The 60,948-nt window shown below is 33.0% G+C and overlaps 3 protein-coding genes and 1 long non-coding RNA gene across 6 annotated transcripts; all 4 read left to right on the top strand.

Annotated features, from left to right (window-relative positions):
• Positions 1 to 6,833: 6,833 nt before the first annotated feature.
• On the top strand, positions 6,834 to 14,472 carry LOC107926821 (serine/threonine protein phosphatase 2A regulatory subunit B''beta). The gene is given in 16 exon segments (XM_016857750.2): positions 6,834 to 7,150; positions 7,255 to 7,409; positions 8,626 to 8,749; positions 8,752 to 8,772; positions 8,775 to 8,866; positions 9,005 to 9,110; positions 9,191 to 9,290; positions 9,575 to 9,680; positions 9,783 to 9,873; positions 11,646 to 11,787; positions 11,961 to 12,108; positions 12,299 to 12,408; positions 12,666 to 12,822; positions 13,234 to 13,359; positions 13,480 to 13,630; positions 13,876 to 14,472. Coding segments are annotated over 14 exon segments (1,614 nt in total). The 5' UTR covers positions 6,834 to 7,150; positions 7,255 to 7,259; the 3' UTR covers positions 13,621 to 13,630; positions 13,876 to 14,472.
• A 3,274-nt stretch (positions 14,473 to 17,746) lies between these two features.
• On the top strand, positions 17,747 to 22,902 carry LOC107926823 (diphthine--ammonia ligase). Of its 2 annotated transcripts, none has more exons than XM_016857752.2 (12): positions 17,747 to 18,069; positions 18,272 to 18,343; positions 18,508 to 18,587; positions 19,086 to 19,311; positions 19,401 to 19,433; positions 19,617 to 19,699; positions 19,809 to 19,881; positions 20,118 to 20,460; positions 20,591 to 20,922; positions 21,323 to 21,660; positions 21,840 to 22,197; positions 22,437 to 22,902. In XM_016857752.2, exons 1-12 carry the CDS (start codon positions 17,983 to 17,985, stop codon positions 22,650 to 22,652), a joined length of 2,241 nt encoding a protein of 746 aa, XP_016713241.1. In that variant the 5' UTR covers positions 17,747 to 17,982; the 3' UTR covers positions 22,653 to 22,902. The 2 variants fall into 2 exon arrangements, with proteins under 2 accessions (XP_016713241.1, XP_016713242.1); XM_016857753.2 differs by having other exon boundaries at positions 17,804 to 18,069; positions 18,508 to 18,612.
• Positions 22,903 to 40,478: 17,576 nt separating this feature from the next.
• On the top strand, positions 40,479 to 44,890 carry LOC107926814 (uncharacterized). The gene is made up of 3 exons (XM_016857742.2): positions 40,479 to 40,856; positions 41,439 to 43,089; positions 44,174 to 44,890. The coding sequence occupies exons 2-3, from the start codon at positions 41,500 to 41,502 to the stop codon at positions 44,561 to 44,563; spliced, it is 1,980 nt and encodes a 659-aa protein (XP_016713231.2). The 5' UTR covers positions 40,479 to 40,856; positions 41,439 to 41,499; the 3' UTR covers positions 44,564 to 44,890.
• Positions 44,891 to 53,777: 8,887 nt separating this feature from the next.
• LOC107926772 (uncharacterized) lies at positions 53,778 to 55,662 on the top strand. 2 transcript variants are annotated; one of them, XR_001692275.2, is made up of 4 exons: positions 53,778 to 54,165; positions 54,267 to 54,395; positions 54,790 to 55,206; positions 55,289 to 55,662. It is a non-coding gene; the product is annotated as an uncharacterized lncRNA (long non-coding RNA). The 2 variants fall into 2 exon arrangements; XR_005920644.1 differs by having other exon boundaries at positions 53,781 to 54,165; positions 54,790 to 55,310.
• The last annotated feature ends 5,286 nt before the right edge of the window (positions 55,663 to 60,948 follow it).

The following is a 60,948-nucleotide window of genomic DNA, read 5'->3' as shown; positions in this document are numbered from 1 at the left end:
ATGGTTAGTGGTTATGCATGAGAACGGTGTTGATGGTTTCGAAATTGTATACTAAACATGTTGTATATATGCTGAATGAGCAATTGAGGCCTTGAAGTTAGGCATAGTTGCCATATGCTAGTTTAAAAAAGCATGAAATTGGGAACCTAGTGAACTTGAAAAGCTACATTGGCCACCGGAATGGCCCAGAGAAACTTTTCTTGATTTCAAATGTATTTTTTTAAACCATTTGTACAGTTCATTCAAAACTAGTAAAATCGAATGTTCAACTTTATTTTCAATCTCATTTCAAAAACCATTTGTCCACGAAAATGGCCGAAATAAACTTTCAGAATTTTAATAAAATATTTTAAAACTATTGTCTTATCAATTCAAAACAAATGAAATAAAACGTTTATTTTAATTTCATAAAAACCATGCAAATTTTAGGAATCGAAATAAGTATTATCTCAATTGTAAACATTCAATCATTTATTCAAAACTATTTCAGATTTTCAATCATAGTTCTAAATCATTTGTCTTTTTATTCAAAAGTGGAGAACTTGGTTATTCGTCATTATTTCAGAAATAAGAACATATTAACTTCATAAATCAAATGTCTTTAGAAAAATCATTTGTAAACATTAATAATTTTGAAAACTAAGTCTAATCTTATTAAAAACTCATTTTTCAGAAATGTGGAAAAATGTGTTATTAACAGATTCTATTTTAAAAACTGAGTTTCAAGCGAAATCTTATTAAACACTAATTTATGCAGTTTTTAAAACTTAATGTCATACAAACAATTTATGCAAATCAGAATGGAAAATCCCCAAAATAAAGTCTCATGCCACAGTCCATACTCAATACTTATTACAAACCCAAAATATCAACATATCAAAATAAAATTAAATTACTTTAATTTAAAAAGACTTCGGAAAAACTCCTTCAAATGCCATCATTGAATCCTAACCTCGGGGTTATCTATAAAATCAGAAAACTAAAGAGGGGTGAGCTATAAAACTCAGTGTGAGATTAACATAAACACAATCACATACATATAAACATATACATTATACAATCATTATAATTATATCATTTTCATATAACTCAATATTTCAAACTTATACTATGCATGATCATGTCAATGCATATTTTGTAAAATGATGCAGATTTTATGAAAACAGTCCTACCCATCTCCGTTACACACCAAAATTGAGTTCCTCAGAACTCGTCAATCCAACACACCAAATTGTGAACAGTGTCACCAAAATTATAGGTAAACTGCCAATAATCTATATTGCGGACAAGCCACCAAAATCGTAAATATACTGCTACATAATCAAAATCGTGAACAGTGTCACATTAATGTAGATAAATTGCCACATACTTCCACCTTTCACATATCCCACCCTATGTATGTGATGTGGCCAAAATCACTTTTTCATTTAAAAATCATTTTTCACTTTGGCATGTGAAACATGCTCATTATATCACTTTTCACTTAAAATCACATAGGCATGCTTAACATGCAAATCATATATGTACACATGGTACCAAAATTTTACATTTTATAAATCATGCGAAAATCAAATATGCCATAAGATCACATAAAATGAGAATGAGATTTTCATAATTTTCATATCAATAATAATAAAAAAAATCACACATCATACATATCACCAAAATCAATGGTTTTGAATCACTTACTTGACATAGTCCATAACGATGGGTTTTATCTCTCTTAATGGATACACAAAGTATCCTAATCAAAGATAACTTAAATAATAATTTTAACAATATAAAACATAGGTTTATTTTTGTTTAATATTAAAACCCATACTTGATCTAAGCAACTCCAATGCGAAAAACTCCTTTTAACGCTCACGTCCAAATTTAATTAGATCTATCTCAGATCTAAACACAAAACAAATAACCCATCATTAAATCGTCACATAAGTTACCCTTTTAAATAAAAACATATTAATCTTGATTTCCAATACCACACTTACTCTAATACAATTAGAATCAGAGATGTGATTCAATTCCCAAAAGTCAAAGGTGTTCCAAGTTGTTAGCAATCGACCCTTCACACAAGATCAATATACGATATGTTAATATCGAAGAAAAACGATGTCTAACACTAATAGTACATTCAGATATTAATAAAAAGATGAGGAAGAAGTGATAATTTAGTGCCCAATATCATCCCATACTTACATTATTCCTTAACCAAATCTTTGTTGAATCAACCGATCAAGAGGAGAGAAAGGATAAATCGAAGAAATAATTGATAGCAAAAGATCTTTTTAGGATAAAAGCAATAAAATTCCAGCAAGGATTTATCAAAACTAAAAAGATAGGAATTAAGGTGGAAGTGGCGAGTTTTTGAGAAGAGAAAAGAAAAAATAAGAAAAATTGTGGTCACGGCGGTGATCCGACGGTGGTGAGGTGGTGGTGTGGAGATGGTGTGGTTAACTAATGATGGTGGAAGATGGAATAAGAGTGGAGAAAAAGAGGTGCAATGGTGGCTCAAAGAAGAAGAAAAAGAAAGGATGAGTAAGGGAGGAGTAATGGAGGAATCGGTCAAGAGAGGAGGATGAGACACCGAAATGAGAGAAAAAAGTAATGGTGGCTAACTTAGGTGGGATTGACAGTTCAAGCTTGGTAAATGGGAGAAAATGGAAATTTTGGGGGACAATGGCATGAAAAGTGGATCAAGGGGGAACATGTGGAGTGAAAAGGGGATTTATGGAGGAAAGTTGACTAGCTAAAGGATGAAAGAATCTTTCTTTGCATGGTAACTAAGAGTGGACGGTTATGAAAGCTTTGACCAAAGTTTTATGAGCGAAAAATTAAATAAAAACACGAGAATGTGAGGGAGTTAAACATAAGACCTTTAGGAAATTAATTAAGCACTTAACCATTTGACTATTCACTAACTTGTTATAATTCCTACAACATTTATTTTAAAAAAATGGTGTAACATTTGCTATGGTTTGAGGCAAAATTGCACCACATAGAAAATAATGTGAAGGAAGGGATTCGAAAATAGGTCATCAAGGACATCTCCACCACTACTCAACCACTATACTTGACACTTATTTATTATCAAATGAGCAAAAGATCATCTAAATAAAAATTCGGTTGTGACATAGAAAATAATGTGAAGGAAGGGATTCGAAAATAGGTCATCAATGACATCTCCACCACTACTCAACCACTATACTTGATACTTATTTATTATCAAATGAGTAAAAGATTATCTAAATAAAAATTTAGTTGTGACCACCCTCGGCTCATTAAACCAATTTCTACTAACCCAGATTTTGGGATGTGACAACACCCCTTGAATATTGCAACATCAACCTTTCTTATTGTGACATCCTCTATTTGAGGTCTTGATGTCGACTCTGTATTATTTTGAAAACTTGAAAATTTCATCCTTAGGTTGGGAAGCTTGCATATTGTCTTTAAGATCGCGACACAAACCCTAGAAGTTGCGAAACTAGCCTGAAATTTTTAAAAATGTTGCAGTTTAGTCATTGTTCGATCTTGGGGTAGTATTAGGTTTTCGTAAGCTCGTATATGACCCAAAAATGAGTATAAGTCTTGTTTTATGCATGTAATGCTCGTATTTAAAAGTTTAATGATGAAATTTGAATTTAATTTATTGTAGTTACTCCAAAAACGAATGTGACATCCCGTAGCTCAGACCCGATGATCAGGTCAGGTATACGGTGTTACAAGGATAACATGTTTAGTAGTTCATCTAGTTACCAACTCCATATTATTATTAAGTATGAAAACATCATATCTATAATCACATATCATTTTCATAGCATCTTTTTTAGGCACAAAAATACTATGAGATGGTGAATTGAGATTTTTAAAAATTTACAAACTTTTCTAAATATAAAGGAAATGGAGGAAAAGCTTGGACAATTTGATTTATAGTGATTTGGCCTTAAATGCCTACCTCCACTACCTTGGTATACCATTCTATTGAGTTAATAACTTTCCAGGATAAGGTGTAATATTTACAATCCCTAACTTTTAAAGGCTTGGTTAGAACCCCCTCCCTTTAGTTTTTATGGAAAAATTAGAACCTTCTAGTTTTTACAAAGGCACAACTAGCAACCTCCATTTTTTAAGGTTTTCTACCCAAAAACCTTAACTACACTCTTTAATTACAAAGAGAAAAGGACTAAACCAAAGATCAACCTCTAAAAGACAAGTGTTTACAAAGTTAAGCTCACTAATATAATGAAAAGAGAAGAACAAAATATATTACAATAACCATGCAAAAATGGTATCTAAAGAGTGTAGCAAATAATAGTAAGATATAAATAAGAGAAATCCTTAAAATAAATGTTATATAAACTAGAACTTTATCAAAAACTAAACTAACTCAGAGGATTATCTCAAATCACTTAGAGGAATGTTATTACAAATCCTTTAAAGGAGCATTTTCAAGCCCTCGAGGATTTTTCATTCAAATCTTTTCAAGAATTTTTATATAAGCTAGAACTTCATCAAAAACTAAACTAACTTGGGAAATGACCTCATCAAACCACTCTTTTTGTGACAAATAAGGCAAAGTAAGGCTACCAAAGCATTGATTTTCCAACCAACATTAATGTTCAAAACATAGTTACATTCCTAGGTTTTTAACTAGTTAAGTTATAGTTGTTCTTAGACATGGTGAAACATTGTTATACCATGTATTTTGAGACTAAAGAACAAAGGGTAAATCCCATGAAAGGAGACTAACCTACAAAAGGAAAAGGGATAGGTGTCACAAAGAGCAATATTAGCAAATCTTGATCAAGACCTGAAATAACCTCTAACGAGGTAATGAAAAGACAATAATATTGTGTAAAATATGGGACAACCTCTACCAATAAAGGAAGCTAAACTTAGCCAATTACTAGGATGAAACAGTTACACCTTAAGCACCACCATGCATCACCATACAATTGAGACACCTGCAATAACTCATGTAATAGGAAAATGGATATCTACTTTAAGGTAAGAGCCGACCTTACTTTCACTCCACCATATCTATTCAATTTCTCCTTTTCTGACTTAAGCATCAAATAGCGTCTTGGAGCACAAGCTTTAATGCCTAATATTGACCTTTTTGTTTTGCAAATCATCCTCTTCTCAGCGCAAGTTTTTCTCACTCCATATTTAATAAACTTGTTAATAATATGAATAAATTTAAATTAGATATTTTTATTTAACAAATAATAATTTTGTGTCAATTAGATTTAAAGATAATTGATTAAATTTTATATAAAGTGTTTGTTTTAGGTGTGTTTTTTAAGTTTAATACCTTTACTATAATTTAATTATTTACAAATAATCTTTTTTCTTTAATTTTGTCAAATAATTTGACCTTCTGTGAATTTTTTTAGAGTTAGACAAATGTTTTCCATATTTAAAAAATAAATAAATGTATAATAGTTTCCCAATTGTAAAAAAATGTTTATGTGTATTTTTTTAGAAAGGGAAATTCATTAATTCATTCAATGAATGAGACCATACAATTTGGGGGGAAAAATAACAAACACCCATTGTACGCACTAAAGGATAAGCTCCATCAATACAACAAAAGCTTCAGCTTCAGAATCAATAGAACATTATGGCACGTTGACAATTGACTCTGCCACAACTCAAGCATAACATATCAGGAGTGATTGCAAGCACTTAATACAATAAGGAAATCAACCCTAGATGGTCCAAAGCAATGGGCACAAATCAACAAAAGAACCAAGCATCCACCAAACTAGAGAGGATGGCGACAAAAACATACCCTAAAATCACTTACAAAAGCAAGACTATATCCATAAGTAAGACTAAAAAACGTACTACAAGAGTAGACAAAAACTTCTAAAAGTGAAAACTTATTAAACAATAGGAAAAAAACATATAAAACTTAAAACAACACGAGTCCAAACCGATTCATGAAATCATTTAGTATTCTGAAACTTTCAAAACAGAAACAAGTTAAGAAGTCAATGAAGACCTGTCCATTTTCTAAAAGAAACTGTCAGTGGTTGATGGTGTTTCAACGATGATAGTCATCGTCATCTGTCTATCACAATTTGTGAAGACAACAAAGATACCTACAAAATATATCTGCTAACTGAAAAGAGAGAAGATGCATGGAGTGAATGTGAAGAAGAAAGAAAAAGAGGGTTGATGTGCAAGAGAAAAATGCGGGTGATAGCTAGCCCGAAGGCTAACATTACCGCTAGGAAAAAACAAAAAGATAAATGTTAATGTGTATTTATTTCAATGGAATTCATGAAAAAATATTTGTCTTACGGCTAAAAATGCAAATTTCAAAAAGTACAGGAATTAGAAATTAATATTTTTGTAATAAAGGATTAAATCTATAAAAAAAATACATAGTGAAAGGACCTTTCGTAAAATTTTACCAGAATATTTTATTACAGACCTAGTTTTATTCGCATAGTCTGTCGGCTTGCGCAACAAAGCTGATAGTTGAAGAGGTTCCTTCCCCACATGGCCACGTCGATGCACTTAACTATTTAATTGGGTTAAAATAGGTTCAATTTTCTCTATTTTTTATTTAGAATTTCTTGCTTTTTATTTTTATTTTTTATCAGATGAATTTCTTGCTTATAATTACAAAATACATTGTAGTTGGTCATGAAACTTTCTATTGTGTTATTTATTTAATTTTTTTAAAAAAATTAATTTTTCATTTCAAAATTTCAGTAAATTTAACAGTATTTTTAATGATATTAATAATTATATCTTAATTTTGAAAAGAAGATTAAAATTTTTAAAATGAAAATAGAAGACGAAATATGAAGAATACAGGGACTTAACGAAGATTTTAACCTTTTAATTTTTCACAAGAAAATCAGTACTCTTTTTCTTTCAAGTTTAAGAAGAGAAAAGAAATCTTCTCGGATGTGTACACAAATCTCCGTAATTTCTTAGCTGATCTATCTCTCTCAAAAAAAAAAAAAATTGTATCTCACTTTAGTTTACTACCAATCACTCACTTCCTAAAGTCAAAAAAAAAAAAAATTGCACAGCTTCGTTCCCTGTTTCCATGGAGATCTAGGGTTTCCAGTGGTTCCCCAACTCAAAATCGTAGTTCTTCATTCGCATTTCAATTGCTTATTAAAAGGTAAGTTTTCGAGCTTAAAATTGTTGGTTTTATTCTTTTGAAGCTGATTGCTTTTGATCTGTGCGGAAACTTTGTTTAAGATTTTGTTTGTTTATGCGAAGAAGAGAAAATGGAGGCAGGTGTTGTTGGAGAAATAGCGTGTTTGGATCCGGAGCTATTGCAGCTCCAGGAGATGTCTCCGTTAGCTCTCAAATCCAATCCTGAATTCACGCAAATGCTTTTCGAACAGTGGCTTTCGCTTCCCGATACTTACAAGCTGGTACTTTTCGTTTATCTAATTTCGAATCTTCGCGGTGTTTGATTTGATTTGTTTTCTTTATATCTTGAACGGAAAAGGATTAATAGTTATTGCCTTTGTATTGTTCTAACTAGTAATCAGTTGATTACTCGATTATTTAATGGAAAAATACTTTTTAAAAAATGAAAAATATATGTTTTATACTAATTAAACTATATTTGACGACTTATTATTATGTTCTACATGTTTTATTTAGTTAATTGTAGGTATGTATGTGAACCCGTATTTAAAGAAGAAATTAAGGTAGTTTAATTTAATGGATTAAATTGATGTGAAAGGAATATTTGGCATCCGATTGCTAATCTTCCATATGTAAATTGATTTTGTGTTGGAGGCTTAACAGTCTTAACAAAATCCCAGAATAGCTTTTTGGTATATTCTTGAATGATAATAAAGCTAATATTCTTTTTTGTTTTTATATATGGAATGATTATGCTGTCTTTGAAGCATAACATCCTGAATTCATGTTGTAGATGCTTAATTGTTCTATCAATAGTAGTTCCGGGAAATATTGTTCCTTGCATGAGCACCTTTGGGAACGACTTTTTGGGAATAACCTTGGAAGGTTGGCAGGATTCTTGTGTTATTCCACTTTTGGATGTCCTGGAGAGTATGGCTTGGAGGCTCAAATATTGAAATTGTTAAGAATTTCTTCTTAATCTTTCTTATGGGAATGCAAGTGCTTCCTCCTTATTCTTTAATGAACAAACGTTGCATTAACACTTAAAAGCCTTTCTTGTTAAAATACTTCATGTGGGTGCAACTTTTATTAACCGTCATTATGCCCATTATCTATATAAATTACCTTCCATTTTCCCATGTTCAAGTAACCACTTTCAATAAATAAAAGTTTGAGCATCTCATTTGGGACTTTTGACCTTTTGGGCAAACTGAGTACTCAAAAATTCTCTCTGCAACTTTGATTCTACACAACAGCCACCATAGCTCTTATCTTTCTCAGCCCCTTATTGCGTCCGTCACCACCGCCTGCCACAACACTTGCTTTTCAAAGTCTGCTCTGATGTTCCTCTCTGCCATTTCTCCACGACATCTCATTTTGCTAGATTGTGACTTCTCCTAACCTTACCAAAAGAACCCTTTATGCATGTAATTATTCAAATTTCCTATGAGCCTATGTGCGCAGTTGCACTTTTGTTTAATTTTTTTACTTTGCTAGGTGACGCAATTGGTTAATGATGCAAAGGCACGCAATCCCTTGAATGTTCCTGGAAATGCTTCCTCTGGAAGTACCGCAGCAAGCAATGCTTTACCTTCCATGTTTCCTGCTGGCAGTGCTCCTCCCTTTCACCAAGAAGTATATCTGGTTCCCTCGTATAACAAAACAAAGGGCTGGTCTTTCAAACTTAGGCTCTCCACTGAAAGTAGTTAGCGAGCCTGTTAAAGAGCTGATACCTCAGGTTTGGATCTTTTTTTAATTGATAGTGTATTTTTCTTTTCTCTGTTGTTTTTCTTGGCTGTGTTTTATCTGCTGTATTTACCTTTCTGTTCTGAAGTTGGCTATAACGTATTACATTGGTACTTGTTAACTCCTCCAGTTTTACTTTAAAAATGGCCGTCCACCTCCAAATGATCTGAAGGAACAATGCATGTTTCGAACCAGTCAGGTCTTCTATGGCCATCCGGATGGACTGCAGCTGCATGGTAAGATACATGCACGTGTGCTTTAACATATATTTCTGGAACTCATCTTATATTCACGTTTTACCATCTATACATTCCAGAATTCAAACTAGTGACCAGGGAAATCTGCAAACTGCCTTCATTTTTCTCCCCATCACTTTTCAGAAAAATTGATGTTAATGGCACTGGTTTTATTACAAGGTACATTTTCTCGTTCATGAAAGTGGAACTGCTGATTTATATCTTGGATCTATCGTATGCTTTGAACTGCTAGGATATTTATTTGAAAATTATGGGAATTTGGTGCTCTCCCAGCTGGCCTTGTTGGAGGCTATAAATATAAATTATCATTGACAGTGATAAATACAGAAAATATTATTTTAGAATCTGATTCCTAATCTGTTATTGCTTCTCCTTTTAATTGCTTTTCAGCTGTGATGTCATTTGGTTAGCTTTTACTGAATTTTCCTCTAAAATGCTTACAGAGATGCATTTATTGATTATTGGGTCAATGGCAACATTCTGACCATGGATATAGCAACCCAAGTATATACAATATTAAAGCAACCTGATCTCAAATACCTCATTCAGGTCTTTATGCATTTTTGAGAGCTTAATTCAACTACAATATTTCTTGATAGTCTAATAGTATATGTTTAAACTTAATGGCTTCTGCACTTATTTATTTGACAGGATGACTTCAAACCTGTGCTCCGAGAACTATTGGCAACTCATCCAGGGCTGGAATTCTTACAGAGTACACCTGAGTTTCAGGAAAGATATGGTTTGTGTTTAATCTCTTTAATACCTTTGGCGGTTTTCTCATTTTATTTGGATTTGGGCGCATTTTCACTTTTCGATTCCCCCCTCCTTTTACAATATCTAAGGTATTTGAACACTGTATAAGTTGTTTCCAAACTGACTCCATTAAATATCGGAACCACTAATGGGGTGTTTGGTTTAAGTCATCTTACATTCCGGCATAACATTCTCACATTTGGTTCACAAAGACTATCTTGAGTTGGTAATCTTACATTTCCAGTAGTGCCAAGATTCCGAAATATAGGGGGGTAATCTTAATACTTTTAACTTTTTCATAGGTAATGTAAGATTCTGGGGATAATCTTCATTTATAACATTTTTACCCTTTTTTAATTTTGATCAATTTTATCCCTTTATTTTATGACATTATATTTTTGAAAACTATTATAATAAAATATTTTAACTTAATAAAATAATAAAAAGTAGATTAGTTATCATATTTAATATAAACAGTATTTTAACCTAATTTAAAAATTAACTAAAATACTTTTAGTAAAAAGAAAAATGATATGTAGTAATAAAAAATTTTAGATTAGCGTATTCAAATAATGGAATAAGGTTTGTATTTGAAGGAATGTATTTTTTTTTCATGGAAAGGAAAATTAATATAATTAATATATTAATTATAATATTACTATGTTAAATGTAAGTTTTAGGTGTTTGTAACAAAAATGAGAATAAAAAATTTGGAGTCCAATGGAAGAGCTCCAAGAACTTTGGTGTCCATATCTTCCAAGTAATGCTGAAGGAATTAAACTTGTTTAAGAAAACAAATTCTATAACAAAGACAATTTATTAAAATGTGCTTTTAGGTAATCTTACATTCCATCAACCAAATAATAGAATCTTTACATTCTGGTCAAATGAACCACACAGGGTACTGCAACATACCCAGTAATGTGTTAAGTAATCTTACATTCTGCTAATCCTATTATCAGAGGCAATCTTACATTCCGTGAACCAAAAACCCCCTGAGATCTGAACTTGCAAATCCTGTAAATGCATTTATTTCCATGTGAATTTCTATGAATGCAGCTGTTTCACTGAGATAGTTCTGTCTCAAATGTGTTTGATAATGTATAATGCTACGTTAATTGTTAAAAACAATTGATAAAATGAAGATAGCATGTTGGCACAGCAGGAATGCAAGCCTATTCTTTGATGAGCTAGTGTGCACTTCTCTTGATGGAAGCATAAGGTGCATAGGAAACAGGATTCAGATTCTTGTTTAGAATGTTGGTCACATTATCTTTAGAAAGAATGATTGGCCATGTAGCTCTTATTCTAGTCTCTAGTTTCAGTGGCCAGGCTTCCATTTTCTAAAATGCCTATCTTCAGGATGAGTTTGCACAATAAATTCTATAAACACATTTCTTTTTAGTTTAATCCGGAGTAATCTTATGTTGTTCTGATTATAATGGGGCTGATTATTGACTTTTTGATGAGCATATGAGAGGGGTTGCCATAGAAACATATTTTATATATTGTGTAACTGAATGTGAAACTAAAATATCTTAGACCAATTCAAGCATTACAGCTTAAAGAATATCAGTCTTAACATGTTGGGCCCTTTCCCATTATATATACTGTTTATGATTGCTCAAACAGTTAATATAAACCGCTACCTCTGTGTTGTCCAATTGTTTGCTGGTCTAGATTGTCTCTCGTGCTGTCAAATACGTTGTTCATTTTGTCTGATGTTGCTTTAACATAATTTTTGTTTCACATGGCCAGCTGAAACTGTAATATACAGAATATATTACTACATAAATAGATCTCAGAATGGTCGCCTCACTCTTAGGGAGTTGAAACGCGGAAACTTGATTGATGCCATGCTACATGCTGATGAGGAAGAGGACATTAATAAAGTTTTGAGGTGGAGATCTCATTGAATGCATAGAGCATGAATCTGGTTTTTATTTTGCTTTAAATTCTGCAAAATCATCAATTTGTATAATTGCTTTCTGATGCATGCTTAATACTTTCTGTCTGATACCAGTTATCTTGACATTTCAATCTTTTTCTCTTCTTTAATATTTCTATGTACAGGTACTTTTCATATGAGCACTTTTATGTGATATACTGCAAGTTTTGGGAGCTGGATACGGATCATGATTTCTTGATCGACAAGGAGAACCTTATCAGATATGGTAACCATGCGCTTACCTACCGGATTGTCGATAGGATATTTTCTCAGGTTTGTCTGAATCAGATGCCATTTTTATTCCTTGGTCCAAACCATTATACTTGCAGAAGGAAGCTTTTCATTTAATTGAATTTAGTCTATTCCACTTTACCCTTCTATCACTTTTCCTGTTTCATTGATTGGCTTATTTTATGTACAAATTTTGAACTTTTACTCATGTTATGCTTCCATGACATCTTAGGTTCCAAGAAAGTTTACCAGTAGGGTTGAAGGAAAGATGGGGTATGAAGATTTTGTATACTTTATCCTTGCGGAGGAGGACAAGTCATCCGAGCCTAGCCTTGAGTATTGGTATGTTTGTGCTCTTTCTCTGTACAGTCAAGGGTATTATAGTGTGTATTGTTCACTGATTATCAATTTTAAAGTTTACCTCCTTAGTGTTTACTTATAAACTCACTTGTTTGAAAAATGCCCCCAAAATATTTGAAAGCCTATTTTTGGTACTCCTCACCCAAAAATTTTGAAAATTTGATCACATTAAGATTGGAGTTCCAAGTAATTTTTCATTCTTGGCTAGTTTTTCCCAATGTTTTTATTTCCTTTTGTAGGTTCAAGTGTATAGATTTGGATGGCAATGGGATTCTAACACGTAATGAAATGCAATTCTTTTATGAGGAGCAGTTGCATCGAATGGAATGCATGGCACAGGAACCTGTGCTCTTTGAGGACATCTTATGTCAGATAATTGATATGATTAAGCCGGAGGTTTGCCATTTTATCGTTGCTTTCATTTTATTTCCTGCCTTTTCAGTATGGTTCCTGTTGGAGTGTGTTCATGGAAATGAATCAGAATACTCGTTTTACAGCTTGTAAATTCAAACTTAGAGAATTGTGCTGGTATAGTACAACTGTCTAGAGGGCAGGTTTCTGGCAAATTTTGGGTTTAATCTCTTTTCATGTTCCTTTGGAAGGTGATTTATGGCACTTTGTAATAGATCATATAGCGTGATTTAATGAGCTAATTATATTGTTCCTTTGGAAGGTGATTTATGGCACTTTGTAATATACTAGTTTGATCTTTTAGTAGTTGACTTTCCATTGAATGTTCCTTTCTATAGGCTCAATTGAAAATAGATTATTTTACGTGTTTAGCAATTGAAGCTTTCTTGTTTGCAGGCTGAGAGCTATATCACATTGCGTGACCTGAAGGGCTCTAAACTTTCTGGAAGTGTTTTCAATATCCTTTTCAATCTTAACAAATTCATGGCCTTTGAAACTCGTGATCCATTCCTCATACGTCAGGTACATGTGATAGTTTAGTTCGTTCTTGTTTAATATTACCATTACTAGGAACGACATACCATCGTATTTCTATTCTATGCAAGTTTTGGATAACAACCTCATTTATGTCGGAACAAACAGGAGCGTGAGAATCCTACATTGACGGAGTGGGACCGTTTTGCACATAGAGAATATATTAGGCTTTCAATGGAAGATGATGTTGAAGATGCCTCTAATGGAAGTGCAGAAGTTTGGGATGAATCACTTGAGGCTCCCTTCTAAGTTGAATAGGGTAAGCTTGTCCGGTTCATGTTGTGCTGTTCTATACTTTTCCAGCCATTTTTCCAAAAGAGAAAAGAAAATTAGCTGTGTAAAAGAATGCACTAGCCAATGCATTGCATGCTGGCTGTCCTGCAAAGGCACCGGATTGAAGAATAAACGTTTATAATCAAGTGACCTGGAAGTTCATGGAAACTCAGACACCAAGTGTTTGTTCATCACTTATACTTATTTTTCTCTATCGTCATATCTCCACAGATGCTCAGAGAAGAGCTCAACACACTTATATGCTGGGCACCATAAAGAGAATGTTGCCTTGATGGGCGAAGAAGATACATTGGATCACGTTGGAGGAAAATTTTGGGTTTGGCCTTGTGGAACGTATATTGATGCACCAGTGACGGGTTTCCAGGCCTTTGCATGCATGATTTTACAGAACATGATGAAGCATGCAATTGGAGTGAGCTTTATGTATACAAATTTCACATGGCCGAAGACGATAATCAAACTCCAGGCTTAAAGAATCTGTGAACATTTTAATTCCCGTTCCATTCTCGATTTCTAAGGTACAAACTAAGTCCGTGTTTTCCTCTCTGGGATCTGGGTTGATTCATTTAGTAGTGTAATTTCAGTGGTATGGTTGAGTGTAGGATTGTCCTATTTTTAAGTTTGGATCATGGTTTGGTTGTGTAGCAATTGTTTTTGGCTCCCTCTATTTGTCATTTTTCAAATTGGGTCGGTCCATTTACCATTGAGTTGTGGTATGAATGAAACATAGATTAATGGTGTTGTATTATGAAAATTTTCAAATCTGTTGTAAGGTAATTGAATAAAGAAGTGGGAGTTATTATGGAAGTGCAATCGAGAATCATTGATTAAAATTCCTACTGGGAATGGATCGATGTTTCATAAGTCGGGTATGCAAACATAACATGAACACAGTGTGTTATTTATTAAACTTAGTGTTTCGTTTAATATGTTAAGCTTTTATTCTAATTTGAAATCAAATCTATAATGGAGTCATCCGAATTAATTTTATTAGCGCAAGCCCCGATACGATTTGCTTCACAGCTTTCTACAATATTTTTAAGCTTTTTCATACTTTTATTTTTTTATTCATTTGTACACGTCCATTTTAGATGAACTCAACATGTTTTAACGAGTCTAAAGGCGGAATTAGGATGTACTTAGCATAAAATTTAAACCACCTAAGAAATTAAATGTTTCTTAATTAAGATTTCGGGATTGAATATTTGGCTACTGACTGTTAAGATCTAAAAAGAAATTTAACCCTGCATCCATTTCAGTCTCTTTCGCAATCAAAACTAAAATACCGAACTGCAAAATCTTGTCTTCTTTGTTACGTGCTACAAGAAATCCCTTTTTACAAAGCTTATAACTTCCTTATGCCATAATAGTAATAATGTTATATCTCCACTCGCGATAGGACACCTGGCAAGCTAAGAACACGCTTGAAGTTACCTATGAGTTCACCCTTTCAAGATGACTATCCAAGCAACGGATGACCTAATCTTTATTAGGAGCATTAAGTTGTTAGTCAACAAGCATCACGTGCGCTCAACTGTTTTATTCCATCAGAGTTCGAATCAATGATAGAATCTGCCCTATCACAAACATCTTCGTCCCATCGAAGACATCCTTCTCATGCTCTCCATAATGATGATTAGATGACAAGTCCAACACGTTAACACCATCTTACACGGGACTCCTGCCTATAAATACTTCCAGCAACGATGAAAAAGGATCAACTGTAAAAGAATGCTAAGTCTACACTTTGTCAACCTTCTTTCAACCCTCAATCTTTACATTCTCTTCTCCACCACTTCCCATAACCTTCGGCTCTCTGTCCCAACTGAAAGATCTGATCTCCACAACAACGACCACTCTCTCCTCCATACTCACTCCTTGTTGTATCACTGTATCAACAAATGAAAAAATATGTCAATACTATTTAAGAAGCTAATTGATCAGCATGTCTCAGTTTAAGCTATGTTAGATAAATTGAAAAACTAAGTGCATACAAAATAAATGTTTGAAAAAACAAGTACTTGAAAAATAAGTTTTGAATTTAAGTTATAAAATTTGTTTAGTATATTAGTTAAAATTATATACACAAGTATAATTAGATTGTTTGATAAATGATAATATAATCATAAAAGAAATAAATTAAAATAAAAAAATAATTAAAATTATTCTCTATTAAGTGATAAGTAGGTTCTATCTAGACCTGTCCATGGGCCGGGCGGCCCGCCCGAAATATGGGAGGGTTCGGGTAAAAATATAGGCCTGAAATATGGGCTTGGGCAAAAAAACGGGGCCCGTTTAAAAAATGGGCCGGACTTGGGCCCAACTTTTTGGCCCGAGCCCGGCCCGGCCCGGCCTGAATATAATAAATATATATTTTTTAATTTTAAAATACTTTAAAAATATTTTTATTTTTAAAATATATATTTTTGTGTTTATTAAAAATCGGGCCTGGCCGGGCCGGGCTCGGGCCTATTATTTTTTCCCAGGCTGGGCCTGGGCAAAATTTTAGGTCGGGCCCGGGCCTAAGAGTCGGGTCGAATTTTTTTGGGCCCGGCCCGAGCCCGGCCCGGCCCATGGACAGGTCTAGTTCTATCTATTATCATTTTCCACACCTTTATTTTTAGAAAAAAAAAGTTTCTATCTAGTAGATTTTATTGTGGGTTATCAAACATATTAATTTTTAGTTGGTTGATTTTTTTGACATATCAAACAAGCCTTAGTTAAGAATTATCAAAAACTTATTCTTTTTATAAAGTCTATAGTTACCTCTTTCAATAATATCGTTTTCATTGTTCAAACACACGTTCTCTCTTTATAAGTGTAATGTGTCAAACAACGGCAATTGTTAGTTGGTAAATAACAAATATTGTTATGATAGTGTTTTTGTTTTTCATATTTTTATATACAATCTTAGAAAAAATGCATACACATGATAATATTTGAACTTAAAGCATTATAAAATTTTAATATCTTAATTTTATTATCAACCAAAGCCTCGTTTAAATTTATATTAATTTTTTTATAAATATATTTGCCATGAAATGTTTTCATTAAGTTTATGTTCACTGAAAATGACTTTTGAAAAATGATTTACTTTTCTGGAAAAATTAATATTTTTTGGTGTTTGGATGAAAAATGAATCTGTGTAAAATATTTTCTGTTGTTTTTTAGATTTCCTGAAAATATTTCATAAAAGTTGTTTTTAATGAAACAAACAAACAAATTATATTTTCTTATCTTTTCATTATTTAATTGACTTTATTTTATATCTATAAATTAATATTTCACATTGTTTTTGCATACATTAAAAATATTTTATTAAATTCAGGTTCATTACAACGTTATTTTTTAGTTACATGACTACCAAGTGAATATTTTTTATTTAAAAATGTGACATCAACAAAATTGACAAAAAAAAACAATGTTAACAATTAGACTTGATTTTCAAATCTAAAAAGTAGAAAGACCAAATTCTTGAAAATAAAAATACTTAGACTGAATTCCAAATGTATGAAGTGTACATGGACTTATATAGCATATTTTAATTTTTATACTACAAAGCATTTATTATTAATATATTTATAATTGTAAGAAATATTTATTATTAAAATATTAATATTGTATATTTTCAATAATATGTGAGGAATATGACTTAAAATCATTATTTTTAAAATTTATTATTAAATAAAATTAAAATAGTAAATAATTTATTAAAACAATAAATTGTATTAATTATATTAATAATTTATTATATGATTAAATATAAATAATTAAATATGTATGTTTAATAATATTAAAAATTACAATATTTTATATTATTATTTTAAATATTTTTAAAAATCAAAATCAAAATAAATTTTATTATTAATATAATAATATTAAGTGCATTTAATTTAATTTTTATATAAAAATAAAATTAACCATAAAAGAAATTATTTTCCGAAAAATCACTGAGGACTTATTTTTCATTTACCTATAAGTAATTTTTTATTATCAAAACATAAAAATATATTAAAAAAATCATTTCCCTTTTAACACAGCTTAAAATAAATCAATTTTAGTTAAATATTATTTTGGGCCAGGAATAATTTCAATTCTAAAATAGAAAAAAGTGAAGTGGGAATTTGCGAAGTGGGAATTTGCGTTGTCCGTCCAAACTACAAACCAAGCTGCTGTGCTGAGCTGGGGTTTTTTGACTTGAAGACAGAAAATAAGAGTGTGTTAAACCCTAAGTCCTTTCCCAAGCGGCCTCCTGGTTTCATCTCACAAGTAAGAGATCGGTCAATTCAATTTCCGCAATTTGATTCAACAACAGACATGCAGAAAATGAAGGTGGTTGCTTTAGTCAGCGGTGGAAAAGATAGCTGTTATGCTATGATGAAATGCATCCAATACGGCCACCAGGTTTTTCTGTTTGTTTCCCTAGAAAATAATACCAACAATATTTTTAACTAAAAACTCATAAAGATTTGGGAATTATAGTGTCTTATACGAAAAGGGTACCCGAAAGCAGTACTAGTAGATGTCCTTTCCTCATTTTTTTCCTTAGAATTTAAAAATTTTAGTTATTAAAAGAAATTGACTTCTTTGTTGCTTTTTTATTTAGATTGTCGCCGTGGCTAATTTATTACCAGCTGATGATTCAGTGGATGAGTTGGATAGCTACATGTACCAAACTGTAAGTCTCTGCTGATTCTCGTCGTTTGATTTCACTTATTTATTTATGTTTTGTAAGAAAGTGGTAGCAAAATCATACTACTTCAATTGTTTGACATTAAGAGTATACAAAGTATGCTTCTTTGCATGACTTGGACATGAATATTGATTTTTTTTTTCTTTCAGGTAGGGCACCAAATAATTGTAAGCTATGCAGAATGCATGGGAGTTCCATTGTTCCGAAGGCGAATACAAGGATCCACAAGGCAAGCCCTTTAAACGAGTATTGTGGTAAAACCATACGTCTTTGTTCAGGGAATTTATGATCTTCACTTTGTATCACAATTGTGAAATGGGAAAAAAGCAGCATCTTTGCTTGTCATTTCACAATTACTTTGTTTGTTGTGTACCTTGGGCTTTTCCAGTTTTTTAGTTATGGCATTTCCTTCAAGTTACACGATGTTATTAAGAACTTTGCAATCTTTTCTGTGTGCATATCATGCAATTAACAGATTGTACTAAGTCTGATGCTGGCAAGTCATATATTTCTCTTTTACTGCATAATGATCAGGATACAACATTGAAAATTTGTTAATCCATTTTGTAAGTAGGCAGATTATGAAGAAATTTACTTAATATTTGGTTGAGATGATTTTCAGAAGGGCTGCTGATTAGTCAATTTTCAGCTAAGCATATGCCCTTTCAACTTGACAAATGAACACTGTACACATATTCTTTTCTGAAGCTTTTGGTGATTATTGTAGGCACCATAAACTTAGCTACCAAAGGACACCGGGTGATGAAGTTGAAGATATGTTTATTTTGTTGAATGAAGTTAAGAAGCAGATACCTTCTATAACAGCAGTTTCTTCTGGTGCAATTGCATCAGATTATCAAAGGCTAAGGGTGGAAAGTGTCTGTTCAAGGTTAGGGCTTGTTTCTCTGGCATATTTGTGGAAACAAGATCAATCATTGCTTCTTCAAGAAATGGTAATTTGTATTTTGTTAATATGAATACTTAATAAAAATTTAGATGGTTTGTTTTTCTCACATATTACTGTCTGTTCTTTCCTGTTCAGATAACGAATGAAATTATGGCTATTACAGTCAAGGTATGTAGTATCTTTGATGAATTCTTTCTTATTGTTTTTAAAATGTTTGTTTAGAAACCATGTGATGTCTTTCATGCTTGTGCTATATAAATTTATTTTCTAGCTATTTCTTTTATGAGATGTTTTATCATATCTATTTTAGTTGAAGTATTGTCTGTTTCATATTGGACTTTTATGCCATAGGTTGCAGCCATGGGGCTGGACCCTGCGAAGCACTTGGGCAAAGAAATAGCATTCTTGGAACCTTATCTTCATAAACTGAAAGAGTATGTTAGTGCTGTTCCTCTGTGTGTGTGTGTGATGCATGATGTACCTTTTAATATTTCAAGTGTGGCTGGAAACTTAGAATTTTCTTTTTGAACTCCTTTTTGGCAGCTTGTATGGAATAAATGTATGTGGCGAGGGAGGGGAGTATGAGACTCTGACTCTTGACTGCCCACTCTTCCAGGTAAACTTTTCTGTTGACTAGTCCCCTGGTGAAATATTTACCTTCTACTCATGGCTTCCCCCAGCCTCCAACCCCAACTCTGTCTTTCTTTCATTTTAGTAGTTTCTTTTATTTATTCCTAAGGATTTAATTAGTATTCATGTTCTGAATTGGGGGGGGGGGGTTGCAGCTCAGTTGCATTTAACAGATTCTTTGCAAGTATTTTTTTCATAACTTTTAAGGTCTAAAATTTTCAGAATGCTCGAATTATGCTTGATGACTTCCAAGTTGTACTGCACTCTTCAGATTCCATAGCTCCAGTTGGAGTGCTGCATCCATTGAAATTTCATTTGGAAAGTAAGCAGTCCAACTCATTAAGTGGTAATAACAAAACCAATGATCTCTGTCGGGAGAATATCAGTTCTGTATTCGAAGTGCAAGGAGTAAACCTGGAAGAATGCAAAGCTCCAGGCGAGCCTGATCCTGAAGTTAATGATTTGATTGAAGTTTCAAGTCATAGGCTTCACCTCTCTAAAACGGAAAAAGATAATACATTTTCTATTTGTTGTTGGTTGCAAGATACATCAGGACCTCCCACAGGTACAAAATGACTGCTGTGCAGATTTGTTGTTGTCATCCCATGCAACATAATGTTTCTTTGTATTTAACCATTGTTTCCAAATCAAACGCTGCAGTTAATAACTGTTTCCTGTTACTTTTTGTTTGATAGGTTTGCAAGGAGACCTGAAGCTGATCCTTAGGCAAATTGAGTTGCAGCTTGAAGGATGTGGTTTAGGTTGGGAGCATGTGCTTTATATCCATCTCTACATTTCTGATATGGATCAGTTCACTCAGGCAAATGAGACATATGTGAGATTTATTACCCAGGATAAATGCCCTTTTGGTGTTCCATCACGAAGTACTATTGAACTTCCTTTAATTCAAGCGGGTTTAGGGAGAGCGTATGTTGAAGTTCTAGTGGCCAATGATCAGAGCAAAAGAGTTTTGCATGTTCAAAGTATTTCATGCTGGGCACCAAGTTGCATTGGACCTTATAGCCAGGTACTCTGAATCATGGCAATTGGCATCAATGAAAGAAGGTTCCTTTTTGTTGCATTTTTATACTTTATATTTTTCAGAAGAATATTGAAATAATTAAAAGAAATTGTCTGACCAGTAAGATACCTTTTTCCCTTCTAACGGTCTGGTTGATTCTTTTTTCCTGGTGGGTGTGTTGGGGTGGGGCTTAATTGAAAGGAGTGAAACACAGTAATCGTTTTCTTTATGGCAAAAGATTGTATTGAGAGATGCTCTGGAATCATAAATCATTAAGGTTTCATTCATAAATGTTAAAAGATGACTGGTTTTTTTTTCTGAACATGCCTGATATTTCAATGAATGTGCACTCTTTCTATCCACATGCAGTCCAGTCAACTTTTAACTTGATCAATGTTACTTTTAGGCGACTTTGCATAAGGAGATACTACACATGGCTGGTCAGCTGGGACTCGATCCACCGACAATGACTCTATGTGATGGTGGCTCAACTGCAGAACTTGAATCGGCGCTTCAGAACAGTGAGGCAATAGCAAAATGCTTTAATTGTTCAATTTCTACTTCTGCTATTCTCTTCGTGGTTTACTGCTCGACGAATATTCCATTAGATGAGAGACCAAAAATTCACGACAATCTGGATACATTTGCGAAACAACTTAAGCTGTCTCATTTGGATAAAGGGACCAAGCCTGAAGTGCTTGATCCTATTTTCCTTTATATTCTAGTTCCAGATCTGCCGAAAAGGTAGATGGTCTACACTTAACTTTTGATGAATCATAAGGGTGCTGATGAACTAACTTCTAAAAGGAAATGTTCACCTTGAAATTGTGTTTGTTTTTCTTATTGGATGTATAATAGAAGTAGTAGTTTGTGTTGTGTCCAACCGAAGGGCATTCCATCATCTTCTGTTTTTGATATTGCAGAGCACTTGTAGAAATAAAGCCGATTCTTTATGTCCCAGAGACTATGGAAACGCCTGAAGAAACTTCCTGTCAACTTTCTAGCATAGTGGCACCTACTTCTTTTGGTTTTCAACCTGCAGATTGGCATGATTCATGTATTCAGAAATGTGTCATTCCCGGAAAGATATGTGCAGTGGTTTTGTCAATCACAAGTGTAGTTGCTATGAAGATTTGTTCAGATTCTATGAATGCTGATTGGAGCAACAACAATCATCAGAATTTTCTCACAGAGAGTCAAATGAAAAGAATATCTAGGTTTTGCATCTTTCTTCTAAACAAAACCATTATCGAAAATGATTTTTCTTGGAAAGACACTATGGTAAGTTTCTTAGGCAAGCACCTCATTTTCCTTTTACATTGATTCTAAATAAAGTTATATCCTGTTGAAGGTTAGGAAAATGCTTTTCGCCCAGAAAGTTTATTTTGGTTATTGGTTCCTGGATTTGTCACTTGTGGTTATCATTTATTTTATTAATCCTCTCCTTTAATGTGTTATATTCATGCCTTACTGTATTCATTACAGTTCCTCACTCATTTTTCTGCCCATTTTTTTTCTAGAGTTTGAGACTCTACTTCCCACCTAACCTTCATGTGCCTTTGGAGACATTATCAAACTTGTTCGCGGATGGATTCAAGGAACTTGATCAGATGAATGGTGGTACCAAAGTAGGCGGGAAGCCTATCTTCAATCTTGTTCCGGTCCTAGGTGCCGGAATATCTGCTGCATGTACAAATGATATAATCACCTGTGAGCTGTTTGCTCGGAAATCTTGATCCTTTACTTCACTTTGGCAATTCCATCATTTGTTTTCTCCAAGGGATGGTTCAGTCATCAAAGAAACTCCTTTCTGAAAGTTAAAACAGCCACACCAATGTGGTTTGTTCTTGGATGAAGAGGTAATGCTTTTGGTCAATTTATTTGTTAGATTTCTTGTCTTTACAATCAAGTATTCTTTACATTTCAAGGAATCTAAAGAACCTTGGTAAAGTCAAATTTAAATGTTAATTGCAAGATTTTGTGATATATTCTGATTGGGAATTTCTTGTTTTTGTCTACTGTTATATATAAGAAGGCTTCAATAATAGAAAAAAACCCTGAACTTTACCATTTTATCTAGTTAAGTCCCTATATTTTTATTAGTCCAAAATAAATCTAATAAGCCCTTAACCTATAACTTGTACCCAAATAAGTCCCAAGCTTTAATTTATATCTAAACAAACCCTTTAACGTAAATCAACATGTCATGTGAAATAACAGCTTATTTAGGTACAAATAAAAAAAAAACAATAGCTTATTTGAGTACAATAAAAAAAAGAGGGGCTAATTTTAAAAGAAGTGAAATGGTTAGATGCTTTTTCAATAAGTAAACTATAAATTGTAGTGAAATGATTTACCAAATTGGGGCAAACAAATTGCATGTGAGATGTCTTCATTTCATCAAAATTAGGTTGTCACCACAACATCCTACTAATTTGATTGCAAAGCATCAAATCATCGTTATTAGAACCTTGACTAAGCCCCATGTCCAACCATTTGAGAACACTCTGTGCCAAGTCACATCTTCTAATTTGTCTTAATGAGGCTGCTTAGCTTTGTTGTTTTCTGGTAGTTATGAGTAGCTTTCTAGCAATTTGCTTATATTTTGGCCTTTAGTTCTTGGCAAGAAAAGTTTCTAATCAGTCAAGTCTGGAGTTCTGCTTATAGCTTTATTATAAGAATATGTAATTATGGATGTAACACGGCACGAACATGATATGATATATCTATGATATGATTAACAAGTGAGAAAATAGTGTGATAAACACAATTAACCCGACTTGTTTAATTGGATTATTATATTAGTTTTTAGGAATATCATGTTCATGTTACATGATATATCTGTGTAATTACCTTGTTCTTTTTTATTTATGCAGCAAACTCTAAATGTAATATAATGCTACCAAATTGAAATATGCCATTAGACATCTTTCCTCTCCCTCCCCCCCTCCCTTTCTAATTTAAGTTGGTTTGTATAGAATTTAGGCTCATAAAATTGTACATTTTATGTTAATATTTTGATAGATATAGATATTTGTTATGGGAGGAAATAACATTTTTTTGGAACTTCACCTACCCTTCTGCTTTTCCTTTTTCCTGTCTTGTAGAAGGTATGTGTGTGTATACATGGTTAAAATGTGCCAGAAGTCTCTGTTACAACAATAAATTTAACAAAAAGAATTTAACCATTAAACTTGAATTTTGAAATCTAAAAATTAGAGGGATTAAATTCCATGAAATAAAAATATAAAGACTAAATTTCTAATTTTTGAAAAGTACAGGGACTTCTGACACATTTTAACCTGTATACATACAAACTTTTATCCCAATAATTCAAAGAAATTTAGGAGTTGTCACCAACTGTACAAATTATAGCCTGTTTTTACTTGAAGTACAAACTCAGTTACCAATCATATCACCCATAATCTATGGTGATAATTGTGGCCGAGTAGCAATTATGAGTATCAAATATGGATATTCTTTTTTTCAAGTTTATAATATATATATTTTATATATATAGAACCTCTATGTATATCCACTATCCACATTTGAATATATGGACATAGATGTCAAACTCATTCTTTTAACTGTCCTATTATGAATTTCATTCCTTTATATGAAAATTGAGAAGATAATCTTTGTACTTTAATTTATTTGAATTTGATCCTCATACTTTAAACTAAGAAATTAGTCGAAATTTAGGTGGCATTGTTAAATTATGTCACTAAATTGAAAATCAGTGCACAACATTATCAAAAGTCAACAATTCAAATTTCCAAATCTACCTGTAATAGAATTAATTTATTGACTTTTGTAATGTTTAAAGACTAAATTTTGATATATTAAAGTAGAGAAATTAGGTTTTCAATTTTTGGAATTAATAATTGAATCTATTTTAAAAGGAAAAGAATCTAAAGAACATAGATCCAAAATGTATCTCTCAATGGACCATTGTTTGTTCAGCTATGAACACGTGAAAAGACCTTTGAGGCAGAGAATTGGGTCAGATTTGAACCCACACCCTCCTTTCAAACCCTGTCCTTAAGAGAAAAATACGGTGATAAGTGCCAAGGTTTTCAATTATATCCATGCCCATAAGTTATGGTGTTTTCACTCTTTAATAGGGAAACACAAAGCAAAGCAACAAATTAACAAAATTACAAAAGGTTTTGATGATGGGAAATCACAGCTCACATGGGGAAAAAAAGGGGGACCAATGACAGTTTTAAAGGGCAAAATGATGAGTGTGTTAGCAAAGAAAGCACATTTTGGAGCTCAGTAGCCCTGAAATCATATGGACCTCAACCTCTATGGTCCACACCCCTCCTTAAAATAGCCCTAACAAAGTACTAAAGTTTTTAGTAAAGAGTGGTTTAGCTTTTTGCATGAAATATGTTAGAAATTTGGAGTCCCATCAGATCTAATATTAATAAACCTAAACAAAGAAAAAAGAGTCCAATTGTTTGCTTCATGTATTCATGAAATAAGAGATGATGATTACCTCTTTGTTGAATTTAACTCTCAACTTAGCATTGAGGCTACTTTAAAATTTTAATTAAAATGTTTTGGAGTTTAGTGATGAATCTAAAATTTAGATCATAATTTAAAGTATAAAAAATTACCCTATACTTTTGTACAAAAGGAGTTATAATTTGTAATAAATCTCGAATTTATTAAATATCACATGCCAAAAGAATAATATTTAGGGTGCATTTGTTTCTGAAATAGCTTTAAGAAAATGATTAGAAAGAAACAAAGGCTTGAGATGTTTTATAGAAGATAAGAGTGTAAAACATCTTACGGAAAAATGAACTCGTGGACTAGATTAATTTTAGATTAGATATTTAGATATTTGATTTATTTTTAGTTATAGTGGTAGTAACTGTAGATTGAATCTTAATTTTGCTGGCATTAGGATTGTTGCTAATGCAGGAGGAAATGAGTTTGAGTGCGTTGAAATACATTATTCTCTTATTTAAGAATTGTGGAGAAATTATGGGTAGTTTTAGATACTGTATGAAAAAATAAAAACTAGAAATCATGATATTGGAGTAAGAAAAAGTTATATTGATAGTAATTTAATCCTAAATTCTTTATATTATTTTTATATTTTGGGCATTATATACAATTCAATATATTATTATTATTATTATTATTATCTCCGAGGATTGGGCCAAGACAAGAGACACCTTTTATCATGATTGAAAAACGAAACAAAAATTGACATTTTCTTAGAAATAGAAATTAATAATTTCAACACGTTTTCACATTCGATTTTTAAAAATAATCAAATTGTTGATTTATTCACGTTACTTAAAAATATATATAAAAAAATTGCGTTAAAAGAGAAAAAAAATCAAATAAAAGGTTTTTTTAAGTAATAATTTGAAGTTTTAAAAGAAAAAAAGAAGAAGATTATTGTTGGAATCAAGAAATGCTTTGTTTGACTTTGCGATGGGTGAATTTTGAGTCAGCCAGCAGGAAATAAAATGCAATAGAAATGGCAAGCCAAGGTTAATATTATCAAAACCAAGGGCAGCTACGTCTTTTAAGATGCGAAAATTTGCTGTGACGACGAGACCAAACATGCAGAAAATCACCCAAATTGCAATTACATTAGCAAAATTTTAAATTTATATTTTATTTAATATAATTATTCTAATTAAACTTAGAAAATAGATGACCTATTAATCGCTCTTGGTAAAACTTTTTTTTTATGTTTTTAATAAATATAAATATAACAAATATGTGAAATTTTAGAGAGTTTTTTTTATTCCTCTAATTTTTTATTTTCCAAAAGAAGGATAATTTTTTTGAACATTAATCATGTTAGTTTTTATCATATATATTCTTTTGATACAATGTTTAGAATAACCCATAATCCTCTCCAACCCTTATATAGAAGAATAATACGTTTTAACGCATTCAAACCAATATACTTTTACAGTGACAATAATGTTGATGCCTCCAAAATAAAGATAATTAACATTATTTATATATATTTTTAAATTATATATTTGATACTCATTTCATCAGTCAAATAGGAAAGTTCCAAGTGCTTTTTGATGGATCGTTCAATTTTAATTAACAATGGTAATTTTAATTTTTTTCATGTAATATTGAAAGGTATAATTCTATTAACAGACTTTTCAATCGAAAATAAAGTTGTGATGGGAATAATTCATTCTCATTGCTAAAAGTACTTGTTAGATTATTAAGCACATTCTTTGAAGAAGTGAGTGATTTATATAGTTACAGAGTTAATTCGAAAATCCCTTGAAATGTCAACTTAGGTTTACATCATTCAATATCTTAGAGCTTACATCCCTAGTTTATCAGAGGAGTGTCAATGTCAGATCAGTTTGGCAATTTTGTTGTTTCCATGTATCTCTCATTAAGATACAGTTAGCGTTAATAGTTTTGGCATTCACAAACAAGGTGCTTTGTAAGCCGTTCCTATGGGATATGAATGAAATAAATGGTTGCGTTCTACTTTTACAAGTGCTATCCCGTCCGCTCTATATGCTTTTCCTCTCATGAAAAGGTAAAAATATAAGCATATGTCATAGAATGATTAGATTATAAGTGTTTTATACAATAGTAATTACATTTAATATTTTAACTATTGGCAACCATCCATATTTAGAAAAGTCAAATATATGGGTATCAAAATGTTGGCACTAGAAATAAGAGATTTAAGGCACTGAAAGTGGGATTAAAATTTGGCATGAGATATTTGTAATTTTTGGTCCCTAATTGAATAGTAACTTTGCAAGCTGATCCTTCAAATCTCAACTATAAATATGTCTAACCATTTCTCATTTTGATTATCCCCCACATTTGTCATTCTCTCCTTAAGGCATTGTTCTATCTCTTTATTTGTAAATTTTCACTTGTATTTTGGAGTGAAATATATTTGGTAGTTATTTGTAAATTTTCACTTGTATTTTGGAGTGAAATATATTTGGTAGTGCCCGAGGACGTAGGCAAAATTTGCTGAATCTCGTTAAAATTATTGTGTTATTTATTGTTTATTTTGCATATTTTGTTAGAGTGATTGTAGTGATTTATTGTGCGGTTAAATTATGATAAAGGGATATTCTGGCTAGGAAAGACCTGGTACTTAAGTGATCCACGTGATCCACCTCTTTTTCCTGGGAATTAAACTTAGTGTGATTTTTCAGTATAATAATTTTACTTTTTTACACGCTTTCCCACAACAATTGGTATTAGAGCCAAGTTCGTACTTGGGAAATACGACCGTTTATGATACTTTACGTATACAATATTGCTCATCCATGACACTATTCGCATCGACAATACTGTTCACATATATAGTAGTTAGGATTGAGGAGAAAAATGGCAGAGACATTGCCATCAGCAAAGACTACTGTGACCAATGCAAAATTTGAAGTAGAGAAATTTGATGGAACCAATAATTTTGGTATGTGGCAATGTGAAATCCTGGATGTCTTATATCAGCAAGAGCTGGATATAACCATTGAAGAAAAACCTGACAAGATGGATGACAATGAGTAGGCCAAGATCAATAGACATGCGTGTGGTACAATCCGCCTATGTTTGGCCAAAGAGTAGAAGTACTCTGTCATGAGGGAGACATCAGCGAAAAAGTTGTGGGATACACTGGAAGAAAAGTTTCTAACAAAAAGTCTTAAAAATAAGCTTTATATGAAAAAGAAACTTTATCGATTCACATATGCACCTAGTATGTCGATGAATGACCATATGAACTCATTAAATAAAATTTTAGCAGACTTGTTAAATTTGGATGAGAAATTTGAAGATGAAGACAATGCATTATTGTTGTTGAATTCTCTTCCTGATAAATATGATCATCTTACCACCACATTGCTTCATGGGAAGGATACGATCACATTTGATGCAGTCTGTAGTGTATTGTATAGATCTAAGACTCGAAAGAAAGATAAAAGAGATCACAGAGATACAACTGCAGAAGTCTTAACAGTAAGAAGCCGTTCGCACAGCAACAAACCTGGTAGAAGGAGTAAGTCCAAAGGGAGACCTACCAAAGATGAATGTGTTTTTTGTCGTGAGAAAGGGCATTGGAAAAAGAATTGTTCTAAGTTAAAAAAGGGCAAGGCTATTTCTGATGCATGTGTAGCGGAGCATGATGAGGAGTCAGACTTTAGCTTGGTTGGCATGGCAATGGCATGTCATACAGATGAGTGGATTTTGGATTCGAGATGTACTTACCATATGTGTCCTAATAAAGGCTGGTTTTCTAGTCTTAAAGAACTAGAAGGTAGAGTTATTTTTATGGGAAATGACAGTGCTTGTAAGACTATGGGAGTAGGTACAGTCCAATTGAAGAATCACGATGACTCAATCCAAGTCTTGATAGATGTTTGCTACGTACCTAGCTTGAAGAAAAATCTCATCTCATTAAGGGTCCTAGAATCTAAAGGGCTCACAATCACTTTGAGAGATGGATTACTAAAAGTAGTAGCTAGGGTATTGACGGTGATGAAAGGCATAAGAAGAAATAACATGTACTATTTAAATGAAAGTATAGTTATTGGATCAACATCAACAGCTTCTGCGAAAGATGCAGATTCAGAGGCTACCAGGTTATGGCATATGGGATTGGGATATGCTGGTGAATTTTTTTTGCAAAATTTGGCGAAGTAAGGCTTATTGAGAGGTGCAAATTCTTGCAAATTAGAATTCTGTGAACATTGTGTTTTGGGTAGAGGTGCTTATGGGCTGGGCGACTCGGCCTGACCCGACGGCATGCCCAAAATATGAGAAGGTTCAGGTAAAAATATAGGCCCAAAATATGGGCTTGGGTAAAAAACGAGGCCCATTTAGAAAACGGGTCGGGCTTCGGGCAAAATTTTTTTGGCTCGGGCCCGGCCCGGCCCGAATATAATTAATATATATTTTTTATTTTTAAAATTTATTATTACATTATTTACATTTCCCATTTCTCCTCCCGATTTCTCATTTCTCATTTCCCCGACCTCGTGCATCTGATAAATCCCTAACCCTTCTCTCCTCCCTTTTTTTGCACCAAATCGAAAACCCACCTCTATCAATCCACCATTCCACCTCTGGTGTCTGGTCCTTCACGACTCCACCTTCGCTCTAATGGTGCGGGTGCTTCTAGCCTTCTACGTCTTCTACATTTGAATTTCAAAGATGAGTTTGCTGTTAACCCTATTTCCTGATAACCCAATTTGAAGTAGTTTTTTGCTTTTTGATTTTGATTGTGATTTTGATTTTTGCTATTAACGGTTTTCTGATTTTGATTTTGAGACACTGAATCTTCGGGGGGATTTTGATTGTGTTTACATATCAAGGGGATTTTGATTGTGTTTACATATTGGGGGGATTTTGATTGTGTTTACATATTATTCTTTGCAATAAAAAGAGTGATTGAGTCTGACTAAAGCGAGTGAAAGGCGTGGCAAGAGAGCGAGTTCGACTCGCGAACGATCAGCAAGTGAAAGACCAATCCTTTAACGCCAGTACTGTTGCGAGACTGGTACTTGGCGGTTCACAAGCAACATATAGACTAAGGTTGCCCATCACTCACTTGCTCTTTTTTGAAGGCTCTTTCTATTCTCTTTCTAGTATTGTTCCCCCATAAGAACATTGAACGCCCAGTTTCGCAGAGCAGCTCCCTTCCCAGCCCATAACATAGTGTGGAATTTGGATCGTTTCATCGAGCACCATTCCTTTTAGATAGAAAGGTGTTCTGACTCTATTGGATCAAGCCATAACCTACGCCTTCTACTAGTATAGTATTCTTTGCAACATTTTTATTTACTTAAAAAGTAAAAACTATACCATTAAATTACCAATATAATAGTATATTTCATTGTCATTGAATTAAGTTTTGGTTTGGATAAAAAATAATTATTTGAATCAATTTTAATTAAAAACAATCTTTTATTAAATCAAATACCAATTATTATATTAAATAAAATTGTTTTAGGTCAAATTATGATTATGACCTTCTTCTATGTTGTTTAAAGCTTAAAAGATTGGACTGATAACATGACAAAAAATTATAATACAGTTTGATTTTGTCAAGTATGAGAAAAAATACCAGTTTCTCTTGACCTTGACTTCCAAGTTGAATGTAATAAATGCTCCAATAACTGATTCAGACCCAACTGTTCATTATTTGTGTTTATGTTTTAGAGAGCATGTAATTTGCAGGGTTGAGAATTGATTTATGTTTTATAGAGCATGTAATTTGCAGGGTTGAGATCACAAGCTTAGTTTCTTCATTTAATCTTTTTTTTTTGTGTGTTTGCTTTGTTTCATTGCAGAAACAAGCTATTTAGTGAGGCAGAAAAAACAGTAGGCCCAGGCATGTTGCTAATTGCTATCACTATCTCACACCCTTTCCTTCGAAACAATCAACCTTTGCGACTTTTCCTAAATGATGTGTGTTTTTTTAGTATTACTTAAAGGCATGTGACAAGTTTGATCTTGTATAACAATGCTAGCATAGTTAAATAACTAGTTTATTATCTCGTGCAATATATGAGTTCGGTATTATACTATTATGTAATATGTATTTATTTTTATATGAAAATGGACGAATATCATTTTATCCCTCTATTATGCTTACAACTAAACTTTAATCTTTATATCCTTTTACCAAAATGATTAAATTTTAGTTTCTATACTTTATTTTTTAACATAAATTGGTGCTTATATTTTTATAATGTTATTAACTAAATAATTAATATTGTTAATTTTTTGATTAAAACATTAATTTTTAATTTAATATATTGTTTTAATATACTGTTATAAATATACTGTTTTAATATACTGTTATAAATATACTATTTTAATATACTGTTATAAATATACTGTTATAAATACTGCACCTTAATTTTTAATGTAATATACTGTTTTAATATACTATTATAAATACTACACCTTAATTATTAATGTAATATATTGTTTTAATATACTGTTATAAAATTTATAACTTTTTGAATTTTTCGTTTTAAGAAGTATTTTTTCTACCAAAAATAAATTCACACATTAAATGTTGATGTCCTAATGTATTCTTCTCAAACATTAAAAATATTTAAATTTAAAATAATTACTTACCGTTTTTAATAAATTACTAGAAAACTATGTCATTAATTGCCCAAAATGAAATTTAAAATCCAATATTTTTATGATTAGATGTCGTAAATCGTAATTTACCTACAAATGTAGTGCTATTTTGAAGGTGCATGGCATTGATTAAATTTAAGATTATTTAATTTTAATACATGAATATATATAATATATTCAATAACCGAGTTATAAATAAGATTATTTTTGGATTTCAGGACTTGAATTTTTATGAGTATGGCTAGTTCGAACACTCCTATACTTGTGGACGATGGGTTTAATGAATATGAAAGTGCTCTCAAACGTCAAAAGTCTACCACTTCAAAGGTGTGGGATGAAATGACAAAGCTTGAGTGCGAGAACAAAAACGAATTGAAGGCACAATGTAATCACTGTAAGACTATCTTCTCTGCTAAGTCTTCTAGTGGAACCTCTCATTTAAGATGTCATCTAAATAGCTGTTTGAAAAAAATTAATAAGGACATCACTCAATACACCATAGGCATTCAACCATCACCAGAAGGTGTTCCATCTATAAAAAACTACAAGTTTGATGTTGATGAGTGTCGTCAATCTATTTCTACTTTTCTTGTGTGTGACAAGCATTCATTTAGGACGGCTGAAGAACCAGGATTTAGATACATGATGAGAATTGTTAGTCCTAATTTTAAGAATAGAAGTAGACATACAGCTGCTAGGGATGTCCTAATGTATTATGCAAAAGAGAGAGATCGTGTTAAAAAAGAGTTGGCTAAAGCACCTGGTTTAATTTGTCTAACTTCTGATAATTGGAATTCGAAGCATAGTAATGATGAATATATTTGCGTTACTGCTCATTGGGTTGACAAAGATTAGAAGCTACAAAAGAGAATCATAAGGTTTAGAGCTTTATTTCCTCCGTATAATGGTTTGAACATAGCGGATAAACTTGTTTTATGTTTTATCTCAATGGGGTATAGATAAGAAAATTTTTAGCATCACTTTGGATAATGCTTCTTATAATGATGTTATGGTTTCTTGTCTTAAAAATTATTTTCGTGCAAACCGAGCTATTTTGTGTGATGGTGCTTTTTTTCAAGTTAAATGTTGTGCACATATATTGAATCTTATAGTTAAAGCTGGTTTGGAACTTGCTGATGATGTTGTTGGTAAGATTCGAAATGGGATTAGGTACATAAAAAAGTCAGGAATTCGTAGGAAAAGATTTTATGATGTGGCCGATAAAAGTTTTCATTTGAATGTGACCAAAAAGTTACGTCAAGATGTGTGTGTGAGATGGAATTCTACTTATTTGATGCTTGAATCTTCTCTTTACTATAAATATATGCTAGATTATTGGGCCAACGGGATAAAGATTATCAAATGTTTGCACTTTCTAACGAGGAGTGGAGAAATGTTGCTATTCTTTGCAAATTTTTAAAAGTCTTTTATGATGTGACTTGTGTTTTTTTCTGGTTCTAATTATCCAATGGCTAATCTTTATTTTAGAGGGGTTTAGAAGGTTCACAAGGTCTTGCTTGATACAGTTAAAGGTCCTTATTCGTTTTTAACTCCAATGGTTAAGCAAATGCAAGAGAAATTTAATAAGTATTGGGCTGAGTATTCGTTGATATTGTCATGTGCTGCAATTTTAGATCCTCGTTACAAGTTGAATTATGTGCAGTATTGCTTTAATACAATCTATGGTATTCATACTTCAGATTTTGTTGAGACCATTGTTAGCAATCTTAGATTCTTGTTTGATGAGTATGTTAAGAAATACAAATCCACGTCTTCCTCTTTGGCTGGGAGTTCTAATGTTTCGGATAAAAATCCTGTTGATTCTAGTTTGGATGAACACAATGATAATAGTGCTGATTTTGGGGGATATTTTGATGAGAGTGATGATTATAAACGGTATTTAAATGAATCTAGCACTAGGAGTGAAAAGTCACAGTTGGACATTTATTTGGAGGAACCGGAGCTTGAGTTGAATAGTGAAATAGATGTTTTAGATTATTGGAGCAAAAGTTCGGTTTGATACAATGAGCTTTCGTTATTGGCTCGTGATCTTTTGGCAATTCCAATATCGACTGTAGCTTCCGAATCGGCTTTTAGCATGGGTAAGAAAGTTATCACACCTTTGAGGAGTTTACTTAAGCCAAAAATGTTCAAGCGTTGTTTGCTTGGATGATTGGATGCGAGCTAAGGGATTTTCAGCAGGTAATTATTATTCTCGTTTTATTATTCAAATTTTATATTATTTTTCATCAATTTGATTATCTAATTATTTATTCTTATTTCATGTTAGAAATTGGTTGCAAAAAGGACGATGACGACGATGACGACGATGAGGGTGATGAGGATGATGTTTCTTCGGTTACTTTTTAAGATACTTTCTTTCTAAATGTTTAAAATTTAATTTATCTTACAATTTATATTTTGTTATAAAATTAAATATGTTGATGGATTAATGTATGAATATTATGGTTTGTTGCTTATTGCTATAAAATTAAATATGTTTAAATATTTTGTTATAAAATTTAGGTGACAGGATAGAATTTCAACTTTTTTTTTTTATCTTTTTATTCTTAGCGTCGATGGCATTCTTAGCGTCGATGGTATTATCATGATATGTGCAAGTACTAGGATTTGGACTAGTTCACCTTATGACCTTTTTTGATGACCTTTTGAATTTGATATTGAGTTTTGGAGCTGGCGACCATGCTTGATTTTTGCAAATCTTGTTTGCAATATTGTTTTCATTCCTTTTATGGCTTTTATTAAATCAATTTGAGTTAATGCAATTTTGGATGAATTTGCTTGCTTCTTCTTCTACTTAAAAGCTCTAATTTGTCTTGAAGTACTTCCAGGTTAATTTCTTTCTTTCTTTTGCTACTTCCTCTATGCGATTTGCTTTTATTTTCTATAAAGTTGTTAAAAAAACAATAGTAAATGGTGGACAACAAGTTCATTATTTATTAAAATAAAAAATTAGAGTGTAATACTACATCAATTCTAACATAATTTTTATAGATAACATGAAAGCTATGCACTTTGTTCTTCAAATTCAAGGTTGTAATTACAATTGCTATTCTTCAATATATTATGCATTTTTGCATCTAAATGGACTTTATTAGTATTACTTAAAGACATGTGACAAGTTTAATTTAGCTTACTATTTATATTTTGTTATAAAATTAAATATACTGATGGATTAATGTATGAATATTATGGTTTGTTGCTTATTGCTAAAAAAAAAGGGCTGAGCCGGGCCAGGCTCAGGCTTTGTATTTTTTTCCCGGGCCTGGCCTAGGTAAAATTTTAGGCCCATATTTCGGGCCAAGTCGGGCCCGGGTCTAGGAAGTGGGCTAAAAAATTTTTTGGGCCCGGCCCATGAGCACCTCTAGTTTTGGGCAAGCAGACGAGGGTAAAATTTGGTTCAGCAATTTACAATACGAAATGAATTCTGGACTACGTTCACAGTGATGTATGGGGACCTACTAAAGTGGCTTATTTGAGAGGTATGCATTATTTTGTTACTTTTGTTGATGATTATTCAAGAAAAGTATGGGTATATCTAATGAAAAGAAAAAGTAAAGTTTTGGATGCATTTCTGAAATGGAAGAAGATGGTGGAGACTCAGACTGGTCGAAAGGTCAAACGAATTCAATCAGACAATGGTACTGAGTACAAGAATGATCTATTTCTACAAGTATGTCAAGATAATGGCATTGTGTGACACTTCACTGTTTGAGATACACCACGGCAGAATGGGGTAGCAGAACGTATGAATCGGACTATATTGGAGAAATTTCGGTATATGTTGTTTAATGCTAGATTGGGCAAGAAATTTTGGGCTGAGGCAATTACGTATGCGTGCCATCTAATTAACCAGTTGTCATCAACTGCAATAAATGAAAAAATTCCTATAGAGATGTGGACTGGTAAACCTGCTACTAGTTATGATTCTTTACATGTTTTTGGTTCCACTACATATTATCATGTAAAAGAATCTAAGTTAGACCTAAGAGCAAAGAAAGCATTATTCGTAGGTATAACTGGTGGAGTAAAAGGATACCGTATTTGGTGTCTTGATACAAGAAAGATTATTTTTAGTAAAGATGCGACTTTTGATGAATCAACTATGATGAAGAACAATGATTCACAAAATGATGATAAAACCAATAGTACTTTGTAGCAGGTGGAGCTTGAAAAGGTTAATGATGATCCAGCTAATATTGAAGGAACAAATGATAAAGAAGTTTCGACCCAAGAACTTCTACAGTAAGAAGATTCAATTGCATATAGGAGGCCAATAAGAAAGATTCGTATGCCTGCTCGCTTTGATGATATGGTGGCCTATGCACTTCCAATTACAGATGATGATATTCTTTCTACTTACACAAAAGCAAGAAGTAACCCTGATGGTGTAAAGTGAAAGCAAGCTATGCATGAAGAAATGCAGTCTCTTCATAAAAATAGGACTTGGGTGTTGGTGACACTGCCCAAAGGAAAGAAGGCAATTGGATGCAAATGGGTACATGCAAAAAGGAAGGATTTCCTGGTAAAAATGAAATTCGATACAAGGCTAGATTGGTAGTAAAGGGTTACGCTCAGAAAGAAAGAATAGATTACAGTGAACTGTTTCCTCTAGTTGTGAAGCATTCATCTATTCAGATTTTGCTAGCCTTGGTTGCGCAATATGATCTTGAACTAGTTCAGTTCGATGTGAAGACCGCATTTTTACACGGTGATTTGGAAGAGGAAATCTATATGACTCAGCCAGATGGATTCAAGGTTGTTGATAAAGAAAATTGGGTTTGCAAACTGACAAAGTCACTTTATGGATTGAAACAATCTCCGAGGCAATGGCACAAGCGATTTGATCAGTTTATGAAAGGGCAAAGTACACAAGATGTAAATTTGATCATTGCGTGTATTTTCAGAAGCTACAAGAAGGAATTTTCATATATTTGCTCTTATATGTTGATGATATGTTGATAGCATCTAAGAGCAAAGTTAAAATTGATAGATTGAAGACTCAACTCAACCTTTAGTTTGAGATGAAAGATCTAGATGAAGCTAAAAAGATTCTTGGCACGGAAATATGTAAAGATAGAGCTCATGGTAGAGTTAGCTTGTCTCAAAAGCAATATTTGAAGAAGGTACTAAGCAGTTTAGCATGAACGAGCAGACAAATCCTGTAAGTACCCCATTGGCTTCTTATTTCGAGCTTTTTGCACAACTATCTCCTTCAACGAATACGGAATAAGAATATGTTACAATTTTTTTATTCTAATACAGTAGGTAGCTTGATGTATGCAATGGTGTGTACAAGACTCGACATTTCACAGGCAGTTATTATAGTGAGCAGGTATATGCATAATCCTGGAAAAGGACATTGGCAAGCTGTGAAATGGATTTTACGGTATATTTAGAAGACCATGGATGTTGGATTACTGTTTAAGCAGGATACTACACTTGGTAAATGTGTTATTGGGTACGTTGATTCTGACTATGCCTGTGATTTAGACAAACGAAGATCAACCACCAGTTATGTGTTTACACTTGCTGGAGGACCAATAAGTTGGAAGTCTACACTGCAGTTTACAGTTGCGTTGTCAACCACAGAAGCCGAATACATGGCTGTAACAAAGGCTGTAAAGGAAGCTATTTGGTTACAATGTATGGTTAAAACCTTGGGATTGGTTCAGGAGCATATTAAAGTGTATTGTGATAGTAAAAGTGTTATTCATTTAGCAAATAATCAAGTCTATCATGCACGTACAAAGCATATCGACGTACGATTCCATTTTGTGCGGAAAATTATTGATGAGGGGAAAATTCATCTTTAGAAGATTAAGACTGCAGATAATCCCGCGGATATGATGACCAAGGTGGAAACAATAACCAAGTTCAAACATTGTTGGAACTTGGTCAATATCCTGCAAGTTTAACAGTTGAAGAATGCACTATCAAGTATGGTTGTCAAAGGCAGAAAGAATTGTGTGAATATAAAATTATCCTAATCAAATCTTCAAGGTGGAGATTATTAGCAACCATCCATATTTGGCAAAGTCAAAGATATGGGTATCAAAATGTTGGCACTAGAAATAAGAGATTTAAGGCACTGAAAGTGGGATTGAAATTTGGCATGAGATATTTGCAATTTTTGGTCTCTAATTGTATAGTGACTTTGCAAGTTGATCATTGAATCTCAACTATAAATAGGCCTAACCATTTCTCATTTTGATCATCCCCATATTTGCCATTCTCTCCTTAAGGCATTGTTCTCTCTCTTTATTTGTAAATTTTCACTTGTATTTTGGAGTGAAATATATTTGGTAGTGCCCGAGGACGTAGGAAAAATTTGTTGAACCTCGTTAAAATTCTTGTGTTCTTTATTATTTGTTTTGCATATTTTGTAAGAGTGATTGTAGTGATTTATTGTGAAGTTAAATTACGATAGAGGGATATTCTGGCTAGGAAAGACCTGGTACTTAAATGATCCATGTGATCCACTTCTCTTTCCTGGGAATTGAACTTAGTGTGATTTTTCAATATAATAATTTTACTCTTTTACACGCTTTCATAGAACATTAACAAATGGACCGATATTTTGGATTGTACAAATTATATGAAGGTAATAACTTAGTTGCGATCACAAATCGATCGATTTATATATGATAATGCAAATTGCCGGTCTATTCGTATTTAATTAATACTAGTAATTGTATTACACACATATGTGTGTAGAAATCATGTATCTAAAATACAAGTTTGCATTTTAAAATAACATCCATCAAATAATGAAACTAATAATAACATACAGAATTAAAATAAACCAAATCAGTTTAAATTATGAGTAAAAGAAATTTAAGTAAATAAAAAAATTCGAGTAAGAATATTTAATGCATTCCAATTACTTTCTAGCTAGTATTGCTATTTTTCAGTAGCACCATTGAATGTTATCATATTAGAGAGCTTTATTTAACATACCATTAAAATGTTATTATGTTATCAATATTACAAATATAAATAAGAGGGAAAAGACATTTACTCATTCCGATTCGAAGAAAATCTTATAAACGCCATTAAAATTTATCTACTAAATAAATTTTAAATAAAAAGACCATTATTTTTATTTATCTATGCATTTTAAATTTATATTTGTAAAATTAATTAGCTACAATTATTTCGAAGATTTCAATGAAGAGGATTATTAAAATATAAAAGATAAAAAAAATAAAGGATTACATTTATTTTGGTTATGTCTTATCTATATATTATATATTTATTTTGGTTTAGATAGGGAGATATTATAATAATTATCAGTTTGGTCGTGTTTTCTAATGATTAATTTTGAATATAGTTATTTAAATACATAATTTTAATTGTAATTATAATTGTAACTTAAAATAAACTTACATATATTAATTCAAAAAAGTATATTATGTTTTACATATGATTATATTAGTATATAATATAATTTATAATTTAATTTAATAATAAAAATATTTTTATAACCAATTAGGTTTTTTAAATTGAAAATGATTGAATATAAATATTTTGTAGATTATTGAATATAAATATTGAAGATAAAAAATAATAATAAAATAATAAAAGATAAAGTTATTTTTTATTTAAAATTTATTTAACAAACAAATCATAATAAGTTAGTTTGGTATTTTTCAAATCATAGAATAAGTGAACTTTTATCAAAACTTAAAGGGATTTGAACCATTTTTATATTTAAAATTATTCAATTTAATATTAATTACAAGATAATTTAATGATTATTAATATGGCATTAATTATATGTAATCATTAACATTTTCATTTGTTAAATTTCATTATTGAAGGAAATTAATTGAATGAAGTTACTGAGTTGATTAATTAATGCTAATCATTAAACGAATTTAATGATAAATTAACAAATCTACTTCAAAAAGTAATGTTTATAATAATTTAAAATAGAAATTTAAATGACTTCATTTATGGGTTAAAGTTATTGTTGAAATAACCATTGCATTTTAGGGTTATTGGTAGATACATAAAAAAGATTACTTATTTTATCACAATACTTAAAATTATTTAAAGCCTTTCTCTAATTTATAAATATGAGGATAATGCGTTTCAGCGCACTCAAATCTACGTACTCCTGTATTGACAATAATGTCCATTCTAATCGAGTTGAGACTCAATTGAAAATCATTGCAGAAGTTATAAATATTGTGATATTTAATGTAATTATATTTAAAAAATTAAAAATTAAAAATTATATCTACCGAATAGAATAATTACCTTAACATTTTTATATTTAAATTAATTAATTACATTCTAAATGGGGAATTCTTTAATGAACCAGTGATTTAGGCCGGGCAGAATAACTGCCGTGAATGGCAGAAAAAGTAATTTCATATGAAAACGAGGGACATTTAACGTTCCAAAACGGCAAGAGAAAAAGGGAAAGCGAAAAAGTTAAGAGACGGGACCTGAAAGTATGCAGAGGGGAAAGAAAATGGTTAGATAGATAGAAAATCAAAATAGATACAGAAAAAAAAGCGAAAGTTGTTCCAGAGAGATCTCAGCTAAGCATTGAATTTTTAAAGAGGACTGAGTCGACTTGTGCTTTATAGGTGAGTCTATGTTTCGAAGATTCAGATCGTGACCCGCCGGATCCTGTATCCTCTAATTGACATTAGCCGTCCGATCTAGCTCCTTCTTTCTCTGAAGTTTCAACTTCCACGAAGCCAATTTGAAAGGGAAAGGAAAACCTTCTCGATCCGCTCGCGTTTCGAATTTTTATTTGGATGCTGCACCTGCTTCCTCAGGTTTGTCCTTCTATCTTTTTCTTTTCCTTTTTTAATTCTGTTTCTTTTTTGTTTGGCTGCCTAGAAAATGAACGAAAGTAAATGTAGAAGGAATGAACATAAATGAATATTCTTGGTAGTTATTGTAAAAAAAAATGTGAAATTTAATTTAGTGTAAACTAGTGAAAACATTTATGTTTGATTTTCTTTTTCCCTTCTTTTCTGTAAATTCCATATTCTGGTGTAAAAATGGAAAACTCAAAATTATTTACTTATTGAAGCTCATTTTCGTTTACTTTTCCTTTATGGGGATCGCATTTACAGATTTGAACCCCGTGGAAGCTTTAGCTTCTCTGTAAATTGAACTGAGGGTAAAAAACGTACGTCATTTGAGCAAATGTAAAGAAGTTGCCACATTGCCAATTATTATCATTTTTAAACTAAAGCTAGTATTGAAGCTGCATAGCAAAGCCTAAAAGCCCTTATGAGTAGTTGTGGAACCTTATCAAAATTTGAATCGTTTATCTTAAAATGTAGCGTTTTGGAGAATTTGAGATTAAGGTGGGAGTGTGTTTTTGTTAATTTTTATGTTTTCAATGATAGGGTATTGGACATGGATGAAATGATAGTGTAGTAGCATAAATCTAAGCAGAGAATCAAGTAAATGGAGGATCTTTCCAAGTATGCCCATAGTCCAGCTCATTTAGCTGTTGCCCGCCGTGACTATGCTGGGCTTAGGCACATTATTTCAACACTCCCTCGGCTTGCCAAGGCTGGCGAGGTTAATACTGAAGCTGAATCCCTTGAGGCTGAGGAACGGGCTGATGCTGTCTCGTCTGTCATAGATCGTCGTGATGTCCCAGGTAGGGAGACTCCGCTGCATTTAGCAGTGCGATTGAGAGATCCTATCTCAGCGGAGATTTTGATGGTGGCTGGAGCAGATTGGAGTCTTCAGAATGAGCAGGGTTGGAGTGCTTTGCAAGAAGCGGTTTGCACAAGGGAAGAGGCAATCGCCATGACTATTGCTCGACACTACCAGCCGCTTGCCTGGGCAAAATGGTGTCGCAGACTTCCCAGGATTGTTGCCTCAGCAGCTCGTATCCGTGATTTTTACATGGAGATGTCTTTTCATTTTGAAAGTTCAGTCATTCCATTTATTGGACGCATTGCACCATCAGACACTTACCGCATTTGGAAGCGGGGTTCAAATCTTCGTGCTGATATGACACTTGCTGGATTTGATGGGTTCCGCATTCAAAGATCAGACCAAACATTTCTCTTTCTAGGGGAAGGCTACACTTCTGAGGATGGGAATCTTTCTCTTCCTGCAGGCTCTTTGATTGTTCTTTCTCATAAGGAAAAGGAAGTTACAAATGCCTTAGAGGGGGCTGGTGCACAACCAACTGAATCAGAAATCGCTCATGAAGTGCAAATGATGTCTCAAACTAATATGTATAGGCCTGGTATTGATGTCACTCAGGCTGAGCTTGTTCCTCATTTGAATTGGAGGCGACAAGAGAGAAGTGAGATGGTTGGAAACTGGAAGGCTAAAATTTATGATATGCTTCATGTGACAGTCAGTGTGAAGTCAAGGAGAGTTCCTGGTGCAATGACTGATGAAGAGCTTTTTTCTGTGGATGATGAAGAAAGGATGGCAAATAGCGGTGAACATGACGAGTATGATGATGTATTGACAGCTGAGGAAAGGATGCAGTTGAATTCGGCGCTTCGTATGGGAAATTCAGATGGTGTTTGTGATGATGATGAGCATGGAGTTGTCGACTGTCAAGAAAATGGTTCAGCAGGTGGCTATGAAAATTGTGAATCAAATGGTGTTGCTAAGGAGAAGAAGAGCTGGTTTGGCTGGAATAAGAAAGGCTCAAAGAACAGTGATGATCCTGATGATTCAAAGATTGGAAAGTTCTCAAAATCGGCTCCTGAAGGTAGCAATCAGAGACAAGTTGATAATCATAGATCATCATCTGAATTTGCGAAGGAAGATGCTGTCGATGGTAAGAAGCGTAAAGATAAAAGCAGCAAGAAGAAGAAGAAGAAAGGGGGCAATAGTGATGATAAACATGAAAGTGAGTATAAGAAGGGTTTGAGACCTGTTTTGTGGTTAACACCAGATTTCCCTTTAAAGACAGAGGAACTCCTGCCTTTACTTGACATATTAGCCAACAAAGTCAAGGCTATAAGGAGATTAAGGGAGCTTTTAACAACTAAACTGCCATCTGGCACATTTCCAGTCAAGGTAATGTAAGACATATAAAGTCAACAACTCGAGCTATTATCTTATTTTATGGTAAAAATCTTGTTTAGGCTTCAAAGTTGATTTGGAGTGATGGTCATGTCTGAAAATAAAGAGCTGTCAATATCTTTAGGCAGGAAAATATGTCCTGGGTTAGAGCAAATAGTGAAATTGCAATGAAGAACACTTTGCTGGTCTTACTTGCTTATCTCCTGTTATCTAATCACCTCATTTTGTTCACATTAATTTTAACAAACACTGGAAATGGATCTATTAATGGTATCCTTGGTCCTATGGTGTTGAAAATCCAAACACATTGTTTTGTGATGATTGGAAATTAACTTGAATGAGAGCTGAAGTAGGGGCTTGTTTTGTGTCAACTAGTGAATTGAGGTCTGGAAGTGCAATAGATTGTTAGCTTATTGTTATTTGAGAATTACTTTTGTTAAGGTAAAGGAAAACTTAAGGGCATGCATATCATAAGCCATTCTTATGTTACTAGTGGTTTAATATATATTTTCTGGTTGAAAATCTTTGGAGGGTTGGCCATTACTTGATGCTTTTGGACCTAGGCTCAAGTCACTAGGCGAAAGCTTAGGTCTAATATAGGTATTAAGAGATTGTCTTGTCATTTAATATTTCAAAATGACGGAGAAGCCACTTTTAATGTCGATATTTAGGTTTGCCATATTGCTGGAATCTGCGCATAACTCTTCATTAAAATACGCATATATGATTCTGACATTACAAAGCACGGTTTTAATTGTTATTTACATTTCTCCATCTGTATTTCTGGAGGCCCCCTTGTAGTGAATGAACCAGATGCAATGTGCATTATAGTGTGGCAGCAAAATACTTCCCTATTTCTTCTTACCAGTTCTATTGTCTTTCCTTCTAACACTTTAATCGTTACTGTTAACTTTGAGAATGGCCCTTATGCTAAAAGATCTTCATTTTAAATGTTTGTCTGTGGAAACTGTTGTGCAAGCATGATAGAAAGTGGTGATGACTTAAGAGTACAGAGTAGTGTCTAATATCATAAAACATTCCAATCTTGCACATTGATGTGTCATGTTCCTTATTCTAGGTTGCCATCCCTATTGTCCCAACTATTCGAGTCCTTGTCACTTTCACTAAATTTGAGGAGCTTCAGCCGATGGAGGAGTTTGCAACACCTCCTTCCAGCCCGGTTCATTTCCAGGATGCCAAGTCAAAAGAATCAGAGGGTTCAACATCATGGATTTCGTGGATGAGAGGGAGTCGTGGTGGCCAGTCAAGTGATAGTGATAGCCACCGGTATAGGGACGAGGTTGATCCTTTCAACATACCAACCGACTATACGTGGGTTGATGCGAACGAGAAAAAACGTCGCATGAAAGCTAAGAAAGCCAAAAGCAAGAAGCACAAAAGGCAGGCAGCAGCAGCCAAAGGCGGGGATGGAGGTCAGCAGCAGGTGAACGAAGCGGTGGAAGAATAATTACTGGATCCCGGGTGTTTTACCCTTTCAGTGGCATCTACAACAGATTAAGGAGGTAAGGCTACTGCCTATACGCATTTGACATTTTACTAATTGCAATTGGCGAAATGGGGCAGTTGATTTGCTGAATGATTGGTAGGGGGAATGAATTAGTTTGATTAAAGAAAGAAGAGCCTTGTCTTCTTCTGTTGTATTGTTATGTGATGTGAAATTGGTTTCTTTATTAGTTTGTTTCAGTTCTAATTTTTATTGGACATTAAATCTTTGTATCTAAGTCCATGGTCGTCAAATGTTCCATTTTTGTGATTGATATTCTTTTTCCTCTCATTGTTACTTCTTCATAATGATCTTTTTTCACCTTCGTCTTGTCTAAAGGCAAACTGGTTAAGGTTTGAGATAGATTTCAAGCTTGAAACATCGAGTGATACTCGGTCCTCGAATTTGGGCGCGAGTATTACAAACATCTAAAGTCTAAACCCAGATGAGTGTCAAATTCTGTACACACTTAATTTTGTGAAGTTATTTCTTGGTTTAAGTCCATTCCATTTTGAATGCAATTAAATATCCAATTGGTTCATATTTCTTGAATTATGAGGTTTTAGTAGCGGTATAGTACTTGGATAAAATTTGAGATTTAGTCTTTATGCTTATGTCTTCTTACTTTTTTTGGTTTAGGTCGTCCGCACTAAAATATGCATATTGCACGGGTTAAACCTCAATACTAAGTTTCCTGAATAGGATGAATTAGAGATGAAATACGAGTTTTATAATGTGATCGGGTAGGGTCAATGACCAACATGCGACCTCACTCATTCGTCTCTCTCTCTTTTTTTTTTCCCCATTATGTTGTTTTATTTTATAGTTTAAAATTTATAAATTTTTAAAAAGATTATATTTAGTTTTTGATAATTACTTTTTCTCAAAATTTTTTACATCGATTTAAAATTTAATTCAGTATTTAAAATTTTTAGTAATAAATATAATTGAGTAGATGGGCATGACACGTATGAATTATGCTTTTTTTTAAAAAAAATTCTGATTTGATTATTTGTAGTTAAAATTTTATTTTAGATATTTTATCATATGGTTTTAATTATTTTTATTTATCTGAATGTTACTTAGGTTTTAGTTATTGTATAAGCTGAGCATTCATTAATTCTTTATTCTCAAATTGATTTTATTTATTAATTTATATTATCTATACAATTACTCAACTAAAGTTTTTAGAGTATAAAATTAAAAACCACAAATGGATGAATTTTTTTATATGCCTAATGGTTTTAACTGTCATCATCATTTGGACAAAAATGAAATTTCAAATTTTAAAAAATAAATTAAAAATGACGGATTTAGAGTATAGTGATTGAATCTCACAACTCATGCATATGAACTAATAGAAGAATTTGATCTATTATAAAACTAATCAAGTATTGCCCACGCGTTTGGGATATTTATACTTCCGCACATGTAAACATGCTTCTTAATCTAGTTACGATAAGATAGGCTAGAAACTAGTACTTTATAGGATTCCTTGGTTAAGGTTAAAATACAATTTAAATAAAATAGGTTCGGATAAGTTGCTAATCACACTTAACAAACAAGATTAGTGGCTAATCCCTTATATAAGTTTTCATGTCTAGTATGTCAGATTCAAATTTAGCACTATGCTAAAAATATGAGTACCTATTTTAATGTAAATATGTTTATAGATACTTTAGTTACTAACATTTTATGTTCTTACTTAGCAATAAGTTGTGTATTCAAGGTTAGTAATAAAGTTTGATTTTTCATCTAGGAAAACAAGTGGAATATTCAGGTTAATCACCAATAAAAAGACTTAAAGGATAAAGATGATATCTTGAGATAAGGCAAGTCGATCATTCATGATTTTCTTTACTGAAATTTGACTATCATCATTTAGGAAAGAATAAGACACATACTAAAGATCATTTTCTGACAGTGCAATGCATCATGAAGATCAAAATAAAAAATGTCAACTTTATACTACACTTAGGTTGCTCTAAAGAGATGTCTAGACTATTGTCTAAATGTTTGTATTCGAATAAGGGATAGAACATGGTGATAAAACATGCAGTCCAATGAGTTGTATGAAAATGAGGTGAAACTTCAAATACATGATAGCTAAGGTCCTAACTAGACCTGTCCATGGGCCAGGTCAAGCCTTGACAAAAATTTAGCCCTGTTTGATAGGTCCAAGCCCCAAAAATGAGCCTAAAATTACCTAAGCCCAATATAGAAAAAAATGCTAAAACTTGGGCTCGACCTGTCAATATTAAAATTTTATATAATTTTTAAAAAAATATATTACATCAAAAATACTAAAAACATTAAAATAAATGTTTCCCAAAAATTAAAAATAAATTTTAAAAAATCTTTACACTTAAATAACACTAAGATAGGTGCAACTTAACAAGCAAATGACTCTAAAATAGTAACAAAATTAACAATAAAATAAGAGTTATACAATATCCAAACAATAACAACAAAATAATAGCAACATAATAGTAAAATAGTAGCAAAACAGTGAGAAAACAAAAAAAAAACAATTTTTTTCTTTTTGCAAATTCGGGATGAGTCGGGCTCAGGCAAAAAAACCCTTACTTGAGGCCCGAACTATTTTTTAGACGGACCTTATTTTTATGCCCAATCCCATTTTTCGGACTTATATTTTTGCCTTAACTCTCCTACATTTTAGGCGAGCCTTCAGGTTGGGCAAGGTGGCCCGACCCATAGACAAGTCTAATCCCAACAATGATGTTTATTTTGGAAAATAGAAAAACATATATTAAGTTAGATTGAATTATAAAGTACTTGGTTAAAAGTCCAGGAAGTACTTATAATTAAACCCGATACGGGAAATGCCCAAGCCCCACATGCTAAATATTGGGACGGCAAACCCTAGTACATTCAACTAGGGTTGTCACCCCCCATCCTAGTTAGACTAGGATTTTGTTTTCTATTGAAATAGACTTCTATTAATTCAACAAGGGTTTTACTTTTTCTCCCTATAAATAAATGGCACCATACCACTTTGAGATATTGTTATTTTAACTGAAAACAGTGAGAATTTATTTTTTAAGTATAAATTAAATTTTTCGAAATACAATTCTACCGATTTCTATTGAAGAGGGATTTGTTTTCTACTGAAAGTAAAGTAAATAATTTCTAGTTATGTGTTTGATTCGAATTTGTTCGAGCCCACACTCAAAGCAGTTCGTGGTACGAGAATAGCAGAGAAGGTCGTTCGGTTGAAAGCTAAGAACGACAAGGATCTGTCTAGTCGAAAACACAGATGCGATTTTAGTAAAGGATTTATTGCTATAAATATTACAAACCGGGTCGATTTTCAAAATTTTAATTTTTCACTGTGCAAGAAAATCGTTTTTGAACCGGATTTTTTCCTACACTTGAGTGTGTTGATGACTACTCCAAGTATACTTGGTTAAGGTTTCTTAGCGAAAAATCAAATGCATTTGATGAATTTAAGAGACTATGCTGGGGGTTGATTAATGAATAGGGAAGGATCATTGGGATGGTGAGAAGGATACACATTGACCGTGGAAATGAATTTGAGAATGAAGAATTTGGCCAATTCTATGATGAAGAGGGGATCAGACATGAGTTCTCAACACCTAAAACACTTGAGCAAAATTGTGTGGTAGAATGCAAGAATGAAGTATTTGGACAATTTTTGTTTAGCATTGAGAACAACTTTCATTTCTTGTTTATAATAATTTTTATTTAAGAATAGCTATTGTTTTCAAGAACAACTATGTTCTAACTTGATTGAAACAATTTTAACTTTATTTAAAGGTTGATTCAAAAAAATTCTAAGTGTTCAATATAATAGGTTAAAAATTTTATCTTCTAAACTTCATTTGAAACATTATTTTGTCAATTTTGTTCAATTTTAACTTTTATTCAAAAACACTTTAATTTTTTATATCAAAATATATTATCAAATAAAGTTTTGTATAACACTATTTAATTATAATTTGTGTTACAAAAAATGACAGAATTATGATGTAATTAGACTCTCTCAACTAAATATATAATTATTTATAATTATAAGAGAGTGTAACTGATACGAGTCACAAAAGCCCAAATTCTTGAAGGCGAGGCCCAATAAGCAAATTCCCAGCCCAATCAAGAAATCCATCCATACTTAGTTGAAAATCAGGCCAAATTGTCAAAGTGGCCCAAGTTGTAAAGTTTTATTTTTATTTTTATTTATTTATTTATTTATTTATTTACTTAGTTTAAATTTTTATGTCAATATTCAGTCCAAGAGTCCCAGATAAAATGACCTTTGACCGAATTTCCATATTAAAATAATTAGGAGTTTTTTTTTATTTTAGTTTTCTAATTAGATTAGGACTAGTTATAAGGCCTATTTAAAGGCATGGCTGTCCACCTTGTTAAACACTTATCATTATTATTAAAATTTCAGATTTGTTGAGAGCAGAATTTTCTTTGAGTTTTCTCCAAGATTTCTCTCTTGAGTTTTCTTTAGAAGTTGTTTTAACAATCTTGTGATTGTGGGAGCCATCTTCAACCTTCTTCTTGCCATTGATATTCTTTGGAGGGGAGATTAGAGCCGTTTGAAGGGAGTTGTGAGATCTTTCGAGATTTCAAGGCTTCTTAGGACTTATCTTTTAATTTCTTACTGTCAATTCTTTCTTTATTTCTACTTGTGCTGAATCATTATCTAATCTATTTTCTGTTCTTATTGTGTTTTCAGCCTTTTTCTATCTTAAGGAATCAGCCCAGAAATCCCCAATTTTTAGGGTTTTTCCATACTCTTTTTGGGTGAAATTAGATTGTCGAAATTTGGGGAAAACTATCTTGGTGTTCAATTGGGCAGAATCACAATCTCCTTGAGGGTTTCAAGAACCCTAACACTTATTTCTATTCTCTATTTGATTCTTTACTGATTTGAGGATTTTATTTCAGATCTGAAAATTCAAAAATCTAATCTTTTAATTTTCTGTTTCGTTTCAGATCTAATTGTTTAGGGTTTTCGTAGGAGTTTCCCGTGACTTGGCAACTCGATCTTGGTCCGCGCGCAACCCCGTATCATTTGGTATCAGATTTTGGGCGTTTTGGGTGTTCTTGGTTGATTTCTAAACTGATCTCTATTTTTTAAATTACAAACAGCAGTTTTACCCAGAAAAATTTTCGAAAAAAAATTCATTTGAGTGGGTAAACGTTTTCTGATTGATCTGAAATTTTACATACATATTTTTGGCACTGTTATTGAATATACAAAAATATTTCCCGCAAAAAAATAAGTCGAAAAAGTCAAAAAATTGAAAAAAGACGAAATCCAATAAAAAAAATTAAAAAAATATTCAGCGGGTTGAATTTGGTGCCCAAATTTTCCAGATCAAAAATTCAATATTTGAAGACATTCCAGATTTAATTTTGTGATTTTTTGAGATCGGGAACACCTCGAACGAAGTTGTCAAGTTACTCCGCAGTTTTTCGGGTTTTCTGTTTTCAACAATTTTTATTGATTCTTAGCTGTAGGTTTTCATTTGTTTGCTTTTTATTCTCCCTTTACAATATCTAACACCTTCTTGTTTTTTGTGTTAGTAGGATTTAAACGTGTGCCCAATTCTTCCTCGGTGCAACACGAATCAATTGGTGTCTCGTCAGTTTTTGGCATCCTAGTGCAAATTAGGATTCTTTGGTAGTTTGGTTCACACTCTCTAATTGGTTGATATAAACTCTGATAAAGAACTCACAAGATTGAATTCGACCTCATTGAGAATTTGATTTTTCTTTTTGAGTGATTAATGGTGAGGTTTGCTAACTTTTATTTTTGAGTGTTGAGTGTTTATTTTTTACAGGTTTTGAAGATGTCTAAAGGTGATAATAATGATGCACTTATGAAAGTCCAACAACAGTTAGACAGACATACTGCTGCAATCACACAAATAAATGCTACACTTCAAGCATTGAATACTACTTTGAATGAGGTACGAGTGAATCAAAAACATCAATATCGAGATCCAATTAAGGAAGATAGGGATAACCAGCCCCATAGGTGCAACCCTCAACGTGTCCCTAGAATGGATGATGATTGTTATGATCATGGACAATCATCTTTGGCAAAACCAAAGAGCGAGCAGCAACGAGAACATCTCTTTCATACTCGCTGCCACGTACAAAGTAAGCTTTGTAGAGTTATTATTGATGGTGAAAGTTGCTCGAACATAGCCAGCACGACGATGGTGGAAAAGCTTTGCTTAACCACTACCAAGCATCCACAACCTTATCAACTACAAGGGCTTAGCAACGAAGGCCAATTTAGGGTCACTCAACAAGTGCGCATCGCCTTTTCTATCGGTAAGTATCAAGACGAAGTTGTGTGCGACGTAATGCCTATTCAAGCCTGCCATTTGTTGCTAGGAGAACCGTGGCAACTGGATCGAAAAGTCACTCACGATGGTCGTACCAATAGGTATTCTTTCAAGCATCAAGGAAAGAAACTCACCTTAGTGCCGCTCACTCTGGAACAAGTCCATGAGGACCAAATCAAACTGAAAAATTCTGTTAAAACAAGTGAGGAAAAAGAGAAAGAGAATGAAAAAGAGCAAAAAGAGATTGAGAGTGAAAAAGAAATTGAAGAAAGAAGAGAAAATGAATTAGAAAAAGAAACAAAAGAAAAAGACGTGGAAAGGGTAGTGAGGAATGTTTCCACTAACCAAGATATGAATTTTTCTTGTGTTGCTACTTTTCAGGTTCCCGAAAGATCGAAAGATAACTTTCAACTTCAATACCTCTCAAGTGAAAGACGCTTTCATACGATCAACTTAGGCAAAGATGAAATCACACTACATGATCCCGAAGGTAAGCAAAGTAAGGAAATTTTAGAAACCGAGTCCAGTGCAGATTTGAAAATTATTGATAAAACTTTTGGTGACTTAGTTCTTAAAAGATCCCCTCATTTTGATCTGATTAATTGTTACTCTTCGATTGTGGTTGATAAAGTCATTACGAAAAGAAGCGTGATTTGTTATTCTCTTGATTTACCTTGTGTAAAATCCTCGAATTTGTCCAAATCTGTTTTGGAGAATAAGGTAACGAAATTTTCCAAATTTGTTTTCAATTTATATTCGTGCCTTAAACAGTTTATGTGGTTGTACATGAAGTTTGAGTTCCAATTGACAAAGGTTAACTCAACAACGGAGATTCGACTACACTATGCCCCCGATGAGCGAAGGTTTGTTTTAAATGAAAAAGGTAAAATCGACCCTTATTCTTCTGCTTATCGAGGTAAGATGCTTGAAACCTTTGAAACACTTTTGTACTCCTCGGATAGTGATAAAGATCGTGTTGATGAACACTTAGATCGAAACGTGCTTGACTGTCCTATTTTATTTATTGATGATCTATCTGTTTTGATGGTTGATAAAAAGATTCTTGTTTTTGATAATGCATGTGTGAGTGAATCTATAGACCGTCGATTAATGCATGGTATGATTATGCAACTCTGTGAACCATGTGAATCTTTTCAAATACCTACTTGTGACGATTATGTTTACCATTTGATTTATTACTCGCAATTTATTCATGGTTTGTCGGAACAATGTGAGACGACTGAATGCCTTAAAACATGTCCATCTTTGTTTCAAATATTTGACGAGGCAGTGGTGAGTAAATTAGATTGTTTGCATGGTAATCTGAATCTGTCCATTCACATACGTTATACCTGTTCTGTTATGCTTATGATTGGACTACAAGCTTGTTTCCGTTGCTATTTACTATCTCATGGCTATTCTTTTCAGTGGACTCAATTGCCATTAGTCCCGTTCGATAGAGGAAAGTCGAGTTCATTTGATTTTTCAGATTCGAGGACGAATCTTTTTGAGGAAGGGGGGAATGATACGAGTCACAAAAGCCCAAATTCTTGAAGGCGAGGCCCAATAAGCAAATTCCCAGCCCAATCAAGAAATCCATCCATACTTAGTTGAAAATCAGGCCAAATTGTCAAAGTGGCCCAAGTTGTAAAGTTTTATTTTTATTTATTTATTTATTTATTTATTTATTTATTTACTTAGTTTAAATTTTTATGTCAATATTCAGTCCAAGAGTCCCAGATAAAATGACCTTTGACCGAATTTCCATATTAAAATAATTAGGAGTTTTTTTTATTTTAGTTTTCTAATTAGATTAGGACTAGTTATAAGGCCTATTTAAAGGCATGGCTGTCCACCTTGTTAAACACTTATCATTATTATTAAAATTTCAGATTTGTTGAGAGCAGAATTTTCTTTGAGTTTTCTCCAAGATTTCTCTCTTGAGTTTTCTTTAGAAGTTGTTTTAACAATCTTGTGATTGTGGGAGCCATCTTCAACCTTCTTCTTGCCATTGATATTCTTTGGAGGGGAGATTAGAGCCGTTTGAAGGGAGTTGTGAGATCTTTAGAGATTTCAAGGCTTCTTAGGACTTATCTTTTAATTTCTTACTGTCAATTCTTTCTTTATTTCTACTTGTGCTGAATCATTATCTAATCTATTTTCTGTTCTTATTGTGTTTTCAGCCTTTTTCTATCTTAAGGAATCAGCCCAGAAATCCCCAATTTTTAGGGTTTTTCCATACTCTTTTTGGGTGAAATTAGATTGTCGAAATTTGGGGAAAACTATCTTGGTGTTCAATTGGGCAGAATCACAATCTCCTTGAGGGTTTCAAGAACCCTAACACTTATTTCTATTCTCTATTTGATTCTTTACTGATTTGGGGATTTTATTTCAGATCTGAAAATTCAAAAATCTAATCTTTTAATTTTCTGTTTCGTTTCAGATCTAATTGTTTAGGGTTTTCGTAGGAGTTTCCCGTGACTTGGCAACTCGATCTTGGTCCGCGCGCAACCCCGTATCAGTAACTATTATCCTAATAATTACACTTTCATAAAATTATCCAAACAAAACTTAATAAATATTTCATCAATATTTTTCAACCAATGAGATAATGTGAATTTTTTTTATCAAACTTAAAAGAGATATGATCAATACTTTCTATATTAAAAATTATTAAATTTAATATTAATTTCAAGATAATTTTATGATTATTAATACGCCATCAATTATATGTATTGAGTAACATTTTCATTTGTTAATATTTCATTATTGAAAAAAATTAATTGAATGAGATTATTTCTTTTTGAATTTTATTTGGCCACTGCATTGAAATAAAATCCTAAAAAATCACTAAGCCACTTAACACTACCACTTCTCATTCAATCGTTGCATACCGTGGACGGTGCCTCGGTTCTGTTGCTACGTCGCCGAATGTCTCTTCTACGATGGACTCGGTAAACAAACCCATTGTCCTCGTCTTAATTTTTTCCCCTAGATTCATCATTTTCCGAGTTCCTCGGAGCTTCGTTGACCCTTTATCTTCTCCGGACTCGGCCCACCACAACCACCGATACTACTTTCACTAAGCACTTCTCCCTTGATCCCTTAGTACTATGGGTTCAACCTCCAACGGAGTTTCTTCCACCCAGAAAGCCGAAGAGTCGCTTCCTCTTCCCCAGGCAGCCATCGCATGCTCTGTTCCGTTGGCTTCTTTCGGTACGTAATGGAACACAATATTCCAAAAATTTCTTGACTTTTCTTTTATTTCGTTTATAACACCCCTAATAATTGATCTGTCATTTCCTGGAATTTTGTAGCTTTTTAATGACGGTTCTTGAGTCCCATTCGATGATTACATTGCCAAACCCCATTTCTTCTGCAAAGACAACTCCTTGAAGGCATGCATACACTTTGGAGGTTGTCGGATCTCAAACGTTGTTGATCAGGTAAGTACATGAACTCATAACTAGCCCCATATGATTTCTGATGATTATTTTCGAAACTGTTTTGTTGCTCTATTGTTGAAACGCGGTAACAAAGTTTGCTTTTACTTGACTTTCTGTTGGGGGTTCCCACTGGGATCTGTAACATGTTTGCATTTCAGTGCTTCCTATAGCATGTCAAATTTTTGTTATATATGCTTTGATAAAGGCCACTATCTCGCATATTCTTTGTTGAATACCTTCGTGGTAGTATTTGCTCATGTTATGCCGTATTGTCCATAGCGATACTGCTAGGCATGTGGATTTATATGCATTATTGATATTGAACGTCTCAGCTAACCATTGTTTCCATTCTTGATTGTCATGTATGGGCGGCAATGTCACTGTCATTTGCTAGAGGACTTGTTTCGCAAGGTTGCAATCTCTAAAAATATGGCTAACTGACTCATCTTCTTCCCCACATAGCGAGCATAGGGCATCATATCTCAGCCTACGGGCTTTTAAGTTACTTAATGTAGGAAAGAAATTATTTTTAATTCTCAATAGATTGATCCGTACCTTGCTGGGAATCTTTAGGCTCCAAATTTTTGTATAATAATTTCTAGTTTGTTCCAGATATGTTGTTATTTCATTTCTCAACAGGTTTAGATCCTCTGTGACACACCGTTTGTAACGGTTTTTTGTCGTGTATTCCCCCAACTTGTCACCTCGCCAAACCCTTTTATCTGGTTGTAAGGCGTTCCCTAAGGGGATGGAGCCAATTATCTTAGCTTGTTCTTCAGGGAAAAGCCCTCTTAAGGTTTCTTCCTTCCAGGTAACAGATTCATAGTTAATTAGATCTGCAACTAAAGTGTACTTGTAATCTATATTCTGAAACTGTAATTTTCCTTCTCCAGAAAGCCATGCATCGTTCTATATATTAACTTATTTGCCGTCTCCGGTCCTCCAACCCATGCCTAATTCCAAAATACTTCGAGCGCCCCATCTGCTTCTCCATGTAAACGAAGGGTAAGCCCCCAATTCAGCATTCAAAAAGTCACTTCTTGGGTAGTGTTTAGATTTCATTACTTGCGCGAGTAAACTTGTGGGATTAATGATTAACTTCCGCCCTTACTTTGCCAACAAGGCATTATTAAAAAACGATAAGTCTCTAAACCCAAGCCCCCCTTGCACCTTGGGGATACATAATGACACCCAACTACACCAATGAATACCTTTATTTGTTTTTAAGTTTCGCCACCAAAATTTGCACATTATGTTCTCTAACTCTCGGCATAATGAAATTGGTAATTTGAAACATTGCATAGCATAGATTGGGATGGCTTGTAAAACTGATTTAATAACCTCTTTTCCTTCAATTGACAAATTACGACTACTGTAATTTCACTTTTGTCAAAAAAAAATTCACAAAGGCGTTTCTCTTTCTCCTTCCCACCATCGTCAACAACCTAAGATATTTTTCAAGGTTGTTGGCAATACGAACCCCAAATCACTCCATATTTACATTTTGACCACCTCGTTAACATTGTTATTGAAATAAATTAATGACCAACTGTCCCGATATTTTTTCGTAATCATTAACAACTGATCTTATGGCTAAGGCTCTTTCCACTATTGCCTTTCCAAATGAAATGCTGTCATCAGCGAAAAATAAGTGCGTTATTGACAAAACCACCTTTCCCTATTTTTGCCCATTCCATTCTTCCTTCCATCTTTGCGATATTAAGAAGTCTTGAAAAATTCTCAGCGCAAATAATGAATAGATATGGGCTTAAATGATCTCCTTGCCTTATTCCTCTAGTGGGGCTGAACTCAAACCCTCTCCCTCCATTAAACACAACTGAGTATGAAACGCTTTTGATGCAACACATGATCAATGAAACCCACTTGTCTCAAAACCTAAGCTTTCTCATCATATTTGCAACGAAAGTCTATTCTACCATGTTGTATGCTTTGCTCATGTGGCAAAATTTCTTAGTCCATATCTTTTTTTTCTTTTCTTAAAAGAATACAATAATTAATATGCCACTAATATGTTAGCAGTAATTTGTCTGCTTGGTACAAATGCACCTTGTGTTTCCTCAATACAGTAGCTAAGGGCCTTCTAGATATGCTGACTATGATTTTGAGATTATTTCATAAACTACATTGCAAAGGCTAATTGGCCTAAATTGCCCCATATTTTTTTAGTGTTTGAACTTTAGGAATAAGGGCAATGTTGGTACTGTTAATAACGCTTAATTCTTTCTGATTGTTCAAAATTACAGAACAGAATCTAGATAAATCCTTCTTTATAATATGCCAATATTTTTGAAAGAAAATAGCAGAGAATCCGTCCATACTTGAAGCCTTTAGAGGAGCCACTGATTTTAGCACTTTCCACAGTTTTTCTTTAAAACTACCTGATAATTCCTTGTTAAAGTGTCTAGGAATGCAAGGTTGAATTTTTGTCAATAAATTTTTGCAATCCCGCAAGGGTTTTAAGGAGAAAAGATCGTTGAAATATTTTGTCGCTAAAGTTAGAAATTCTTTATCTCTCTCGATCCTTCTGCCATTTTCATATTCAAGCCCTTTTATTGTGTTTCTTTTCTTGCAACAGACGTATAGTTGTGAAAGAAAGTTATGTTACGATCACCCATTCTAAGCTAGTTTTCCCTTGCTCGTTGCTCCTAAAAAAAGTATTTTTTTATTAGCTTCCATATTTAATGCTAGCTTGACTTCTATGATCTTTGCTAGCCACTCTTCTTCGGGGTCTTCATTATTAAGTTCAGTGAGCCTTTGGCTTAACTATTTTCTTGTTTTGTGTAGAATGATTTTATTGATCCTGACCCATTCTTTTAAGGAGTTACCCAAACTTGTAAGTTTCCTCGGGAGTTCTTCATTAATTGAGTCCCATATTCTTTTCACTTGTACCTCAAAATCTTCTTCAAGTACCCATTCTGCGTTGAAACGGAATGGGAATTTTCTTCTTATTGTTGTACCACTTCGATGCCCCAAGGTATCCAATAGCAGTGGACAGTGGTCCGATAAATTGTGTGTTAAATGACACAAAGAGTAACTAGGAAAATAACTCCACCATTCTGGATTTGCCACTCATCTATTTAATTTTTCTCGTATTGACAATATTCTAAAATGATATACTTTTATGTGTTAATTGCATATATATTTTGAGTATGATTTTACTAAATTGTGCTTTTTATGGTTTTTTATCTTGTAGGGACCAAATTGAAGGCAAAAGGAAATTTAGAGGCAAAAAGTGTGAATTTAAAGATAAAATGGGGCAGCATGCTAAATAGGAAAGAAATGATGCCAAAAATACAAAGTGTGAAAGACTTAGGGGCAAAAATTTTTAGAAGAGATTTATAAACAATAAGACTATGTAAATTTGAATTTTATTACGGTTATTGTTAGGATTATTATTTAGATTTAATTTCAAATTTTATTTTTATTTATCTTTTAGAGTTTTAATAGGAAAAAATTAGGTTTTTTGTGTACTATAAATAGGGGATGGAGTGACATAAATAAGGACTTATTGTTTCTATAAAAACTCCGTCTCCCTAAAACTCTTAGCTTTTGTTCATTTTATTATTCAATAAAATTCTATTTGATTAAACTTATTTATTTTTTCCCAAAAAGTATGAGCCACTAAACTTATCTAGCCAAAAGTTGTCAAGATTCTCCAAAAAAAAAGTTCATAAGGCTTAGAATCCACACTTAGCCTTCTTAATGAGTATTCATCTTTTTTTCGCATTACGAGACTGACGCTTTTGTCTAGCTCCTTCCAAAAGTGATCTTTCCATCTTGTGCAAAGGCGCTTTGTATGTTTTGGGAAGGTTGCAAGTTAGTTCGTTAGCTTATTGCGTCAGTGGTTGTCAAGCCCAAGAGATAAAATGGCATGACATTTGCCATTGAGAAGTGATGAACTAGTGTAAGACGATCCCATGAAAGTGACGATTGGCTAGAGTTAGGTTTCTCTAAATTGTAAGTCTAAAATTTAAGTGGAGCTGGTGGTCATAGGTGTCCTCTTCCACTATAACTAGCTTATTCTGTCATGAGAAGGATCATCTAAAAGTCTAGAATTGAACCCAAGGAGGATCGAGATAATCAGAAGCTGGAATCTCTCAATCAAAGAATCTCTTTTCTCAATTCTATTTCTCTTTACAATTTTGATTTCAATTTATACAATATCAACCCCTCAATATTTTTAATTTTTTTTTTGTTTTTTTCTAAGTACGTAGCTTTTTCAGAGGTGGTAGGGACTCAGAAAAACCCACCACTGGAAATAGAAGCAGACGACGAAGTTGAATCTAGGGTTAACGGAAACCCTACTCAAACACTAGAAAATGAAAGAATAAGAGTCGATCCACCAGAAGAAGTGCTTAACGCTAGGGTTAACGAAAACTCGAATCTAGCACATCAATCTATGGCTCAAATGATTCAGCAATTGACTGAAACTCCTGCAGAACAACCGGCATTATGCATTGCATATCCTACTATGGATACTAATTATAAACTGAAGTCAGGATTATCCAGTTACAGCAGACTTTTCGCAGATTACAAAATGAAAATCTACATAAACATCTAAAAGAGCTTCAGATGGCTTGTTTTAGTATGAAACCTCATGGCGTAACTGAGGATCAAATCAAATTGCATGTTTTCCCTTTTTCCTTAGCTAGGTTCTTCCCAGCATCGCATGCAGTTGAGTTAAGAAGGGAGATCGTTGGGATAAGGCAAAAGATGTGGAGACTCTTTATGACTATTGGGAATAATTCAAGAAGTTGTGTGTAAGTTGCCCACAACATAGGATAACAAAACAACCTCTACTCCAATAATTTTATGAGGCCTTAAAGCCCGTAGAGATGAATATGGTAGATGCCGCTAGTGGAGGAGTATTGGTTAACATGACTCCCCAACATGCTAAGGACTTGATATCTACAATGGTTGTAAATACTCAGCAATTTCGAGCCAATCCTGAGCCCACCAGAAGGGTTCACCGGCTAAGTATTTCAGCTTTAGAAGATAAAGTTGATCAACTTACTAATATCATAAATTCTCTTTTTGTAGTAAAAACAGGACCAAACTGATCATGCGAAATTTGTGCAACACCCGAACATACAATAGACGCGTGTCCTAGTTTGTGTGATGATACTATGACCCATTTAGATGCTGTGAGAAATTTTCCTAGACCACATCAAATGCGATATGACCCTTATGCTAATACTTATAACCCAGGGTGGAAAGATCAGCCCAACTTGAGTTACGGAGCTAACTCATGGTACAACCAGCCATACCAAAACTTGATTCCACAACAGCCATGAGATTCATGTACCTCTCTAGAAGCCATGGTCAATAAATTAGCAGCTAATATGCTTGATTTTCAACAGAAAACTGAGTCTATAAGAGAATTAGCTACATCAATTGAGAAAATGAACTCACAAGGAAAGTTGCTGTCACAAACGGAACCTAACCCAAGACAACACGCAAATGCACTGATGTTGCGAAGTGGAAAAGTACTAAAACCAAATCCTGGCAAGAATCTTATCAAGATTCTGCCCAGAAAAAGTAGGAGAACGATGAACAAGTCCAAATAAAACCTCAATTTCCCATAATTCAACATCTGTTTCTAGGACGATTGAACCAACATAAGAGAGGTAAGGAGGAAAAAGAGATCCTCGAAGCATTCAGAAATGTCGAGATCAACATATCGTTGCTAGATGCCATCAAACAAATTTCGCGATATGCCAAGTTCCTTAAGGAGCTTTGCACCAACAAACGAAAATTGACTGGAAATAAAAGAGTAAGTGTTGGTGCATCTGCGGTTAGGGGTGAGCAAAATTCGATTCGACTCGAAAAAATAAAAAAAAATTTGAATTTCGAGTTAAACGAATCGAGTTATTCGAGTTAATCGAGTTATTCGAATCAACTCGAATTTTTTTTTCAAATTTCGAGTTCGAATCGTCTTGAGTTTTCGAATTCGAATAACTCGAATAATTCGAATAATTAGAATATCAAACTATAATATTTTACATTTTTACCCCAAACTCCCAAACTTTTTTACTTTTCCCTCAAAACTTTTACTCCTTCCCACTTTCCCCCCAAAACTTTTACTCCTCTCCCCTCCCAACCCCCAAATCTACCCAAAATTCATTTCCACCAAAATTTTACTCTCATATTTACTTTTTCTCAAAATTTTACTCCCAAAACCCCTCAAAACCTTTTATTTTCCCTCAAAATTTTTACTCCCTCCCACTTTTTCCCTAAAACTTTTATTCCCTTCCCATCCCACCTCTCATCTACCCCAAATCCTCTCCCCTCTAATTTTTTTTAATATTTTCCCTCCAAACCCCAAACTTTCCCTCAAACTTTTATTCCCCAAAGCTTTTTATTTTCCCCCTAAACTTTTACTTCTCACCCTTTACTCTCAAATAAAAAATTAAAATTATCCAAAAAAAATCACTAAACATAAATAGTAATAATTTTATTTATATCTACTATTTATATTATTAAATTAAATTTCACATTTTATATTATTTATATTATTGAATTGTTTAGTCAT

The sequence above is a fragment of the Gossypium hirsutum genome, chromosome D11, assembly GCF_007990345.1.
Source record: "Gossypium hirsutum isolate 1008001.06 chromosome D11, Gossypium_hirsutum_v2.1, whole genome shotgun sequence".
In the NCBI taxonomy this organism is placed as follows: Eukaryota; Viridiplantae; Streptophyta; class Magnoliopsida; order Malvales; family Malvaceae; genus Gossypium; species Gossypium hirsutum.
Note: the sequence above shows the minus strand (reverse complement) of the source record. Positions and strands in the feature narration are given on the sequence as shown.

Excerpts from the sequence above, each read along its gene's own strand:
- LOC107926823 (XM_016857752.2), top strand. The coding sequence starts at position 17,983 with ATGCAGAAAATGAAGGTGGTTGCTTTAGTCAGCGGTGGAAAAGATAGC. Across the intron at positions 19,700-19,808 it reads TATCTTCATAAACTGAAAGA|CTTGTATGGAATAAATGTAT; the intron begins GTATGTTAGTGC and ends CCTTTTTGGCAG. Across the intron at positions 21,661-21,839 it reads GTTCCAGATCTGCCGAAAAG|AGCACTTGTAGAAATAAAGC; the intron begins GTAGATGGTCTA and ends TTGATATTGCAG.
- LOC107926814 (XM_016857742.2), top strand. The coding sequence starts at position 41,500 with ATGGAGGATCTTTCCAAGTATGCCCATAGTCCAGCTCATTTAGCTGTT. Across the intron at positions 43,090-44,173 it reads CTGGCACATTTCCAGTCAAG|GTTGCCATCCCTATTGTCCC; the intron begins GTAATGTAAGAC and ends TCCTTATTCTAG.